At 40.1% G+C, this 72,089-nt stretch overlaps 1 long non-coding RNA gene across 1 annotated transcript; it reads right to left on the minus strand.

The window, feature by feature from the left end:
* Nucleotides 1–44,989: 44,989 nt before the first annotated feature.
* Nucleotides 44,990–47,593, minus strand: LOC128471300 (uncharacterized). The gene is made up of 3 exons (XR_008346101.1): nt 47,540–47,593; nt 45,403–45,465; nt 44,990–45,020 (listed from the first exon to the last, which is right to left on the minus strand). It is a non-coding gene; the product is annotated as an uncharacterized LOC128471300 (long non-coding RNA).
* Between the last annotated feature and the right edge of the window lie 24,496 nt (nt 47,594–72,089).

A 72,089-nucleotide genomic window follows, 5' to 3' on the forward strand; every position in this document is an offset into this window, starting at 1 on the left:
TGTGTAATTTGGGTGCTGGTCAGGTTCTATGTGGGCAATGTGGACGCCGTTTTTTTTGGAGGGTTATTAAAGAAAGCACTATTATATGTTCAGTAAATGTTATTTAAATGTATTTATTTTACTTATAAGTTATTAATTTATTTTTTCAGATTTCTTGTTGTTTACAGTTGACATACAGTTTACAAATTGGTGCAATAAATATTCTTGCCAACATAATTTTGTAGATGTCTTTACATTTTGGGGGGGGGGTGCCACTTACAGGATCCGCCCCGGGTGCCAAATACTCTAGGTACGCCCCTGACTTAAAGGGAAAGTTCCACCTTAACATAAGTTCCTGTTGTACATTTAGAGAATAAACCAAGTGCAACTATTTAATTTAAGATTCCGATGTAAAACGGTGACTAAATCTTACAGTTGCATACAAAACTGGTCCGCATTGGACGCACATTGGATACAATGGCCTGAAAGGCGTCTTGTGGCAACAACCCCTACCACTGAGGTTTTTTGTATATTGCTCAACCCAACATTTTAAGGTAAGAAACCACGCAAAGTGGTAGAGGTCAGAAAGGTGATGAAACATGGCTCCTCCATGTTCCACCTGGTATAGCAAGTGGTGGCAGATCAGGGATCCAGACGATATTAGGAGGTTTATCTGAAATAATTTCATGACATCTTGATCTATTTGAATAGTTATTTCGATGCAGGACAGAGAAATCGTGGTGTTTTAACAAAGACTTTTCCCCCCTCCAGACTTCTTTTTATATTTTCCACGCTTACTGCTCTTCTCATTTATTTATTGACGGTGAAGAACTTTGCAAATTGATATGTAGCCATTTAGATTAAAAAGAAATCACACTTAAGTGTTCCTACCTATTTTGTAATTCGCACAATTGAAAAATAAGATTTACTTTTATTCTAGACACATTTAGCTCGGGCAGTGCCTGTCTATATCTTTCGGGTGATTGCATGGTCTACTGTGCACTTATCCAAGCACTATACTTTGATAGAAAAAGATTGCCTATATTTCAGCTGGTAAGAACAATCATACACCATTACAGTTCCGTAGTATGAAATGGACATCTGTGATTATTTTGGTCCAGGTTTGTTTTTTTAATAATATACTAATGCATCACGCCAGGTATGCAATAAAACCGACCCCACTTGGTATTTAAATACATAATGGGAAAAAAAATCTCCCTACTATTAATTTGGAAATCAAAATTCCATATTTTTATTCTCAAAAAGACAGTCCCTTCTGCTATTTTCAAAGTCTAAACACGTATTTTTCCCTCCTGCAGGTGATGCTTAACACTGTTTGTAACCTCATACTATGCCAGCCTACAGATTTAACATTTGTCAGGAAATCATTTTCCACGTCGAAAAAAAAAAGTCATCTATTAAATTTTAAAGACTTTTTCCACTAGCGGTTGTTGTAAATTCCCAGCTTTGCTTTTTGCTGCGAAAACTTAACGGTATTAATTTATTATCCTCTGTCTTTAACAAACATCATTATCATATCGCTTGCTTGGATTATGCAGATCTAAAGTGGTGGAAAATATTTTTCTTTGAGAAAGTCACCTTGATATATTTATATTTTTACAATAAACAAAACTGCCCCAGGAGGTAGAAGTATATAGGGATACCTACGAAAGCAGTGTTCAAATTTCTGAAAAACAAGTTTCTAATACATAAAAACACATTTTGGTAGTAATCTAGTCTATGGAGATTATTTTATACCCTGAGAAACCCCGGGTTTGATCTGGAGTCTCTGGGTGAACCCTACCCACTCCTACTTCCCTCTCGCTAAAGGCTGTCTGGGGCATTTAAGGCTTGCTCCACCTTTCCACAAAAGCCAACCAGAAGATGAAGAGCTCCAGGAAGCGTACCATGGGAAGTTTTCAGATCTGTCCTCTGTATTTTACAGCAGTCACCAGGAAGCATATACTTTAGGTGTACATTTCCATTGAATGGACCGTCTAAGCAGTACAACTGCTTTAATGTTATCAAAGGCTAGCCCTGCCCTATTATGGGCTAGGTTCACATATTATGGGCTAGGTTCACATACCAGATGGCTAGCTCTGCCCCTCCCGGCCATTCCCGGGTATGGACATCAGGTGTCATTTATGTGGTATAAACAATATTTTCCATAGTACATTTGTATTAAAGATCTTTCAAATGTACAGAAAAAAGAACAACAAAAACAACAACTATAAAAGGCCCCCATAGTTGTTAGAGTGCAAAGATCCCCGTCTTTCCCTACAGCAGAGTCATTTAACTGCCCTCAAATACACCCTGGGCCTTATGTCACAGCTTCTCCTCCCGTCTATTGTTGTAGCAAAGCTGTACCGTCATAAGCACCAGGTGGGCACTTTGGCCAATAGATTCTCAGCTGGACTGTTTCCGGCTCCCTTCCCTTTTACATAACGGGAAAACCCAGGAGAGAGCTGTGAGGGCAAAAGGACAATAAGCTTTCTCCTAAAGGTCACCCCTTCAAACACTCCAACTCCATCATAGCAAGAGTCTGGTGCACCTCACAGAAAAAGGTCTATACATCTTGAAAATGTATTGGCTGACTTTTTTATAACCATGGCAACAGCAGTCACTGCTCTGCAAATACCTATTCATTTAGTAAATACATATCTACTGTAAAATCTCATATTACGCACCTGTTTAGATACTTAAAGAGGGAATCTGTATTATATACAAGTGCCAAAAAAGATGACCTCTACGTAATGTTTTCCTAAACAATTAGCTCTAAATGAAGTATGAAAGCCAAGTGCGTATTATATGGAAGATTTTACAGCATATGAATGGTCCGGTTCTTGTTAGTCCAGTTCTTTTGTTTGCAAAATATCTGATCATGATTTGTTGTAAATATTAGTTTGTTGATTGTCTGGTGTAGCGTTGTCCAACAACTTGGTTGACTTTGTAGTTTGGTGCTGGTGTGTAACTCTAGTCTTATTTGGTACATAATACATTGCTCAGTCGTTTGATTATATGTTCATTAGAGAAATGATAAAATGTTGGCAGCTTTATAACCCTCAAAAACCTAGACAACCGAAAAATTGTTTATTTTAAGCAGTGAATGAATGAACAGTTATCATCCAGGATTTTCTCTTCCTAGCAGCTGAGAAAAACTACACAAACCAACCTTATTAGTCAGGTGTGAATCATGTTTAGTCTGCAAATAAACATTAATGCAAACACTACATAGGCGGCACTTTTACTCCTATTTATAGCAAAGCCAAACTGAACTTGTGGGTGACATGCCAATGTGTCAAGCCTCTGCATATCGGTTTATTTCCAGACATTAGAAATTATGCAATAAAATAAATTCACAAGCAAAATGACAATGTTGTGAGAATAAGATCAATTCTGGGATTTTTACTATTTGTTTGTTTAAACATAATTTTCTTTTTTTTATTGCGTATAGGAAAACAACATCCGTATTTTCTTTTATAGATAGATTTCTTTTAAGCCCATTTTTATACGCATGTAAGCAGGAGTGAGCCTAGTCTTAGTGTTTCTTGGGTGCAGTATTTATTTTCCCCTTCCCCATAAGTAACAAACACCCACGCATACATTTATGCATATGAACAAACACACTCTCTCTCAGGGGCCACTTACTCTAGGCTCACCCCTGAGACATAAGCACGCACACACTCAAAATTAACCCCTTAACGTCCATTGCCGGGTCAGGCACGTCATGCAAAACGGTCACTTAACGACCTATGACGTGCCTGACACGTCATGAGACTTAAACAAGCTTAGAAAGTGATCACGCTCCATAACGTGCAGAAAAAAGCAAAAAAACATAAAAACATTGGGTATTTCTAAACTCAGGACAAATAGTAGAATATATTTAGTAGGTTTTTTCATTAGCTTTTTTGGATGAGTAAAAGATTTTTGGGGTAAAAGTCAGAAAATGTGTTTTTTTTTACATTTTTCATCATATTTTATTATTTTTTTAATGGGAAATTAGATAATATGATTAAAACAATGGTATCTGAAGAAAGCCCTTCTTGTCCTGAAAAAAACATATAATTTGTGTGGGTTCACTAAATGAGTGAAGAGAAAATTACATCTAAACACGAACACCGCAAAAGTGTTAAAACAGCCTCGGTCCCAATGGTACAAAAGGTAAAACACAGCCTGGTCCTTAAGGGGTTAACAATATACATTAGCACACACAATAACACCATACCTTCACACACATTCCAACACCATACGCATACACATTCACTCATACTATTCACTAACAGATACATAAAAAAAAAGTCAATAGTGATTTGTGCACTTGCTGATACATACATAGACATTATTATGTACACACATAGACATTAATATGTAGCCCCCCCTTGCAGCTATCACATCTTCTACTCTTCTGGGAAGGCTTTCTACAAGATTTTGGAGTGTTTTTATGGGAAATTTTACCCATTCATCTAGTAGAGCATTTGTGAGGTCAGGCACTGATGTTGGATCAGAAGGCCTGGCTCACAATCTCTGTTCCAGTTCAGCCCAAAGGTGTTCGATGGGGTTGAGGTCAGGACTCTGTGTGAGACAGTCAAATTCATCCACACCAAACTCCAACCATGCTTTGTGCACTGGGGCACAGTCATGCTGGAATAGAAAAAGGTCTTCCTCAAACTGTTCCCACAAAGTTGGATAGCATTGTCCAAAATATCTTGGTATGCTGAAGTATTAAGATTTCTCTTCAGTCTAAGTGGCTCAACCCCTGAAAAACAGCCTCAGACCATTTTCCCTCCCCCACCAAACTTTACAGTTGGCACAATGCGGTCAGGCAGATAAGAGTGATTTGTCACTCCACAGAACATGTTTCCACTGCTCCAGAGTCTAGCGGCGGGTGTACTTTACAGCACTCAATCTAACGCTTGACATTGTACTTGGTGATGTGAGGCTTGCATGCAGCTGCTTGGCCATGGAAATCCATTCCATGAAACTCATGCCGCACAAATTTAATGCCAGTTAAAGTTTGGAATCAGCAGACCAATGGTGATCTGGGATGTCTGGTTTTTCCAAGCACCTCTGTTAAGATTTTTAGAGAGGCCCTTGCATCACAAGAAGCATTCTCCCCACATGTACAGCAGAAATACCTGGATATCTAGCAGTAGAGACAGAAGGAGATCAGATACATCTGAGACACATCCAGGTTGCCTTATACAATATCCAGGACACTCTGTCCCCATGTGATTTGGTCTTCTAATTTGTCCTAATTCATCATTCAACATCACAAGCACATCTCACCAAGCATTTATTTGCAGACACAATTTGCTTAATTGACTTAGCCTGGCCACATTCATTCAGCGTCCACCGTGGGGTCACACAGGATCCAGACAGCCCCCAAAACTCATTAAGGAGGTTTGGGCCGGAAAACAAAAATGATCAGAACTATTATGGTGAAATATTTCTTAATCAAGTGGACAGAGCCTATGTTTTCCAGAACAGAAACTACTACATAAGACTTTTTGGACTAAACTTCCACCTGGAAATCGTAAGCACTACCGGAGGCATCATAAACATCAGCAATTTTTAAGTAAAAATCCAATGCCTTGCATTACTACATCCCAGTAGTTGTGCTTTTTGCTTAACAAAGGAGCGCCTCAAGCAATTTCAATTCACAGGCAGAAAAACACAACGGATGATTCTTCCATACACACAAAGACTATATTAACATTCTTAGAACACTGATGAAAAATATCTTTTTTATATTCACCATGGTAAATGGTAAAATTATTCAGTCCAAAGGCATTCCTCCGGCCCCATTCACACCTGAAACTCACATATGTCATCATTACGTTTGCCTTCAATGGCTCCCACCTATAATCCACATTAATCTTCTAACATGACTACTGCTATCTGATTTATGACCCTGGGGTTACTTTCATTTATTTTCATCTTTATCTTTGAATTTCTGCTTACTATTTTGCTCATGTTAAACCACGCTTACCAAAGGACAATAAAAGACGGCATCCCAACCAAATGTACAAATATGCACTCTGTATCAAAGAAGAAAAAAAAAAGATAAAGTGAATTAGCAGAGAGCTTCCACGCATAATTAATCCCACTGACAAAGGAGACGTCACAGCTGTAATGGATTTATTGATTACAGAGAAGAGTCATTATACAAGTTGTCTGACAATACATGTTATAGACAATTGAATCCAGATCCCACTTTTCATTTCCAATAGGAGATCATGAGATTATCAAGCACATGGTTAACCAACTCTGAATCAGAAAAGAACGTGAACTGACCACGATGTAAACAAACTATGAATTATTATTTCTGCTGCTGATGCGTGTTTTCGGCCTTTATATATATATATATATATATATATATATATATATAGATAGATATATATATATATATATATATATATATATATATATATATATATATATATATATATATATATATATATGTCTTCATTTAAAAAGTTATAATTAACAATGAATCCCCCAGATTTTTTACAATCAGCTCCAGGGTTCAAGTTTGCTTTATTGAAAGTTGTGTAGGAGAATGAATATAGATATACATCATTTTCATTATCATGTTTTTGTTATAGCAAAAGTTTGTAACATTGTTAATGTTTATTAGTCAGAGTTCGAGAGCATATTGGAAAAAGCCTGTGGATAATTGAAATATCGTAGAAAACATAGAGGAAATTGCACTCAAAACATAAAATACCAACGTTAAACACATTGAGAAAACTATAATAAAGGGCAAAAAAATGTTCAAGCCCATTCATTTAACATTTTTATAGAGTTTTAATCCAACAGCTTTGGTAATAGTGCTGTATTAGGGTAGAACCATACACATGTATATAGAATGTTCATCAATACATCAAATAAATGAGCAACTGTTCACTAGGCAGCCTCCATGGCACCCTCATGTACGACGTAAAATGTAGATTAAAAATAATAATAAAAAAAACTGTTGGTCGTGTGTCTTATAACAAAAGGAAATATTATTAACTTTAACCCATTAAGTACCATTTTATACTACAGACCCAGAGGAATTTTTTTGTGCTTTTTGCTTTTTTTCAACTATTATTGTCTGTCTTCAACTTTTATTTCCCTCTTTGTCATTTAGCGCACCCAACTAAGTTTAAAAAACAAAACAAAACATATTTGTAAATGTAAGACGTTATTGTTTATGAAACAATGGAATAAAAAAAAAACATGTATTCACAAATTTACAGGTATAGAAATTATACACACATAATATAAATTAAAATATATTGGATAACTTTCCTTGATGTAAAAACCACCCTAAATTCTTATATAATCTTCAATTATTTTAAGTTATCTAATTTTTTAATGTTTTCACCTTAGCTTAGCAAATTAAACCCTTAGGGCCAGGTAAAAATATACATAAAACATTTTCAAACCTGGATCTTTCTCACTATGTTCTGTGTCTCTCCCACTAATGATCGCAGTGAGAAGGAGAGAGGCAGAAGAAGAAGCTTAGAAGCACTGCCTTTGTCATTTAACTAATTCTGTGCATGTGAACGGCTGTAGCAGTGATTACAGTTTCCAACAAAAAAAATGTTTTGTGACCATTCTGAAACATTTTAATTGAACATGTGGCCTATCCTTCAATGGCTGTGTTATTTTATACCCGTTCATCATTTTTGATAACTCTTGCTTCTTTAGAAAACATAAAACTATTATCTGCTTTATCGACCATTCCAACAAATTTTTTTTTTTCTTTTTTAAGGGTCTATAGGCATAGCTAGAGTAGTGGGGGGGGCTTTACATATGATGTGATTTCGTGATTTGTAAAGTAAGGAATTTAGACACAATTTATTTTATTTATACTATTGTATTAATAAATCACTTTTGTTATTGTTCACATTAAGCAACTAGAAAAGAGGGACAACATGGCAGAAAAAAGGGACCGAGGCAGTTGGGTCACATTGGAGAACTGTCCCTCTGGAAGATGGACATTTGTGTAGATGCTTGGGGGGGGGGCACTGCGACCTCTTGATACCTTTGTGAGTAGTGGTCAAGTAATGGATCAACTCACTGATGTTCCCTCTAAATATTGAATGTTCGTGAGACAACATATTAAAGTTACGCGTCCCCAATGATTGCCCTCCTTGTCGGGCTGCCCAGCAGTTATTTATAAATAGAATCCACAATTTCAAATGACAAAATCTGTAATTACTGACTGATGTAGCTGTACTTGAACATTGTGTTCTATTGTGTCAAAGTGCTTTTAATACCTTGAATTAGGCACAGCTGCAGCTTAAACTATTAAAGCCAGCAGCTCTGTGGTTTGATCTTGAGCACAGAGTCTACAAGGTAGAATGGTGGCATGTCTTATTCAATTGTATGTTACTTCTAAAACAGTCACATTGTTAACTCAAACTGAAACATTTCACTTGAAACGAGAAAGCATTTTAAACTTGTGCATCAGCTGGTGTTCTTTCGGGCCAGGCTGCAAGTCAAAAAGGATATGGACAATATCTGCGTTCCATTAAACACTGTAAATGCGGTACCATTAAAAGTTGAAAAAAATCTAGCAAGTATATAGCAGAAGAATGCTACCTTTCTAATATGGTATGTAAACGCCATAAATTGTGGCTATAAAATAAATTGTGTCTGGGGATAGAAACCTTTGTGAAAAAAATCAAAATTAATTATGGACTGCAAAGGACTTGTTTGTCAGCTGCCTACAGAAACATAGGTAAATGTTGTAGATAAATCCCATGCTAAGGTTACTGTGTTGGCTGTAGGCCTTGGGCACAAAGCCAGATTTCCTAATTGTCTTCTGGCCACCATAGTTAGGCATCTGGCCTCTGGTGTTTGAGTAAGTTTTAAACCAGTCATTTCATATACAACATGTCTACAGACGTCTGGCTAAACCACTGAGATGTTGGTATTGTCATTGCTCATTGCCCTGACCTCTTATGCAATGAAAATTGTGAAAAGACTGATTGTGATGACTGTAAGATTTGATTTGCATTTGTGCCCAAATGGGTCAGGGGAGGTACGATCTTGACTTGAGTAACAACTCAACTGACAGATTCGGATTTAGTCTACAAAAGATGGTGGTTACCATACTTAAAAAATAAGGTGGGCAGCCTTGGCACTTACTCAAGCAGCTGCCTGATAAATTAGGTGCGGCCGATGTGCGGATATGCATGGCCACGTGTTACATCAGCTTGTGGCTGAGCATATCCAGCCGCGTATTGGACTCTAACGCACCAGATCTTGCACTGGAGTGGCATATTGGGTGAATGTGTGGCACTGTTGGTCACCAGCCCTCAGGGCATGTGCCCAGTGTGCCAGATGGCCAGTCTAGGCCGCCTGAAACTATAAAATGAAGAGAGCAGGCAGGGAGAACCAGAATCTACTTGAGATTGCCAGGTCTCTGATTAATCATTTTAAAACACACTGGCCTTTCTTGCAGGCAGCCAGTGTATGGAGCTATTGTATTAGATGAGTAAAAAAAAAGCTACTACTATACTTAATTGAAACTATGTGCCATCATAGATTTAAGAAGTGCAAGTAAAAAGGAGTTTTAAAAAGTGCCTTATTCCAGCTACCAATACTAGGCAACACATAAATTCCCTGAAAAGGAAAACTTATTTGCACAGCTTTTGGCATGATTAAATGTCTTTGTTTATTAAAACTGCCCATGGCTTGTGCTGTTTTGTTTTTTCAATCAATGTAATTGTTTTAGGGAAATTCCATTTAATTGTTAGGTTATATTTCACTTCATCAAAACTGTGGAATGGACAAAGAAAAAAAAGTAAAATAGAAGAATATAAGATGGAAATATAAATGATGCCAAAGTTTGGGTAGAAATGCATTACATTGTCTGTTTGTAGAATGCGGCTAATGAAGGTCCACCAAGTATAATGCCATATGATGCCAATTTAAAGACTTTCCCTTAATGTATAAACTACCCAAAGTAGAAGTGTCTGGCTCCAGAAATGTTCTGGTGGCTACCATCCTGTTGACTTCACATGCAGACATGTTTATACAGAAACAAACACATGCATGCTCATTCACATACTAACACACACACTATCACACAATGCCTCGTGTCACACAGAATATGCACAAATTACATATCTGGAACAGGGTATCTCCATTAGTATGTGCCATATTTTCTTTGCAAGCTCTTGGGAAGACTACCAATTACCAGCATTCATGCACACATTCATGCACAGGACTGTGGCCTCATGGTGGCGAAATAGCTGATATATACTATATAACACTTTAATTCTAAATGATAAAAGACCAAAGGGGATTAAAATATTAATGAATATTTGATCTGTAGAAACAATTGAGTATACTAAATGTACAAAAAAGGATCTGAGAAAGTTAGAGGTCCACTTTGCTCTTTAGAAGTAACAGGATTTAGGGCTTTACAGAAGTAATAACACTTACTGGATTGCCTAATGGTGAATATTAAGGTAGTCAAACATTCTATACAGGGCAATTGCCCCAGGCGGCACTTTAGAAGGGGCGGCACTTTGCCGCCCCAAGCGTTTTTTTGTTGTTGTTCGTTTTGAAGCGGAGGAGAGAGAGAGGGGCACCGAGTGGTTTTCGCTTACCCGCTCGGCGCCCCTCTCTCTCTCCTCTGCGGCGAGTCTCCCTGTTCGTTCTCGGGGCCGGCTTGTAATGCTGGGCGCCGGAAGTGGCGTCAATTTCCGGCGCTCAGCATTACAAGCCGGCACCGTGGCAGAGCAGGGAGACTCGCCGCAGGACTCTTTAAAGGTAAGTACCGGGGGGGGGGTGTAAATAATGGCGTCGTCGAAGTTTAAAATGCCGACGCCCCCCCCTCGGCGTCGGCGGGGGGGGGGCGGCATTTTAAACTTCCCCCCAGGCGGCGTTAAGTCTTCGGCCGGCCCTGATTCTATAGACTATTTAATATACGAAACATTTTATATGATAAACTTCAAAATAAAGGAAACCACGCTGGCAATCTTCCAATAGTATTTATTTTGTTCACTTAAACTTAATCTTGTCAATGTTGAGCCAGACTACAAATTTATTCACTTTAAAGTACTGTATGAGGCAAAATGTGTGATATACGCCAAAAACCAATAAAAATGTCTAATGTTAAAAGTAAAGACAACAAAAAAAAAAAAGAATGATCCCAGACCTCATTGTTTTCCATTCTTTTCCTAGGGATTTGTATGTATTTAAAACATTTAAAAAAAGCCAAATAGTTGTCATATTAAATTTGCAATCAAACTAAACATATTTGACTATTAAAATTCTAGCAAATACTTGTTTAGCTGAATTGTTGAATAAAGATTTTTGTTGAATTTTAATAAGCCAAGTGTAGCACTGGGTCTGGTTGTGTTGATACAGCTGGTAGGATATTGTGTATTTGGTTGTATTGATACAGATGGCCACAGCTGCCGCACCACATTGCACCAAACGTGAAAAAGTGTGTTTATTTCCAATTACCAAACATGAACACTTCTTATAGAAATGACAATTCTATACTAGTCTGTGATTGCGTAACTGTAGCAATTGCATCAATTTCCAATCAAAACGTTTGACACCATTTGTAATCTGCTTCGGTGATGTCGGCTATAAGGTACATGAATGAACATTTTTGTCGCTGTATCTATTTTGCCAACTGCATTAGAACGTGATCACCTGGATTAAAAAAAAATGTTGAGCTACATAATAACAGAGTAATGGAGGAAAAAAGACACAAGTCAATAAAATTCAACAGCCGTTAATCAAGAAGGAGAAATCTCCACATTGAAGTGATATCTAATTGTCTCAAAATGGACAGGGAGGTTCCTTCTTGACTGAAAAAGTGGCAAGTCTGATTTCTGAAATCTTAAACCGATGACATCCAATGCAAAGCCGGAATTATATTTGGATCTGAGTGGCTAAAAACTGGCAAAAACTCACAATCAATAACACTTGGCACTGGGTAAGACTATAGTATCTTGGCAGGTGACGATAATAATCTGGGACAATAAGAAGAAATGTATTGATTGACGATCTAATAATAAAATCAAAGGAGTATAAAGTATTAAAAGGATAGTCAAACTTGTCCTAGGGAACTTCCTGTGGCTACAAACCTTTGTCGTTATTAAAATTATTCTAACATGGGTATACTTGTTTGACAAGATTACAGTGTTCATCAACTTTGATAGGATTGCAAGATTTATAGTGGTTGAAGATACAACATGGACAAAGAGACCTACTAAAGCTACTCTACCTCGAGAACCCTACAGAGATGTCTCATTGGGGGTTCAGTCCAGAACAACATAAACAATTGCACAGGTGTCTCCTGTACAGCTCCAAGACTGATAACGCTTCTCTGGCACGTTCCACTAGTTACGCAGGCCGTAAGAGTGATGAAAAATCTCTGGATGCTGTTCCAAAGTGTTCCCTGCCAAGTGCTAAAAACAAAGGGCAAGCGGCATGAGACACATATGGGGAATGTGCTGCGCGTATGGGCCACTAATATTTATTTAGCACTTATTTGTTTATTTTGGGTTTCATTTCATTTCTATGACATTTCACTTTCATCTCAATAAAGCTTGAGTATACTTCCTGAAGGACAACGGCCAGGAATATATCATGCAACCCAGATTTTATATATATATCATTATTAATATGGATGGATCGATATAGGTGCTAATAGCATTGCCAAGCAGTTGATTCCCTGTGACAGTGTAAGGTGGGAGTTTGTTTTTTATTTTCTAGCATCCACCACAACCTGAGTACATCGAATAAGTGAGTTTAAGGCTTCTATTGACTGCTTAACTACACTGACACGTTTTCATTTTTTATCATATGAATGGTGTTCCCGTCGTTCTTTGTTGGGTCTACTAGGACACAAAGTAAGCCCATCCAGTGGGATTGGAACATTTGAGCTATAATAATAGACATGTTCTTCCTCATTCTTGATAATTCAGTCATGATGTATTGGTGACCCTGAACCTATAGATAACTTATGTTTCATCAAAAGAATAATCAAGATTACAGAAATGTAATGCAAACTGGAACGCTGTCCATGAAGAATACAATAACTTGTTCTCATAATTAGTCCCAGGCAGCAAATGTAGACTCTAGAGCAGTGATGGCGAACATTTTTGGGTCCAAGGGCCCAATTTTTTGCATGGAACCAAGGTGCCAACACTGCATATTAAACATGGAAAGGACGTTTTTTCCCAGTACAAAATGACTATACAGAACAGCGTGCATCAATTTGCCCATATCAATTATGTTTGTTTTTTAAGCATAGAAACATAGAATGTGTCAGCAGATAATACCTATTTGGCCCATCTATCTACCCAAGCAGAAAAACACATGGAAAGAGGGTCTGTTCGTGAAAAGGATTTTATTAAATAACATTAGCATTTGCACTGAAATGATATCCGTTTATAACAAAAATAAATGGAGCCTAACAATTCACAGTACTTGTCCTGCATAGTCTGCCAACTCTTCTACACGAGGATCAAGAACTTTTTAGCAACATTACTAAAAGTAAAGAGAGACATATGAGGAAAGCAGAAAGTAACAAACTGACTCATCTGAAATCTAAACATTCCTCTTACTGGCTTCAATGAGTTTTCAACAGAAAACAGCTATGATTTAAGTCACAGCCAGTGATCAGAAGCATAGATGATGATAATCCCTCTGTCCACTATAAAATGACTTCATGGGATAATACAAGTGAAAAGGCATTTTCCATAACTCTGCTCTTATATACTTGCATATTCAAACACCTTGCACCCATCCTGCTTTATTGAAGATTGTGAGCGCCCCTGCATGACATTGGCGCCCCACCCACTTATGACAGATTGCTCCGCCCACCCAAGACGTCGGCGTGCTGTTCGCAGCAATGTCAGCCTTCCTCCCACCATTGACATCTGCGTGCCGAATGCAATCTGCAAAAATAGCTGGTCGGCCGGCAACCTAGCAGCAACTGAAGGCTTTGCATGCCATAGGTTAGTTTTAAAACACTGACTCCTTCTTGAAGGTATCTGAATAGGAGTTTGTCTTTTATATAACTCCACTCTTAAAAATAAAATACATAATTTTTGTGAGTAAACAAAATGAGAGAGCAGAATTTTAAGTAAACAACATAACAAGTGTAAACATATAATATAGGCTTCCTCCTTAAGAGACCTACAGGAAAGTTAATTGTAGGACCATCTGTTGAGATTAAATCAATTAGTAGCATTCACATTCTACTGTGTAAAAAGCAATACCGAACAGTGTATTATTTTATGCAAATTTAAGTGGCACAGACCCACTTCTTCGATTGTTTATTTCTGAATCTTTTACGTGAGTGCACTAGGGAAGACGTGGCTGTTGCAGTATTATTATTTTTAATGTCGGGTTTACTTATTATTTAAGAACCACTGCATCACCTATCAATGTCAGATTTCGGGCAGCACAGACCACATCCTTTGGTTGAACTGCAATAATTATGATGTGTCAAAGGACAGCAACAATACTGTATAGTGGTATAAGGTGAACCATGTAAAGGACCATCCTAGACAGTAAGAAGGGTGGTAGATAGTAGAGGAGCCTCACAGTGGTGGTAGAAGATGCTAATACAGTAAGGGGATTTAACGTGCATGGGATAAGCATAAAGCTTTCATGAACCTAAGACAAGATTAAGGACTGATTATGGTATGATGTAAAAAGAAAGAAACCGGAAAAGAGCATAGTCAGGGAACAAGCCTGAGGTCAAATTCCAGAGAGATCACATAATGCTAACAACAGGACCACCGAGTAGACCGGATTAATCCAAATAAATAAGCATTGAATCCACGGCTTAGTTGGTTTAAATAACCAATTACTGGCCGTAATGAGCTGTAGAATGTCCTCCATTTTTTGTGGTTAATAAGATTCATGGAGATCATCCTAATAAGATATTGGTTGACACGGTCAATGCCTTTCTGGTTCAGGAATGTAAGTATAAATGCAGAGGTAGGATCAAATCCAACGACTGACACTGATTGTGCTTAATCATGTAGTCCTTCTTAATTTTTATGTAGTAGATTAATCAGAGCCATGTTCCACCTGCTTCAGGAAAGTGCTTATCTGGAATGAGTGATGGGTTTCTTGGAAATCCAGAAACAGGAGATAGTAGTGAAATGCATATACAGCCCTCTGCAGATTTATGCCAAATTACTGATGACCGCTATGCAAGCAAAGAGGGTTATGATCCCTTTAAGTCTAATAGTTCCATCTGCTTTTCACTTGCCAGCCAAGGCCTGCTTGTACAAATTAGCATTGCACCTCAACCCATTGACCCGATCAGAGAGCTTTTCCGCAATGCATTTTCCTGAGCCCTAAATCCTAGTATTTCCATCTCCCTGGAGCTATATCGGTTAAAGTCATTTACTTAGGCGTTGTGTGGATCCTTTATATTCTGTTCTGTATTTATATTTTAGTGTTTATTAAAATAGCAAATAATATTGTGCGTGTGGTGTTATAAAAACATATGCATATGCAATGTTGGCATATAGAATCAATGCAGAGGGATCCGGTCTGTACACTACAATGGCAGCTGACAGTATATGAATAAGAATACTGTGAAGGCAAAGTCGGAAAAGTATAACAATAGATAGTTTCTCTTGCAAACCTCAATATTGAACAGGCACAAGAAGAATCAATGGAGCTCAGCATTCAGACAGGAAAGATCTCCCTAGAGACACGCTGATAACACAAGTGCTCACATTCACTGCTGATTCATTAATGCAGGATTTATGTTCTCTGTGACTTACAGAGGATACATAGAGCCTGGCAAACCAGCTCGTTGGGAGGTTTTGCCTATGCTTTTCCTGGAAAGAGGCTTTTACTTACAGAAAACAGGGCAGTTTTACAAAATTCTTCCATTTCCAAAATTTCTGAGATTCCCGTGCATGCAATTTTTGTGAGCACATGGGTCAGGGATGTCAGAGTATTCAGCTATTGTAAAAAAAAAAAAAATCCTCTACCCACTTATAAGACCATTTCACAAAATGCAATCTCCAGCAGATATTAAAATCAATGTCATCGAGCCCCTACACTAAATTACAGGTCAGTACAATCATATGCAGTGGCGCAGTATGTCATTATCATTGTGACAGTGCTCACCCTGGGACATGAGAACATCAATTTATTTTTGTTATATTTCTCAGTTTTTTGCAATTATTTTCATATTACAGTCAGAGCACACAATAAAAAAACAAGATTCTGTGAATCACAGAGGAATTTGGTATACAATTACTTCTAATACCAAGTGGACATTGTTAAACATTTTCATCTTATGTTTTTAACCCATCAAAAGTTTACACATACAGATATTTATACGATATACCAAAAAAAGTCTTCCTTTCCATGGCCCTGACGGTTTTCTAGGTCTGCTTAAGCTAATTTAAAACTTGGCTAGATCTGTCATACCTATTAATTCACATTTAAAATGAGGAAGAAAATACAGACAATGTTAACACAAAAGCAGAAATATGATCTGCTTATGACCTCCATTGACCTGTCAGGCCCTCATCAAAGAAAGGAGATTTGTAACCTCTGGAGCTCTGACACAGGATTATCATAATGTTAGATCAATATACCTGGGAACTTACCATAAAGGGTACATGGAGCTCTCCCTCCTGGGGAGTGACTCTGTGTGGAGGTGAGGTTAGCTTACTGATGGGGAAGCCTAGCCCCATATAGCTTTAACTTGTCCCAAGGAAGCAGCGCTTCATCTGTAGACTAGACCAGAAGGGTTCTCCAGCAAGCAGGGTAGCCATCAGAAACAGGGGCATAACTAAAAAACCACGGGGCCCTGGTGCACAAATTGCCCCAGGGCCCCAACTTCAACAGCTGGTCTGTGCCATCATTGCCCCCAAACAACTTGTCTGTGTCTTCTTTGTCCCTTGCCCCCCTTTTCCATGGATTACTGGAACCATGTCCTGTGGTCTGATGAGACCAAGATAAATTTATGTGGTTCAGATGGTGTCAAGCGTGTGTCGCGGCAACCAGGTGAGGAGTACAAACACAAGTATCTCTTGCCTATAGTCAAGCGTGGTGGTGGGAGTGTCATGGTCTGAGCCTGCATGAATGCTGCCGGCACTGGGGAGCTACAGTTCATTGAGGGAACCATGAATGCCAACATGTACTGTGACATACTGAAGCAGAGCATGATCCCCTCCCTTGACACACTATGTCTGAGCGCTGGGAAATATTGTCATATCAGCATGTTGGGTGGCGGAATGTCATCGAAGGTCTTTTTAAACTGGTGCTAGGGGCCCGCAGAGGCCTCCTTTGCACTAGAATATCTACTTCCTTGCATGACCTCCCTGATCTTTTAGTTGAGGGAGTAGGGTGGCCGGGCCCAGTACACCAGTACCCCGCATACCCTGTGGATGGTGGTATGCGTATCAGTGTTTTAACACATTCTTAACACTTGAACATATTATATGTTCCCTAAGGGTGTACTTATGCGGGCACTGCCCTGAGTGAAAAAACTGTTTTTGATCACTTAGTGGATGAAGAGGTTATTTGTCCTATTCAAGCTTAGTAATGAGGAAAACATCATGGTGAATAAAATGATTAAGTAAGCACGTTAGCAACATCAGAGTCAGAAAGCATTCAGACCCTTAGCAGTAAGGAGCCGTACGATATCCACCTTACTAGCGAGCATGATGCACATCTTGCAGTATCAATATGCATGAGACAGATCTCTGTCTAAGACGCACACTCAGCCAATCATAGAGAAGATCGGTGCCATATCTCCACCCCCTAGCTATACATCAGCTTATTATGCTGCACCGTCAGGGAAACCCATCAACACTCCAAAAGGTTAGGCGTGATAAAGACCATATACTGTACATATGCCATGTTTTTTTTATTTTTTTAAATATATCTCCCATGTTGTTTTTGTTTTGTTTTTAATATATTTCTGGTACAAAGAAAATGCTACCTGCTGCTGCTATGGTCTATAACCGGTGGACCACACTTCTCATGATTATGGAATCTGAAATGCACAGCTAAGATCATTTTCCCATTATTTATTTTAACATATTCACTGCATTTCCTATTGTCTACATAAAAACATCTGCTTCTTGCTTTTTCTAATTCATTTGATGGCTTCTATGTTTTAGGTGCTATGTATTAGTATTATTATTAAATATTTTTCCCATATTTGCCTGTTTCGCTTTTGTTAGCAGTGCTTGCTCCTTATTTTCCGTCACAGCAATTATATGCAATTATATGAATGTGAAGACGAATCTTCCACTTAAGCACCCGAAGAGTCTTTCAAAATACATATAAAAATTTGTTTTCAACATTACAGTTCAACTTAAACTGAAGATACAAAGCCCTGAATTAAATTTCTCAAAATGCATTCATTGAGTCTTCAGAAAGCAGCAGTAGATTTGACTCTAAAAACACAACCATGATTTCAATACAACTGAAAAACGCATCTGAGATCCATAGTTTGGAGCTTCTTCGGTTCATTCATGGGTATCATTACCCAAATTTAGAAATGTTCTCAGTTTGCCAGTAACTGTGGCGTCCTGTGAAAGATTTTGTCATTATGGTTACATCTCTGAAGGATGAATTAACATGAAAAATACTTTAAATCTTCAATTTGAATTTTGTATTCAATCTAAATAAATCCAGAAGAATACTTTATTATATGTGTAAATTTGTATTTTTGTGGTATTTTCGGATACTTTATTAAGTATAAGTTTATTTTGTATGCAAGTTGCGATGATTGTGAAGTTTGTTTGTCACAGATAAGTTGCTCATGCTAAGTTACAAATCTTTATGAATCTGATGTAATGAAAATAAATAGTTATAATTAATTTCCTGTTTATTTACAATTTTCTGGTTTTGCAGAACACATCTGTACCAACATATCTCTCAAACAAAATCTTCTTAAGAGTTTAGGTTTTTATACATATTCCTTCCATCTATGGTACACATCTTCAGATGGTTCTTCGGAGCAACCAATCCTATAGTAACGTAGTTATATAGCTAATTATGTTGAAAAAGGCATATAGTGCATCGAGTTCAACAAATCCACAAAGTGAAAAAATATTTGTCGACTCCAAGGCAGTCGGATTCACCCTGGATCAACATTGACTTATCTACTTTTACTCGTGATGACCCTGTATGCATTTCATCTCCACTTGACTTTGTTTTTACGATTATTATTTTCATGCCCGGTATTGCCCTGTACGGAAAATAAATCAATGTCATGAAGGACGGATCCGCATTTGCAAGGGGAATTATGTGAATCCAATAATACTGCACATTATAATAAACTAAAGAGCAGCATAATGTGTTGTATCAATAAGAAATAAAAAATCTAAATAGGTGTAGGGCTGCAACAACTAATCGACTAAGTTCATAATCGATAATGAAACGATTTTTTATTCAATTAGTTGATCTGGGTATAGCACACACTATTGTTTTAAAGCTAAAGTTACTTCAGACAGATGCTACTTCGGAGCTGAGTGGAGAAGACATGCCAGACTGCATCCCATTATTAACTACCTCTGTCCCCTCCGGTCTGCAAATTAAATAAACTCCCTCCCACCCTTGGTTCTGATCTGGTCCCCAGTTTCCATGATTAACTTCCACATTAAATCATTTTAAATAAATGAAAGATAGCATTTTTTTAACCAATTAATTGAAAAAATAATCGGTCAATTAATCGATAATGAAAATAATCATTAGTTACAGCCCTAAATAGGTGCACATCTTCTGAAAAGTAATTTTAATCACAAAAGCATGCTTTTGTTGACAATATTCATTATTTGCATTTTTAGAGTGAAACTTTTGTTTGTTCCATGTGTTTTAATATATCGTGTTCCTGACACACTGGGTCCTTGTATGATTAGGCAAAAGCACTTATTTTTTGTTAAACATAATATGTGACAACAGGTACATGTCCCTCATTAAATTAAAACGTATAAATCCTCTCCTTTGATTTCTTGCTCTCATGGAAACTCTTTGATTTCTCAAGGGCTGCCCCTATCCTCTGGAATGCTCTCCTCCGGTCTATCCGCCTTTCTCCGTGCCTTTACTCCTTCAAAAAACGCCTACAACATTGCACATTAACGCCCTCCCATATTCCTTGGGGCACTTTTACCTATTGTGTAATACACCCTAACTCTTTCTAGATTGTAAACTCGTCTGAGCAGGGCCCTCCTCACCTGTTGTCTCTGTAAGTCAAATTATGTTACATACTACTTGTTATGTCCTGTCCACCCACTGTACAGCACTATGGAATTTGATGGCCTTCATCCCCTGGGCTAGATAACGTGTGATAAAGCCGGTCAGAAGATGCTCCAACTGGGATATTATTGGATGGAGGAGGGCCTGTTACTTCTCTTTGGGTATCTGTGCTCCTCATTAGATGTAAGCAGTCGACAGAAGAAGGTGTGCCATGTAGCATTTAATTTCCAAACCAGCAGCTCTACCATCCTAAATAGAACTGATCCTAGAGCTGTATTTTTTCCAAAAGATAATTTAAGATTCAATGCTAATGTCTGTCTGTAATTTTTTTTTTAAACAATTACAGGGACGGACACCCATTCACAGCTGCCACACATGGTGACACCCATGAGCAGGGCCGGCCCAAGACATATTGCCGCCTGGACCGAAGTTTGAAATGCTGCCCTCCCCTGCCGATGCCACTGCTCATTATCTACCCTTCCACACCTTCATTTACCTTCCAGCAGTCCTGTGGCGAGAGTCTCCCTGCTCTGCCGCAGTGGGCGCTGCTTCACTGCTGAGCGCCGGAAAGGAGGTCATATTCGGGCGCTCAGGATTACAAGCCGGCACCGACCTAGAGGGCTCGCAGAGGAGAGAGAGGGGCGCCGAGCGGGTACTGAAAACTTGATAAGCGAAAATCACTCTGCGCCCCTCTCTCTCCTCCGCTTCAAAAAAAAAGGAGCTTGGGGCAATTGCCCCACTCTGCTCCATGGCAGGGCCGGTCCTGCCCATGAGGCTTCGGCCTCAGTATCATCTCACATCTCAATATATACAGTATTGCTCTATTTCAACTCCAACTGGGTCAACCACCACTCTTACCCCCAAGGCCTATTCTCTGAGGTTCCATCATTTCAGAGGAATGAGACTACTACCACTTTAAGCTTTGCTGGCAGTTGGATCCGCAGAACACTCAACATCGAGTCCAGCTGCAGCTCCCTGCTACATCTGGACATAGTGGGTCAGGTAAACAAGAGCTGGATGAGGAGGGAGTAGGGATGCAGGACCTGTATCTCAGTCAGCATTCAAAATACTATGCATTATATATGATATATATCTGTGACATCTGCACATCAGGCATCACTGCCTGAAAGGGAAACCTCATGTGTCAAAATAATAAAAGGTTAACACACACACATTTTTTCCAATAAAAATATATATATATATTTTAAATATAATTTGGTCTCCTTGTGCTTTCATTTTTCTCTTTGCTTAGGTGCCTGACATCCACTGTTTTAAGTCTGACTACCAACAAACTGATCTTTAGTTCTATGAAAATGTACTTGTCCAGGCATTATGGGGATCAGAGTGTTTTCTTCCATTTGTGGGGGCATTCTGTGTGTCTTGTAAAATGTGATTTGGGTGACAGATTCCAGACAATATGTATGGCATCAATTGAATTTATCTGCGAACTTATTTCCAGTGCTTTAATATGGGCATTAACAGGTGTCGTCTGGAGGCCACAAAATGCATCTGAATATCAATGCTTATAATTTTCAGGTGCACATTTTTTTAATGGAGCTAGTTGAATTAAACCATTTGTATAGCATTATCAGTACAATTAATATTTAACATTTGTATAGGTTCTGAATGGGGCTTAGAATTCTGTTCTGCGAGCAAAGCCCCCATTTCATTCTTCAGCATCGTAAGCCTTAGATTCTAAGCTCAAAGATCCTTACGTTCAATAAATTCAGACAAACCCTTTCTGCAGTCATTTGGTATTATTCAATAGTGTGACATTATAAAGCACCATGGGACTTGACTAATTAAATCACAACTGCTCACAGCTTGTCATGTTTGAGTACTAGTGTTTGTGTCTGGGCACCTTACAATCAGCAAACCTGGATAGTGAAGACAAAATGAATGTCAAATTTAGAGTTGATTGAGATAAGTGTGGTTAAATTCAAAGGCCGGGAATAGTATTAGCTCAGAACATAAATTTGATGAACATATTCTCTTTGCAACCACACATTAACTCCATTTGTCTTCTAAATATAATCTGCCTGTTTTATATTGGAAAGATCACAGCAGAGTCCCATCTTTTCCCATTAGCCTGTAGTTAAAACTTGTAGTCTCCAAAAAATATATATATCTAAATATACACTCACTGGCCACTTTATTAGGTACATCTTGCTAGTACCGGGCAGATTGGATTGAGATGACAGAAAGGCAACAGTAACTCAAACAACCACTCCTTACAACCAAGGTATGCAGAATACCATCTCTGAACGTACAACACATCGAACCTTTAAGCAGATGGGCTGCAGCAACAGAAGATCTCTAAGAACAGGAAACTGAGGCTACAATTCGCTGGAAGAACGTTGTCTGGTTCTATTTCAGGAGTCTCGATTTCAGCTGTGACATTCAGATGGCAGGGTCATATTTTGGTGTAAACAACATGAAAGCAATGATCCATCCTGACTTGTATCAATGGTTTAGGCTGGTGATAGTGGTGTAATGGTGTGGGGGACATTTTCTTGGCACACTTTGGGCCCCTTAGTACCAATTAAGCATAATTAAAACGAGACAGCCCGAGTATTGATGCTGACCATGTCCATCCCTTTATGACCACACCACAGTGTACAATGAGTCGTGACAATGAGTGAGAAAATGAAATAATGTGTGGATGAATTGTCTGAATGGGCTAGAGGACAAATTAATGTGTGGATAAATCGGTGAATGAGTGAGGGAATTAATTTATTTGTGAGGATGCATTAATGAATATGTGTAAATGATTTGTGTGAATGAGTGAGAGAATAAATTATTGTGTGAATGGAAAATTTGAATTAAAGTGTGAGTTGGTGAGTGACTGTAAAAGTGTTTGTGTGTATTATAGATGTATAATTGATTTGTGGAAAGAGATATATGACACAGGCCGGGCTGTTTGGGGACAAAGTTGACTCATGCTGGACTGTTTGGGGACAAAGATGGCAAGTCCTATGTGTGTTCTCTGTGTGCTGGTCAGGTTCTGTGTGGCAGTGTGGACGCCAGGGCTGGCTTTTCGTTGTGCAACTTGTGATCTATGCCTGTAATTTAGGGGGTTTTATCTATACCTTTAATGCTGAGTTTTTATGCGATTTGAATTGAAAGCTGGGTTTGTGTGTTATTCTGTTGGTCCATATCTGCTATGGTTTGTTTCTGTAAATTATTTATGTATACCTGCAAATACAGGGTTTGTATGTCTTATTCAGTTGATCAATACCTGCAGTGCTGTTTCCATGCGTTGTTTATTTAATCTATACCCTCAGTGCTAAGTTTACATGTGATTTCCAGATGATCTATACCTGCAATGCTATGTTTCCATGCATTATTATTGTATACCTGCAAATACAGGATTTATACGGTATTTGCTTGATTTCATCAAAATCTGAATATTAATTTAGGAAAGAAAGAAAAAGCTTGAATATAAGATGACCCTAAAGGAAAAAAGTTTTACTAGTAAATGTTAATTCATTTACTATGTAAACTGTTTTTTTTTTAATAAAAGATTAAAAAACTATGATTGAGAAAAATATTTTTTTTTGTTTTTATTTTATTTTCCAACCTGCCCCCCAGTTATGCACATCTGCCCCCAGGCTTGCCACTCTGCCCCAGAAATGCCTTATACCCCCTATATGCCACTGTGCCCCAAGATATGCCGTTTAACCCTCTAAATGCCACTGTGCCCCATGATATGCCTTTTGATCCCCTTTGTGCCACTCTGCCTCCAGAAATGCCTTATACCCCTATATGTCACTCTGGCATTTAGGGGGTTAAAAGGCATATGGGGCAGAGTGGCGTATAGGGAGGTATAAGGGATTTCAGGAGGCAGAGTAGCGTATAGAGGGTTAAAAGGCATTTCTGGAGGCAGAGTAGCATCAAGGGGGTTAAAACGTATATCTGGAGGCAGAGTGGCATTACGGGAGTTAAAAGGCATATCATAGAGCACTCTGCCTACAGAAATGCCTTATGCCTCCCATTTAACACCCCCCCAAACTTATCGGCACTTCTGACTCCCCGGTGTGTTGTCCGGGCAGCGGGTAGACGTCTACGCGATTCGCGTAGGCAACTTCCGCTGCAGCCGGAAAGACGTGCTGTTAGCAGCGGGGGTTGTCTGAGTCCATCGCACATACACCTCCAGCCTCCAGCTGTCAGAGAGAATTCTCCGTAGCGGTACAGGGAACTCTTCTCTCTGACAGTCGGGGAAGGTTTGCAAGACAACCCCTGCTGCTAACGGCACCTCCTTACGGCTGCAGCGGAAGTTACCTACGTGAATCGCGTAGACGTCTACCTGCTGCCCTGACTACACACCAGGGAGTCAGAAGCACCGGTAAGTTTGGGGGGGAGTGTTAAATGGGGTGCATAAGACAGGAGGATCCAGGTCCCCTGCAGTGCTGCAGGGATCTGGATCTTAGTCTCATAGTCAGACCTCATTTGAGGTCTGATTATAAGATGACCCCGATTATAAGAGGAGGGATATTTTTCAGAGCATTTGTTCTGAAAAAATCTTGTCTTATAATCGAGCAAATACAGTATATCTGATTCTGAATTAGTGTGGCAAATGTTTTTTTTGGTGTGGTAGCGGAGGGAGTGATTGCATGCTAGGGAGTGTGGAGCAGGGCCCAAGGAATTTATATATATATATATATATATATATATATATATATATATATATATATATATATATATATATATATATATATATATATATATATATATATATTGGCAGCATGGTCTAATATTTATATATATTGTCAGCAGGGGCTAATATTGATATATATTGGCAGCAGGGGCTAATATTAAAATATATCGGTAGCAGGGGCCAATATTAAAGAATGAAAACTAACTGCCAGTTCAGCTGTTATTTTGAAATCATCTTTCAATCACGGTCTTTACCTCAGAGATAAGAATATATTACGTAGTTATATATATACACACCGTATTTGCCCGAATATAGGCCGCACTTTCCCCCCACTGTAAGTGTTTAAAGTGGGGGTGCGGCCTATATTCGGGGTCTAGCGGAGGAATGCGCAATTCGTATCGCCCAACGCCCAGGACATGCAGTTCCGGGCGCCGGTCAGGCAGCAGGGTAAGGATACAGAAACCCCCGCAGCGCTGCAGGGGACCTGCATCCTACTCTCCGATACGCTGAGACAGCCTCCCCTGCTAGCACTTCCCACGGGGGGGTGCCGGCACCGGCTGCGGCGATGCGCGTAAACGACCTCCACTGCCGGCATGTCTGCTCGATGTGCTTTAACAATCTCCCTTGCCAGCACTTCCCACGGCAGAAGTGTTGGCACTGGAAGTTGTCTACGCGTATTGCACAGATGTCCCCCCGCTAAGAAAAGATTTTCTTTAAAAAAGCACCTAACTTTTAGGGTGCGGCCTATATATATATATATATGAAAATATATGTAGCTCTAAAACACAGTCCAATAGGGTACAGGAACACTGGTTTTCATCAAACTGTGTGTTATTATTTACAGGTGGACACCCCAAAACATAATCATAAAAATAAAGCTTAGGTACCTCTAGAGCCCTCTTTAGCTATACTTTGGTGATCCAGGCTGACCGGCCTAAGCACCCACTACCTACAACCACCCTGTCAGAACCTTGTAAGCCAGGCTCTGGCAAACCACACTGCTGTCTATAACACCAGACAATGTCTTTATATAATCAATATATATATATATAGGTTTCATGGGGGTTTAAATATACTTTGATATCCTTTATAAGAATCCTGGACAAGATCCTACAACCATCCCGTCTCTGGCATGGACTTTTCACTGTGAGGGGGAATGTTTGTTGTTTCTCTGTGGTATAGTAATTTTTTGACCCATCTTGGTCTTTATGAAGCTATTATTAAATGTGAGAGAAGATAAGGAATGGATATACGGCATGAGAAAAAATAAAGGTTGCGGTAATAGTTAAAACGCTTTGGAAAGCTGGAATGCACTGCCAGCGGTACTAGACTGGAATAGATTTGGTTCCATGCCATTTTCCCTACTCTCTCTGCTTCTATTCTGGTTTTACCGATATAACTTATATGAGATGCAGTGAACTACAGATTCTAAAGATCTTAATTATTAAGTCAAGGGCATGTCGACTGCCTTGTCCTGTTGGCTTTGGACACATGGGAAACATGCATAAGACTCATTTAAGCCACTGATCGTCTGTCTATAATTAGTTTTAGTTTGGAGCTGATTATGCATCTTCTTTGTCTGGTTCCTGGTAGCATCCTTGATTCCTGTTTGTCTCCTGGGTGTACTCTGCCCATATCAGTTTTCCCCAGTTTTAGGCATCCCTGTTGGGCTTTGTCCACTATTTGTCCCATGCTTCCCTAAGGGGGCCTTCTTTTTTAGACTCATGTTATCCTTCCATCCTGCCTTGTCTCTTGTAAAAGGCTTAATTGTGTACCACACCGAGCAGTCTGATCTACTGCTAGTAGCATAACTACAGGAGTCTCACCGGCTTAAGTCGGAAGGGCCTTTCTATACTATTGAGTGACGTAACGTGTTCGTGTGTGAAACCAAGGCTGCTCACACAGTGTGCGAGAGCTGGACAGAAATCTGCGGGTGTGATGAGAGGTAAGCTGGGCTGGGTGGTGGGATGAATGGATATGTTTGTATTTATATGAGCATGGATGTGTAAAATTGTGTGTGTGGCAGCATGGATGTGTAATTGTGTGTGTGAGAGCATGGATGTGTATTTCTGTGTGTGTAAGCACGGATTTGTAATTGTGTGTGTGAGCATGGATGAGTATGTGTTTGAGCATTTATGTGTAAGTGGGATGAGATGGATTGTGTGTTAGAATGAATGTGTATGTGTGTGTAATTAGTGTAAGTGTGTTTACATATGAGTGCCAGAGTGTTTGTTGGGGAGGAAGGGGCAATGATGGCACAGACCAGCTGTTGACGTTGGGGGACCCTGGGGCGCTTTTCACACCAGGTCCCTGTGGTTTCTAGTTATGTCCCTGTCTACTGGCTTACTAGCACCTTGCTTCAGTGTCTGCCCTAGACCTTTGGCCAGCATGCTCACTTTGTTGGGCATAACAGAGAAAAATAACAGTTTTTTTTCCTGCTAGACATCACATGGATGCTATTCTAGATTCAATGTCAGCACAAACCAGAGAGTATGTTATAGCTTGGGGACGGGGAGGATCTGCTGTCTTTCCCACCTTGTACATAGTTAACTCCCTTGAATGCAAAGTAGATGACCAGCTGCTATGGTATTACAATTCCCAAAAACCTATGCCAATGACAAACACGGTAAGCTGCTGGCAGAAGTCTGGAGGATTGTAGTAAAATAACAGCTGGGAGTCAGTATTTGGCTTCCCCTGCTATGTAGACAGCCCTCTGGGGTGATTCACTGGGTACTTATCATTACAGGGATTACAGACTATGCACTTCGCAAAACATGTGCAATACTGATTATCTATTATATGTATATGGCATATTGCTTTTATTATGGTCATTTTAACAATAGAAGAACAGCTCTATGTCTTTTCTGCACACATTTTTGTTGGCTGCTTCCTACACCGTTGTATGTCCTTGTAAATGTTTTTTTGCAAAAGTTGGCACATGTGATGTCTATGCAAAGCATATTTATGCAAGCAGTTGCTTAATACTCTGTGGATTTTACTGCCCTTGACTTTTTTTTCCTTCTTAAATTGTTCTGGGTAGTAATGAAAAATGTTATTCCATCAATATTAGGGAAGCAAAACCGGTTTTACATTTTTTCAAATGGGCCAATACTTTACACTAATTTAATTGTCTTCTGTTTAAATTCTCTTGGGCCATGCCCAACCACAGCTACCAAAAATTCCTATGTACCAGCAGGGCTTCTGGCATGCAGCAACAGGGGCTCTGGGTTGACTTTGGACAATCAATCTTGTTGGCTTTTCACAAAATGTGTCTATTTTGTGTGTTCGTTAAAATCTCCAATAATAAAACAAATGTAAAACGTACTGCAAAATCTCACAAATGTCATTCAGATTTGCTCATTTGCAATGTTTTGGTGCCATTACAACCCATTTTGGTGCTCTTTGGTTAGCTAAAGAGGGAAGGGACTGTGTGTAGGAGGGTACATATAAATGACTGATTGGTAGAAGTAGCCCAAAAATTGGGAGATGGTCTAATTGGTGGTTATGGCTGTGATTGATGGGTCCAACAGCTTGCAGTTTTTTTACTTACTATTTTTACTTTGGCCAATCAGCATTTAAAAGGGGAAGGGGCGAGCTTACACAAATAAGTGTGCTAACACCATTTTAACTCCTTAGAAGCAGTTACAGACTGATGAGAGTTGAAGTGTAAGACAGTCAGTGACAATAAGGCGCATCTATCATACCGTGTCAGCATTGTAGTGCAGAAAGTTTACTGGGGTGGGGTGGATTGGAGAATCTATAGTGTATAATAGCGAATCCTATTATTGATATACACTTATACAAGGACTTCAGCAGAAGTTGTTTTTTGCTTTTTAAGTAATGATCTATTTATTTTAGGGATGTTTTTTTCAATCTTAAAAAACAAATTCATGCAAAATCTTTAGTTTGTGGACAACAAAGAACAAGAAATCATTACGAAATATTGGTGACAAAGTGAGGGATTGGATTGTGCTTGCACACAGTGTGTTTCAGAATTACCGTTCCTGAGTATAGGTTAAGATGTTTACAGCAGGAAAACCTCCAGTTTGTGCACAACATAAAATAATAAATATTGGTGACAATATTAGGCATTTTAGGAATTGGCCAGTAGCACACAGCATGCTGTTCTCTCACTGATGACACACTGGTGGCTGCCCAAAGTATGGGGGACAGGCAGGGCCGGACTGGGAATGAAAAGCAGCCTTGGGAACATTTGGAGACCAGCCCCATATAGTTTATCTCGCGGTCGAGCTCTTGTACCCACACGCACCCCTAATACATACCCGAGTCACACTATTTGCCATCCAAATAACTATAAAACATTCTTTTTATCACATTACTTGTATTAAAATGCCAGAAAGCAAAAGTGTTAAAAGGCCCCAACAAATCAAATACATTAGACATAATGGAATCAAAACATTTGCTACTGCAAATCACATTATTCTTCACGATATTCTTGTGAGAAACTTTTGGCTATTAATACCACCACAACTGTTTTAGCACTGCCAGTAGCGTACCTAGCGGGGGGCGGTCCGCACCGGGTGCCGCTCATCAGGGGGGTGCCAACTTGCCGGCACCCGGCACCCCTCCAGAGACGGACAGTAATGTCCGCCGCTGGAGGAGCAGGCTCGCAAGAGAGCGGTATCGGAGGTCTTTAACAGACCTCCGGCTCCCTTGAGTGATTTTAAGCCGGTTCCCTTGAACCGGCTTAAAATCACTCAAGGGAGCCGGAGGTCTGTTAAAGACCTCCGATTCTGCTCCCGTGCGATCCGCGCGGCAACTGCTGCTGTGCAGAGGGCACTGTGGGCGCGGCTTCAGTGCCGCCGGGATCTGACAACAAACCCCGGCGGCACTGAAGCCGCGCCCACAGTGCCCTCTGACCCGGAAGAAGACAGAAGAAGAGGAGCGAAGAGGAAGACTGCTGTAAAAAGAAAAGACTGCTGTAAGAAGAAAAGAAGTAGAAAAGAAGGTAGGAAATCATTCATTAAGACTGAGTGACAGTGAGAGTGGATTGGTATGTGTGGAATCTGTGGATTGGTATATGTGTGGATTGGTATATGTGTGGATTAGTATGTGTGGAATCTGTGGATTGGTATGTGTGGAATCTGTGGATTGGTATGTGTGGAATCTGTGGATTGGTATGTGTGGAATCTGGATTGGTATGTGTGGTATGTGTGGAATCTGTGGATTGGTATGTGTGGTATGTGTGGAATCTGTGGATTGGTATGTGTGGAATCTGTGGATTGGTAAGTGTTGATTGGTAAATGTGTGAGAGTGATGGGTGTTATGCTGTACCATTTCCAATGTCTTTTTCATTATAATTATGCTCTAAAGTACATCATAACTCCCATCACTCTATACTGTTCCGTACAGTGGCAATGCTGGGAGACAGAGGCCTTGCACCCCCACCGCAGGGTGCTGGTCAGGTTCTATGTGGGCAATGTGGACGCTGGCTTTGGGGTGTGCAATCTGTGATCTATGCCTGTAATTTAGGGTGTTTTATCTATAACTTTAATGCTGAGTTTTTATGTGAATTCCAATTGATCAATACCTGAAAAGCTGGGTTTGTGTGTTAATGTGTTGGTCTATATCTGCTATGCTATGTTTCTATACATTATTTATGTTTACCAGCAAATACAGGATTTGTATGTCTTATTCAGTTGATCAATACCTGGGGTGCTGTTTCCATGTGTTGTTTATTTGATCTATACCTTCAGTGCTGAGTGATTTCCAGTTGATCTATACCTGCAATGCTGGGTTTGTGTGTTCTGTTGATTTGTACCTGCAATGCTATGTTTCCATACATTATTTATGTATACCTGTAAATACAGGATATTTATGTCTTATTCAGTTGCACGTGCTGTTTCCATGTGTTGTTTATTTGATCTATACCTGAACTACAGGGAGTAATTAAAAGAGAGCTGTGGTTTAGTGACGTAGGGGACAAATGGACTTTGGGGATGATTACGGGGAGAGGACCTCCCAATGTCACGGTGCAGTCAGAAGAAGGGAAGGCTGTACTGACTCTCACAGTCTTCCCCTGATCTGCAGTTGAGGGCAGTACAACATAATCCCTATCACTATACATCGATCTAGACATTTACAATAATGCAGCATAACCCCTACCGCTATATACTAAGCCAGACACTGAAGTGGTAGGCCTACACCACATCAATGGCTTTGTATATAGTGATATGGGTTATGCTGCATTATTGTAAATGTCAGGCTCAATGTATAGTGATATGGATTACGCTGCCCCACCGTCAATGTGTGCTCACTATAAAGTGATAGGTGTTATCCTGTATCACCGGCAATGTGGGCCTCAGTATATATTAACAGTTATGTTGTACCACCGTCAGCGCGTGCCTCAGTATATAATGGAAACAGTTATGTTGTACTACTGTCAGCGCGTGTCTCAGTATATAATGATAGCAGTTGTGCTGCACAACTGTCAATGTCTGCCTCAGTGTATAATGATAGTTATGTTGTACTACTATAAGTGTCTAGCTCAGTATATAAAGATAGCGGTTATGCTGTACCACCATCAATATCTGGCTCAGTTATAGTGATAGGTGTTATGCTGTTCCACTGTAGTATCTGGCTCAGTGTATAGTGATAGGAGTTATGCTGTTTCACTGTAATGTTTGCCTCAATATATAATGAAATTACTTAAGCTGCACCACCGTCAATGTCTGTCTCAGTATAGAGTGATAGGCATTATGCTGTACCACCGTCACTGCCTGGCTCAGTATATAGTGATAGGTGTCATGCTATACCACAGTCAGTGTCTGGTTCATATGGTATATATAATCATGAGTCGACATGGCACTACCACTATATATGCAAATGCTTAAATAAAAAGAGAACAATGTTATGGTGACTCCTGATTATAATATCAGAATTTTTTTTAGTTTATAGTGTCTTTAGCTGCTTAGCCAGTACTTAATTTGTAATGTTTGTCACTCATTTGTTAGGTCTTCTTAGAAACTTGTTGTGTTTGTTGTTTTTTTGGGGGGGTTATTAAAGAAAGCACTATTATATGTTCAGTAAATGTTATTTAAACATATTTATTTTACTTTACTTTACAAATTGGTGCAATAAATATTCTTGCCAACATAATTTTGTAGATGTCTTTACATTTGGGGGGGGGGGTGCCACTTACAGGATCCGCCCCGGGTGCCAAATACTCTAGGTACGCCCCTGAGCACTGCATAATCCAATGAATACCTCATCCCAGATACATTATTATTTTTTTTACAAAAATGCACACAGTTCATGGTGCAAAGGGGGAAGGGCTATGAAACCAACTTGAATAATTAAGTCAGTTCTTACAACTAAACTGGGTTTCACTCTGAAGATCCCAACCACCATTCCAGTTTCTGCGATTAATCATTTGTGATAAAATATGCAGATTGAAATAAGACAAAAAAACACAATACCTTTGTCCTCTGAAGTGACTACAAATTCAGGAGGGCATTTTATCTCTGGATAAGTAAACATTAAATAAATATTTTTACTTTATTACTACAGTAAGCACAGTGCACACACCGACACTCAGACACACACACCAGGACAGGCTCTGCCACACAGACACCCAAGTACACACTAGGACAAGCTCTGCCACACAGACGCCCAAATACACACCAGGAAAGGCTCTGCCACACGGACACACCCAAACACACACACCAGGACAGGCTCTACCACACCGACACAGCCAATGCACAGCAGGACAGGCTCTGCCACACCGACACATCCAAACACACACCCACCAGGACAGGCTCTACCACACCGACACACCCAATGCACAGCAGGACAGGTTCTACCACACCGACACACCCAAACACATACTAGGAAAGGCTCTGCCACACAGACACATCCAAACACACACCCACCTGGACAGGCTCTACCATACCGACACCAAAACACACACACTAGGACAGGCTCTGCCACACCAACACCAAGACACACACACACCAGGACAGGCTCTACCATACCGACACCCAAACACACACACACCAGGACAGGCTCTGCCATAAAGAAACACCCAAATACACACCAGTAAAGGCTCTGCCACACAGACACCCAAATACCGTATTTGATTATAAGACGACCCCCCAAAATCTGAATATTAATTTAGAAGAAAAAGCCTGAATATAAGATAACCCTATAGGGAAAAGTTTTACTAGTAAATATTAATTCATGTAAACTATTTTTTCATATTTAATAAAAGCTATGATTGAGAAAAATATTTTTTTTGTTTTTAATTTCCTTTTATTCGCCAATCTGCCCCCCCCAGTTATGCACATCTGCCCCCAGGCTTGCCACTTTGCCCCCAGAAATGCCTTATAACCCCCTATATGCCACTCTGCCTCCCTGATATGCCTTAAACCCTCCTATATGCCACTCTGCCTCCAGAAATGCCTTATAGGGGGTTAAAAGGCATATCATGGGAAAGAATGGCATATAGACGGGTATAAGGCATTTCTGGAGAAAGAGTGGCATATAGGGGGTTAAAAGGCATTTCCAGAGGCAGAGTGGCATATAGGGGATTGAAGGGCATTTCTGGAGACATAGTGGCATAAAGGGGGTTAAAAGGCATATAATGGGGCACTCCAGTAAAGCCTTATGCCCCCCACATATAACACTCCTTCCCAGACTTACCACTGCTTCTGACTCCCTGGTGTCTGGTGGGGGCAGTGGGTGGAGGCAGGCGTTCTTGAAATTAAAGCGGCTGGCGTGCACGCACCGCGTCGCCCAATGGCCGTGCCTCGGTTCTTCGTCCCACCCCTTTTAAGACGTGGGATGAAGTCCCACCCCTTTTAAGGCGTAGATTGTCAAAACCGATCGTAAAAAGTGCTGTAAGATTGCTGGGCACTTTAACCGCAAATGTGAAGGCAAGCCAGCAGCGGGGAGTGGAGCAGAAGGTGGGTCTACCCCAGAACTCTCTGGAACTCCACCCTGGAAATGATGGAGTGGATCCTAAAACAGCAGCAGGCTTCTCACTCCCTGTCCGGCTGCAGCGGAAGGAGGCAGAGTGGCGTTAAGGGGGCAGAGTGGCGTTAAGGGGGCATTTAATAGAGCACTCTGCCTCCTGAAATGCCTTATACCTCCCTGTATGCCACTCTGCCCCATAATATGCATTTTAACCCCCTAAATGTCAGAATGGGATATAGGGGTATAAGGCATTTCTGGAGGCAGAGTGGCACATAGGGGGCCAAAAGGCATACCATGGGGCACAGTGCCATATTGGTGTGGCAAGCCTGGGGGCAGATGTGCGTAACTGGGGGACAGGTTGGAAAATACAAGGAAATAAAAGCAAAAAAATATTTTTCTCAATCATAGCTTTCATTTAAAAAAATAGTTTACATGAATTAACATTTACTGGTAAAACTTTTTTCCTTTAGGGTCGTCTTATATTCAGGCTTTTTCTTTTTTTCCTAAGTTTATATTTAGATTTTGGGGGGTCGTCTTATAATCAGGGTCGTCTTATAATCGAGCAAATACGGTATTTACAATTTTGGAGGAAACTTATATTGCCTGCCCTGCCGCTGCTGCTGCTGTGGCAGAGGGATCAATTAATTAAATATTTTTTTCTAATTTTTGGGGGAAGTCAGTATCCTGTACCGAGGGGCATGCATCCATCTGCCAGTGTCTACCTAGTGTGTTACTATGACTGCCTTATTACCTTCCTTTGTCAATCAATTCATCAATATGGTCCAATTTTTGAAAATTCAGTCCTATAGCAGGCTGCTGGATGTGCGAATCCATTGGTGTAGTGCTATTGTTGCTGGTGGTCCTGGAATGTAAAATCAAGTCTCTTCCTAAATCTTGAGATGCTGCTGCTGTAAGTGAAAGGCGAGTCAGGGACCTCCCCCAGTTGTTTCCTAATCAAAAAATCATCAGAAGTTTGTTCAAATCGAATGGTCAGAAAAATTAATTATTTGTCTGGGGGGGGAGCGCAAAATCACCAGATATATGTTCACAGTGAGTTTTCTAGATCCTATATGTGATCACCTTTATGCTTATTTGATTATCCTTATGACAGCTTCTATCTACCATTGGGCAGAGTCACGTCTTAAAGTGAGTCTGAGAGGTCTTTAACTTCTGCACTTATTTGTTAGGTCATAGTTTAGGAATATTGATACATCCAACATCCTTATTAGTAGGGCCTCTCAATCCAACAGACCATGTTTAATGAGGTCATCTGCTGATTTATAATCCTAAAACCATCTCCAAAGAGCCTGCTGAGCCAGCAAAAATCCAAGAAAAACCCATATGCCTCGGGTAACCTGGAGGAGAAGCTGATCTAGTGTGCGTCCGCAAGCCAGCCTTCAAAAGACAGGGCAAAGCATTTTTTCATGGAAGAACGCAATAATATTATTTTATCCCAATGTAACCAGCTTGCCGTCTGGGCACCAGGACATGATTGCGCACTTAAAAACATGCATCAGAATAAGCCACGAAAAAAGTTGAACATTCAGTCTATTAAAAGATAACACAACCTCCGAATAATTCACTCTGTCTACAATTTAAGACGTTTTAATTGTATCCCAGGGGATAAAACCCCTGCCGAATTAGGTTTTGTCCCCACCATCTTTATTTAGCCGTTCACAAGTCTCTTAGCTGCTCTTATTCTGGAGCCTGCAGGGATTAGCTCTGTATCGTTTCTGGGATCTGTGACAGTAACAGCTGGAGAGTGAGGCAGGAAATGTATATTCTAATTGCAAATTCAAGGTTTGATTTAAAAACCTGACGGGGAGAAAGTTTCATTAAAACAGATTTATTCCTGCATAAACATTTTATTGCTTTAATTGCAAAGCACTCAGACTTAAGTAAACTGTAGTAAAGACACAATTTATGTTGGAATAATCCCATGAGTGGGAAGTGAATGGATTGTGTGGCTATGTCTATGTACACATGAATAAACATATGTGTGTGCAAAATTTTGGTGTAAATGAAGCATGCAATTATGGGTGTCCTAGTTTAAAAGTACTGTAAAACAGTGGCGTTGGCATAATAAACAATTGATGAGGTTGGATTTAAGATAAGTGTTAATGTCGTTTGTATCTAATGTACATAGATTACCTTTAAATTTGTTTTGGTTCAAGGACAGAGCTTTTGGCATGCCCCTTAATAAGTCTATTCCAACCAATATTTTAACATGTCGGTCAGTAAAATGTAAAATACTGGAATGTTGCCTTTAAATGGATGGAATCCATAAAATTCTATCAAAGGAAACTATGAACAGGTGAACACTCAAATTATACGGCGTGGATTTTGCCCAGACGTTTTGGTATCAGGATGAATGGGTGTATCTTAAGGTCATATAGCCCATAGCTGACTGCTTTGTATGCTGTGTTAATTTGAATTTATTTAAGCATATCAGTTGCTGTTTCCTTACAAGAATGGTATAATTGAATATTGTGTTTAATTAAAATTAGTAAATTAAGGAAATTTTTCTTTCTTGGCATGTTAGGGGACCCATGATCACCACTAATATAACAACTTAGCATATAAACGGTAAATTGATATAAAGAATCTTTATCATGGTATTAAAGGGCTGATTTCTTTAGGGGGATCATTCAAAAAGAAAAAGCAGTTTATTCTTTCTCCAGAAACCATACCACTCCATCCTCACTAACAGCTATCCGGGGCTAGTCAATCACCTACGTGGGGCTATTCCCAGCGCTTCACAATGGCTCTCCTTCTGAGCGATGGGAAGATCTCATGTATGTGTATGGGGCAGTCAGCAAAACTAACATGGTTTTTCATCTTATATCCTCACAAAATTGCTGTCAATTTTCGGGTTTTCACTTAATTACTTTTCTGGCCAGCCAGCGATGTTCGAATGATAGATCAAAAAGGGAAAATCAGTAAATGATCCTGAAACTTCTAACATTTTTCTCTTTAATTGAAAATTGATGTATTGTGAGTATCAGTTACCATCCTATGGTTTTCTATAAGAGCATAAAGGTATATCAATATGGCATGTCCATAGTGGTCATAGTGGCCATGCTCAGAGGCCCACAGCTGATGGTTTTCATGACACTGGAAAGTCATATCCCAGCATCATTAATCATGAAATGTAAGCGCCGCATGCAGAAGTGTTCCAGCTGAGATGAACTCTCCTCATCTGCTTACCTCCTCTGTTAACATTAAGAAAACACAAACATACAAAATTATACATCAAGAACAAGGCTTATCTTCAACTGTCTATGTACATTGCAAAATGGCAGCCTCCAGCAGCACCTTCTGAGTCTTCGCCATTGGTAGAGAGGTAAATTTACGGGAAACAAAGGGGTGCAAGCGCTAGAAAACACATCACATGTCTGTAGGAGAAGGGTTTGGTATTTTGAAATACCCTTGGGGACTGTATTTCTAATGTAACAGTTTGGTCCCATGAGTGGGTGGTGGGGATGGTGATGGGGAAACAACCACCCACCCATGGGTTAAGATACCTGTCAAAAGAAAGGTATCTTAACGGTCTGGAGTTTGCTTACTATTAAGTTAGGTATTGCAAAAGACATCATCTTGACCCAATAGATGTCAGAACTCTCAACAAAGCCACCATTGAACAACCAATGAGGACCATCATATGGTTTTCTATAAGAACATAAAGGTATATCAATATGGCATGTCCATAGTGTTCATAGTGGCCATGCTCAGAGGCCCACAGCTGTACCTTTGCCTTGACAAAACTGACGGGTGAAAAAAAAGGTGTAGTGCCACACAAACCAGAGCATGCAATCTATTTTCACTTTAACCCCTTAAGGACAATGGGCGGTCCCGAAACTCATTGAAAACAATGCATTTTGAGCCCATAATAATGAGCTTTGTCATTAAGGGGTTAAAAGAGTCTTTTAAGCATATCAGGCTGTTATATGTGAGACCCCTTGGATTCACCAAATTAGACACATACATAGCTACCTCTCCTTTTATACATATTTTTTCTTGAGTCACTGGATATTTTAAAAAGTAGTATTTCCAACTTATTTTAAATTGCTAGACTCCTACAACATTGTACTTATTACATTATTGGTACTGCTTAAAAATAAATACTATTCAGACTTTTTTGTTGACCTTGAGTCATATTTTTTATAAGAAAACATTTCCATTCATCAAACACATTCAGACGTCCCATGCTGTCATGAAGCACAAGTAAGGCTATTGGGCTCATGCTTAGCATTATAAAGAGCGTCTTTATCACACCAATACCCAAGAGAAATAAATATAGGTTTCTTTCATTATTTCAATAACCCTGACATGATATGAAACTCTCAAGGTCTGACTTTCCCACTGGCTATTAGAGCATACATGATGGGCTATCGACTGACCTGTGTTCCCGGACATCATCGGGAAAATTAGAAAAAATTGTTCTCCGATACACCTGTTCTCGAGATCGCATGTCTAACCTACCATAAAATTCTACAGTCTGTTACCTCTCAGTACTATATACAGCTTAATAATACATGCATGGCGCAGGCATTGTGCAATTGATCCCTTAACTCACTATTACCAATAAATAATAGTAAATAGAATAGACATGTTCTCTGGTTAGAAAAGCCCATGTTATTTTCTTACAATACAAACATAAAATCTGTAACACATGGTAACCTCCAAAAATTAGCACTTCGGCCTGACCTTGAACCCGCCGAGCACCTACTTTTAACTGTTCAGCTCCTAAAATAAATAAACGTGTGTCAAGAGCCCAAGTTTGCCTATCATCCTAATAATTGCTGGCTCTTCACCTGGCTTTTACCGCTAGTTACATCTGATGGTTTTCATGACACTGGAAAGTCATATCCCAGCATCATTAATCATGAAATGTAAGCGCCGCATGCAGAAGTGTTCCAGCTGAGGTGAACTCTCCTCATCTGTTTACCTCCTCTGTTAACATTAAGAAAACACAAACATACAAAAGCATACATCAAGAACAAGGCTTATTTTCAACTGTCTATGTACATTGCAAAATGGCAGCCTCCAGCAGCACCTTCTGAGTCTTCACCATCGGTAGAGAGGTAAATGTAGGGGAAACAAAGGGGTGCAAGCACTGGAAAACACGTCACATGTCTGTGGGAGAAGGGTTTGGTATTATTTGGAAAAAATACCCTTGGGGACTGTATTTCTAATGTAACGGTTTGGTCCCATGAGTGGGTGGTGGGGATGGTGATGGGGAAACAACCCTACAGTAATTGTCAAAAGAACGGTATCTTAACGTTCTACAGTTTGCTTACTATCAAGTTAGGTATTGCAAAAGACATCATCTTGACCCAATAGATGTCAGAACTCTCAACAAAGCCACCACTGAACAATCCATGAGAATGAATTACAAAACCCTAAGATGAAAGAATTCCACAGTAAAGCTTGAAGGAACGAGGTCTTTTGGAAAAATGTGTATTCTGTATTGTTGAGGACTAGACTGGGGAATCAACAATTACTCTTTCACTGTGTGCGGCTTCATGGAGCCAGTAAAGGATGTGTGGCAGTGAAGGTAAGTGACCCGCCAAAAGTGATGGCCATTTTAGGTCATCAGATGGCCATTCTTAGCAAAATATTTTTTTATGTGCAAATGCACATTCTACTGTGCTATGGATGCTGGGAAGCTAGCCGGATTGTGACAATATATGCACAATGTTGTATATACATCTAGAACTAGACCTGTATAGTACTTCCCAGACAAAGCACTTGTATGTTTAAATGAAAGGTGCATGAACTGCAATGCATTTATGTGTAAACTCTGCCCTCGGCAATGACACAGGTCCTTGTTGTGTACAAATGCAGTAAACGTCGGAATATAAAAGTATATATTTATACATGTATCTGGCCCACTTTCTAGTTGTGATAGATGATCTCACAGGTCAATAGATATATTGTAGAAGAATAACTCCATTGTGGCGAGAAGCAATAAATCTCAATAAGAAAGAGTTCACTGTATATATATAATTTGACAAGGCTGTTCCTCAATCTTTACTAAATATATATGACTCGTTTAGAAAACAACAAGAGATGGGGGTGTCACATTAAAACCCGTATAAAGTATAGGTACATTTCCTACTTTGCTTTAACCTTGTGAATTTATGTGATGTGACAGCAGGAATTTTGTGAGTTGTAGGCGCAAGGCATTGCAGATCATACAGAAAGATTCTGAAAGATTTATTTACCTACCATTCCTCACTCGACATAGGTCAATTCATATATTATTCCATCTGATAGAACAAAAAATCTCTGATCTTACAAAATCTTGGAAACATTTTTTTTTTGCTCTATTCCCAGAACCTATTACTCAATGTTATTTTCAGGATTAAATAAATTCTGCCACTTTCTGCTCGGCGAGTGTGTGGAAATGTCATCCTGCAGATCTCTGCATTACATCTGGCAAGTGGCCACATACCTCATATCCGCACTGTGTCATGTCCAAGCCATTCATAATGCGTGTGACCCCACGATCACTTCTCTGCAGCATCAGACTAATACTGTCCCTGGCCACATAGCAGGCAAGGGACTTTTACTGTCAGTGTCTTGATCTCGAACAAGTAGCTGCGTTACTAGTATAGGCACTGACCTAACAACAAGGATTGAAAAATAATCCCACCTACCCACAAAACGTATGAATATATTAATGTATCCATTGACTAAATGGGGTTATGAAAAGAACAGCTAGGGGAGAATGTACTGTGAATGCGCATGAATGAAAGTCCCCCTAGACCTGATGAAAAGGTAGTATGACTGTTGACCCTTGCCTGTTCAGGACATGGTAGTGCCAGAGACAGGCATTGTTCAATGGGTGATTCAATGGGTGGCAGCAAAATGAAAGTTGTTTTATTATCCAACCTCACCCTCAATAAAGTGTTTTGTTATCGTTTAGATAATCCCAGAGATTACTTGGCTAGCATTTGCTAACTGGAAGTAGTTAGGTAACCTTTTATAATTGGGAGAGGCAGTTCAGGTGTAGCTCAAGGTCCACCTGACCTTGGCATCCTGGGACATGAGGCACTGAATTGCCTGGGCCAGACTGGGGATGTCCAGGTAGCCTTGGCATTTTAAGGTTGATGTCAATGCAGCCGACAGCTGTCCATGCTGCTTTTTTCCTGCTCGTGTAGCGCGCGGCCTGCATTATCCAGCCGCTGACTGCATTCTCCAGCACCCAGTCTGCCGCGGGAGTAGCAGATCAGGTGAGTATGTGGTCACACAGGTGGGTGCTAGATGGCCAGTCCGGGCCTGAGTGGTGCCCAGTGTGGAAAGGAATACAGGGTTTATTGAGTCCACCTGACAATGGTTGACAATGTTGAAAATTCTAATATGACGATTTCATAATGCACGTTTACTATTGCCACTGAGTATATAATATATATTTATTATAATATATGTTATATTATAATTAAGACTTAACAACTGGCACGTGCCTAGGATAACTGGCACACTCCTAGGAATATACAAGATAATGTTACTGGTTTCGGAATAAAGAGAACATTTCTGATGATCGTTATAATGGGAGACTGTGAAGACTGCTGAGTTCTTCTACTGCCTTTGGCTTCTAATAAAAAGAAGCAAACTAAGGGCTCATTCCTTTTAATCCTGGTAAATACTGTGATCCGATACAAATATACACGTGCGGTATTCAATTACCTGACAGCTAGACTGCTCTCCTTGCAAAGCCAGTATTAATGTATGATGAAGTCTATTGAGCAGTGCAGCTTATATCAAAGCGAGCAAAAGGATAATGTTAAAAACATAAGGTTACTTCAAGGAAGATCAAAAGAAAACACAAGGCAGACAAGGATTAAACAACATAGTAGACATTTAAACCACATAATTACATAAAAACAAACATAACAACATAATTAAAAAAATATGATGTGCCAAAGCAGCGGAAAACGAAGGGAAGCAAACATCAGATTAGAGTGTTAAAAAAGACTAATAAACTGCGAATAATTAACAAAGTTTAGTCAAATATATAAATCACGTGGCCATGTTTTGTAAGCCTTCTGTTAACGGAAATAAATAAATGAATGATTTAAGTAATTAAATGAATTAGAGGCAAGAAACTCTAATCCGTTGGTCACATATCCATTACTACGGATAGGCACAAGTAGTCCTGCTGCCCTATTAACTCAGTTCCTCAATCAAATCGTAACGGGAATAAAGAGTTGCCAATAAACCCGTACCTAAAAATTCAGGGCATTGTAGTCGAAGATACCCCCAAAAAAATGGTGGTCGCTCCAAGTCGCGTTTTGGTGAACTATGTTGAATTATAGTGACATACAATATTCAGGAAAAAAATATATTGAGAGGTGATTCTGTATATTTTCTAATTGTATGCTTGTTTTTCCAGTTTCTTGCCATATTATGGAATTTTGAGTATACTAAATAAAGTCTGAATCTTACCATTTACCTGCGGGTCCTCACCCTCAATGACCTCAAGTAGAAGTAATAATAACACAGTTTAAACTTAAACTACCCTCAAGAATAACAAGGATGCAAGCATGTTGCCTATAGAATATTTGTAGCTCTGGATTTTGAATTTTATAATATAACAACGCGTGAGTTTTAATTGGACAACATTAAATCTAAATTATATGTTTATTATTCACAGGCATATATTATACTCTAGATTTTACAATATTTACAATAAAATCAAAAAATAATTTGTTTGTTGCAAAGATTGATTCAGTTGTTGGACAAAATAGCACAAACATATCAAGTCATAAATATACATTGATTTAATCTCAGAGAACTAGACTCCACAGGATGATATACTAGGCAATGGGACACTAGAATTAATGATATATTCACCAGTGTTGTTATTTTAAATCACTGTTACAGTTTTTTTTTTAACCTTGCATAATGTATATTAAAAAGTATGAGTTGAACCGCAGATATGGGAGTTTGATTTGGCTCACAATATTTTTCCGTCACCCTTGCCTACCTGAGAACTCATTATATGGCACGATTGTTTATACCAGGGACCAGACACACCAGGTAACTGATCATGTTGGACAGCGATTGCTGCTGTCTGACCCTAGGGATTGCAGGGAAGCATGTCTGCATTAGGGTAATCAATATCATGTATCAAGAACGGTCCGAAATAGGATTGGCATCTCATGAGCTGCCCCATATCCCAAAAAACATATACTGTCTTGGAATGAAATAAATTACACAGGTTGCTGAGTTTATGTGTTGATTTCAATGCAGCTTTAGGAGTCATTTGCTTAAAATGTGCTGATTTAGAAGTGCTCTGAATCACCTTCAGTGATGACTTCAAAGTGTGTTACTTAGTGACATGTGCTTGCGTGGAAATGCATTTGTGTAATGGAGAATATATTTGTTGTATGTAAGTATGGTATGTGAGGGACTAAAATCAGTTAGACTGTCCTAATTTAATACCCATGTCCCACTTTCTTGGTATAGTCCTTGGGTGCCCTGGAGAATGTTGTAAATACATGAGCATCCGGTGAAGCATGAATGCTCAGACATAAACGCTGCAAATAATTAGACAAATTGTCACTGAATTGAAGCCAACCAAGTGAACGCATGTACCTAAATTCCTAAAGTGAACTGTGATCACCCAACTAGGTGCCCTAGCAAGCGACCCAAATATCTGGTCAGCTGGTACCTTTTTCCAACTTTTTCATGCACTGACCAGAAAACATATTTTCAAATCATAGTGTGGGCTTCATCATTGTAAAACAACATTATGGACATGCCCCAGACATGAAGATTAATGAAGGAGGTCCCATTTTTTTGAGAACACGAGCCCTAAGCTCTCTAGTTATAGATGCTAATGCAACAATAGGTACTGTACCTATGGGCAGACTATATGAGCCGAATGGTTCCTAGCTGCCTGATCCACAAGCTAATAGAGATTATGGGTGGCTGCTCATGATACTGCTGCCGTCGAAAACCCCGAAGAGGTATCAGTTTTGAAACTATACTTTGATTTTGCATCTACAATCTACCATTCACTGGTGCTTGCAGAATTCTGCATACTTTCTTAATAAATAGGCTCGAGTTTGAACAGCATAAGAACAAGATAAATAAAAGGCAGCAGAAGTATAGGTTTGCAAGTAAATTCTGTATTATCATGTCTATTTATTTAAACTCACTATATACTTAACTAGTCAACAGGATCGTTGATTTTTACTGCATTTCTGTAATTGACAATTTGTTTGTACGACACATGGTTATCAATAACTACGGCATGATAGATAGACGAGTCCTTGCAATGCAGAGCTGTATTATACAGGTAGAATAGGGTGAGTGTGATCAATATAACTTAGTATATTATGCGTAAGAGGCAAGAACAATCACATGCAGACAATACACTCACTTTGAATTCATTAACGGCCCCTCTGAGATATATATGTCGTTGGTTATTATACTGAACGTATCCATCCATGTATATAACAAATCATTTTGACTAATTGTTTCTACTTAGAATAACTGTAAGACTTGATGATTAAATGTAAACTAAACAGACTTCCGCAGGTCTGGTGCTCTTTACTCCTTGTATATCATTTCACTTGTACCTTTATATCAAGGCAAAAAGTACCCTGTTAACAACAACTTCACCAACATTTACATCACCCTTTATGCTACATAAAATGCTGTAAAATGATTGAACATAGCTGTAAAAAAAGAGAACTGTATAACATATAACATTACAAGCTAAGTGTGGCCATGTTGCCTTCACTTAATATATAACATATCTCTAGATTGTAAGCTCGTCTGAGCAGGGCCCTCCTCACCTGTTGTCTCTGTAAGTCAAATTATGTTACACACTACTTGATATATCCTGCCTACTCATTGTACAGCGCTACAGAATTTGATGGCGCTATATAAAACAATAAATAATAATAATCTGTTAATAATAAAAATAATAAACATCTGTTAATGTCCTCTCCGTCAAGGTGCCCCAGGCACAGGAAGCAGGTCGGATTGATTACTGACCTGGCCCAAGCCTTAAATATATTATGGGGCAGCCATCTTGGCATGCGACACCTTCGTCCCACGCAGGCGGATAGTAAACATCCCTCCTTCCCTCTCTAGTAGGTTGCTTGTGTGAGGTGGCAATTTTGGATTATTCTGAGGGAAAGAATAGTGGGTCTGGTGCTGTTGGTTTTCTCTTTCTTTCATTGCTGTCACAGCAGCGGATGTTTGAGTCGCAAACCTTTTTGAAAAACAGCTGTAACTAGGCCTGACCGGTTTTCGGAGAATTTGGTAATATTAAAGGTTATTACGTGGTCACAGGATAGGCTGTGGCTGGCATGTTATTCTTCCATGTGTTGGACTATGTTATGGATGCTGAAGACTAATTTAAATAAAGCTGTGGCCACTTCACCTCCACATGGTTGTCAGGCCATTATTTCTGGGGAGGTGAGTGCTTGGGTTAGGGGTAGTTTGGTTAGTGGTTAGTTTCAGCACTTAGGCTTGTGTCAGCCACGTCTACTAGCTGATTAATTCACACTGATTAATCATTTAACACTGTCCAACATCTAATCAATGTGAGAATCGCTGCTCATTAGCTACCGAAAGGTTTCTTGCTTAATTACAGGCTTTCTTGACATCATTGTTTAAGTGAATGGACACAGTTGCATGGTCTCGGGGCATAGACTCTACAAACAACGTGTTAAGCATACATGTGGTAAAATGGATGCATGTTCTTATTTCTCCATATCCTAGTCTTAAAATCACTATGAAAGTACAGGTTGTAGGTCTCTCCAGACCAGGTAATGTTTTTCCAGTACGCCAATGTCCAGAGCCAACACACAATGGACCATTCATTGTTTCCTATGTCTTTTGGCATTGTAGCCAATCTCCTGATCTGCACAATTTGTGTCTGTCTGATTTGGTCTGTTAAATCACAGTCCCATTTTGACCACAGCTGAGCCACCTGATGTTCTTTGGGTGTTAGCCCATCTTTTATACACACAACAAAGCGTCGAGAAAACCCTTCAGCTCTGCAGTTCTTGACACACCCAGTATAGTGCAGATGGGACCTACTACCATATCCATTAAAATGCATATAATTTTCCTTCGGATACAGTAATGTATTATAGCTTTCACCTTGATTCACCTTGTTAGCCTGTATCATAGAGGGATCAGTATTTTAAGTATGTTTGTATTATCCATAGAACCGAGAAATCTTGATGCCCTGGTATTTGTGGTTCTTACTAGAATTAGTCAAATTGTTTTTAATGGCCGTTTTTATCTATCCCATACAAATAGCAAATTGGCTTCTGGTGGAAAGCTGGAAATTAGTTTAGTTATTACCATTGTATATCAACAATCAATCTTCAAAGCAATGCAGCCGATTCCCCCCCCCCTAGTATTTGCCTCACATACTGGAAACCAGAAAGTTATTTAATATCCAGACACACAGTATGATAAGGGATACAGGAAACATGCAGAGCATGAAGGTAGGGGTTGCATAGACAATGTGAGGAGACTAGTATGAGGAGAATATGCCTCATAAATGGGGTGCACAGCAAGCTGGCTGCTTGTGGTGAGAGAAATGAGGTTGTCCCTGTGATGTGTGCCAAGGTTCAGGCAGGTTAACGGGAAGAAGCAAACCAAGAAAGAAGACAGAAGGACAGGAAGAGGTAAGACAGGAAGTAGAGCTGCGGAAAAGGAAATGCAAGCAGTTGGTAGAGAAGGTAGGGAGATATTAAGAAAGAGAGAGAGTGGGAAAAAAACCCAAAAAATTGCCAAAAAAAAAAAATCTGAGCTCTCTGTCTTTCTTTTTGTTGGGGTCCCTCCACGTCCTCCTTAATTCGGACATTTGTAAATTGCCAAATTTTGTTAACTAAAAGAAGTTTGTATGAATCCGAATGCCCACCTTATAGTAGGGTTTGCCAACAGGTGGTTGTAAAGCCATTGTAGAACATCAACATTCCTACTCTTCGGTCAGCCTGTGCCAAACCAGGTATATCAGATGGTAGATCAACAGCTAGATTGCCACTATCCTACAGGGAATGTTGGAATGCGGTAAAATTATCTACGGGTAACATATTACGTTATTATATCCCCAGATTATACATTATAGCCTGTGGGAGAATTTGAAGATGAAACTGCTAATGCTTTTATTGCAGGCAATATAATTCAGCTATGAGATTTTTTTTTCAATTTCCATTTTTCATTGAAATGTGTTCTAAATAATTAAATAACATGTGCAATCACTATATCTGCAATTAAATAAAACGTGCGATAGCTGTAGGTTCAGTCTGATAAATACTACTGGATCAGTTCCCAATGCTGCTGTTGATTAATCATAAATCAGGATTACACTTTAGAACCTATTGAGTGTGTACAATTATTTCTCATCTTTGTTTTTCGCTTTGTTTTCTATTGAAAAATGAAGTTTAGTTAGCATTTCGCTTCCTATATCTGCATACGTTTCCACTTCTTTCAATAGACAAAATTGCCTGATTTTATCACTCTATTTTTGGAATAATAAGACCTATTCTTCGTGATTATGTGCAGGAAGCTTCATGCGGTGCTGTCAGTTGCTGCACAGAATTAATGGAAACAGCAGATACCAAGCTGCAGCCAAGACCCAGAATATGCCCTCCACCCAACCCCCTCCGAGAAGACAGCCTTTCTCCTTGTACCATACAACATTCAAACCGTGCCCAACCCTCACTTGCTTAGATTAGTTAAATTATCAATTAGCAGAACCCGCTGGGATACCTTGGCACCTCTGAACTATGCTTGTAATGTCAATTCAGATTTCCAGGAGGTTGCACAACACACAAAGAAATGCTCAGTTTATTCACAGCCATGTGCACCTGTCTTTGCATGTCGTACACGCACAACTCTGGTGCCTTATTCTCCACCACAACACACACATATATATGCCGTGCGAATGTGAACGATTCAAAGATCAGAAAATATTTTGGTACCCTCGTGTTGATACATGCAGAATGTATAACATATAAACCCACTCATATTTCCCCTTGTGCCTTTCAGTGCCAAATAAATTAGTTGTTTTATCCAAAGACCCATTCTACAGTGAACAGCAACAATTCTTGACCTTTTATTCTTATGTGAAATTATAAACACAGTTGCCACAGCACAATTTTAATGAGCAAAGGTTGGATAATATATATACTGTGGGTCTGTATTTTAATCCAATATAATGTTGCAACATGTTTGTTTTTTTTGTTTTTTTGTTGTTTTTTTTTGCATGTCCATCGCTTAAACAGCAATATAGTATTCCTGGCATAGAACGCTAAATTGCTTCAATAAATGTTCATTTGAGAATCATCAAGTTTACAAGTTTGTCGATATGCAGCTACTTTAAAAGATTTAGACGCCTATTGCATTAACAATAAAGCAGGTTTGGAGACAAAACTCCCTGAATGCAGCACTTGGGGAGCCGTTTTTGATCCACGCTGTAATATTATGGTTGTTTACATCTCTGGAGTGAAAGGTGGGCAAACCACGAATTCCAAAAGCAATGCCAAGCCAAAGTTTAAAGAAGGATTTGACTTTGGTTACCATGTGTAATCTTTGCATTTCCTCACACCAACATCATTTGATGTCAGCAACGGACAGACGAGTAATTACCTCCAGGGAGTCCAAAGTTGTGTAAACTGAGCTGGCCAAACTTGGACCGGCTCACTAATGTTGACAGGAATGCAGTAGGGTCACCTACTGCAATATTACCCACGATGTGTGTTAGCATCAGTGAGTAAGTGTGTATCTGTACATGTGTATTAGTATGAGAGTTTAAATGCGTGTACTAGTTTACATGTTGTGTATGTTACCGCTAGGGGTTTCAAGGTGCCAGGGGCCACTCAGCTTTCCTGCCCCCCTCCTGGCCAGAAAGTTCCAGCCCTTCCCTGCGTGGGCCTTTTATCATGTGTTGCAATGTGCTTATTTCTTCATTCATACACACAAACAGAGAACCCAACCTACAGACAAAATGAAGAATGACTAGGCTTTCAGCTAAACGGAAAAAGATTCTTATTCTATGCAGACCAGTGATATGTATTTTCATATGGACTCAGCTATGAAGACAAGGTCTTGCATGTGCGCCCCATGTACACTAATGTGCAGGTCACAGACCATAAGTACAAGCTTAGCTATGCAGTAGCTGTATGAAGCCGGCCAAAAATAAAGTATGGCATTTTAACATAATACGCACAGCCGTTAATATAGCATATTCCTGGTACATAATTTAAAAAATGCTGACAAGGACATCATAGAAGTTGACAATGCTCTGCATACATTATGAATAAGCAACATAATAACCTGCACAGCATTCAAATCTGTCCAACATTAGAAATGTGCAGTGCTCTTCACAGATATTCTTCTTATAATCGCAGCAAGCATTAAAGGGACAGTCTAGTGTCCCAGACAGCCTCGCCAACAACAAATTCATATTGAAGTACTTTCATATGCATCGTTAACATTCTATGGTCTTAACTGGCGCTGATTGGCTACTGTAATAAACCAGTCAGTGAGGCAAAGATAAGTTCCTCCCACTTGGACACTCGGCAAGTCAGTGCTGCAGCTGATTGGTCGTAATTTAACGCTGGGTGCAGACTGATATAAATTGGGACCGTGGAAGGTAGTACTGTGGCTACCATGCAGGGGAGGTTATGGCAACAGCCACCCACCAAGATCATTCTTACGCCAATCTCAGCACTCTCAATCGCCACATTGCCAGTTCAGGCTACTAATTTGGTGATAAGTTAATATTTGTTAAATATACAATAACATTGTTGCAGCGTTTTCATAAGCACTGCGACCATTATAATCCAGCATGTCTCTGTGTCTTTATTATAGGTAGATTAATGACATTTTGACTTTGCACAGTCGTGACGCTTTCCTGGGTTCTAGGCATCCCGCTGGACCATTTATAGGTGACTCCATGATACTTCAATGACAATTCTTAACTACTCAACATAAACAGTTTCCATACAATAGTACGTTTGCTACCTCGAGGTATACAAAACAGGTTTTCTTTTAAAAATCGTTAATATTCATGATAGATGATGAATGCATGGAGCATACAGGGAAGAAGACATAATACAGATAAAAATACTCTGTGTGCAGTTGGGTTTTCTTTTATTACAAAGAACAAACAGCATCAAATATTCCTGTTTTTTGAAATGGAGATTGTTTAAAAGAAGGATTCGATGAAGCAATGTGTACTTTGCCTTAATTATACATATGCTAATTAGCACGCGCAATTACATCTCACTTTGGACTTCACTGTAGGAACTGGCCCAGATTTCAGAGATATATGCCCTAGCCTCGGCAGGCTGTGTTCATTGATAAACTTCCCCCGGGGTGCCTGCAGTACCGTGTCTGTAGACTCTGCCGTGGCTGGGACTTGTTATGGTGGCGAGGGAAATATTAAGGCCAGTGTTGCCCTGAGGGAACAGAAAGCAAGAAAACAGCAACAGCCGCATAAACAAAGATCGCTAACCTGTGGAACAGCTTGGGTTTACCTGTCAACTGAGACATCTACATCAGCCCCCCTTGAGGAGGAAAAATAATAATAAACTATAAAATCGACTCGCTTTTTATTCAGAACCAGGTGTAGGAACCCCCCTGATGTGCAATCAGTTTGGTTGAACACCCACTTCTCGCTTTTTCTGTTCTATTAATAGAATGAAAAGCATCTCTCTGAACATTAAACAAAGTGTTCACCGCCATGCTCTATCTGCTGCTAACACAGGGCAGCGTCTCTCTCACAGCTAGACGGAGCGGCACACAATTACGAGACTGCGAAGACTGTATGTACCCAAAAATCTTTAAAACTCCCTTTCATTTTCTGGTTAGATGTATAGGAGTGTGTCGTTTTAACATGAATGTTACACCCTAGAAACACTAATTAGTATTAGTATAGGTATAAGGTGGAAACCAAAGTAGGATACTTGGGTCAGGGGCATTAAGCCAAGGAGAGGAGCAATTCTAGCCAAATGTCCCAATAACAGAAAGCTACACAGGCAACACAATTAATGTGCACTATCCAGTCTTGTCCAAAACACAAATAGAAGACAAGACTAAACAGAAAATCCATATCTAGTCAGGATGTAATTGCTCCCTAAAGTCTGTGTTGCAAGCAGAACACACCCATAGGTGTAGGTAGTGGATATAAGACCCATTACCTCTATGGCCGCCACCTTGGACACATCCAGGCATCCTTTGAGAGGTCAACAATGGCAACCTGCATTTGTCTCCTGGCCTCCCAGATTGGCTGGTCCTTCTGTTGGAGCTCCGTAATGCAGCCTGCTCTGTCAGAGCAGGTGCACGATTCCAATGACTAGTACTTTGGTGTACAAAAAGCGTTGTACTTCCAGTTTCTGTACAGCCCTTCTTAAAGGGGCATATTTCGCTTTTGTCTTACAAGCCTTGTTTTCAATCCAGAGGCAGGGACTGCAATGGGGGAGCTATTTAAGACTTTAGTACATACATATATATACACAAATACATATACACGTTAGTCCGCCTTTTTCCGATACCAACCTCGGCTTGTCTTGTGATCTTTCCTGTCCACTGATTCTGGCTTGTCTCTGATGACAATCATTCTTTTGTCTGCCTACCTACTTATTGCCCTGGCTCGCCTATAAACCAACCCTACTACCCACAGCCCTCTGATTATGGTTATCCTGTGACTACAGCTATCCTTTTGCCTACTCACTTGGATACTTACCTTGGCTGTCAGTTACTAGACTCCTTCATTTGTATCCATATATTCGTATGGTCCCTTATACTTTAGGGATTCGTGGGACTTACCTGATCCCCACTCTTAAGAACTCCACTTTGCTGTCTAAGAGAGATTTGGATCCATCTTCTCCTAGGTTGTGCAGACAGGGAACATCAATCAAAAGTCTGATTGGCTTCTACCGCCGCTTCTCTACCCACCTGGTTATTTTAAATTGTACTTGAAAATTGCTTGCATAATATCTGCCTTTTCCTTTCAAGTCTCCTCTCAGTAAGGTAGTCCTGGGAGCCACACAAGTCTTTGGCCAATTGGGTGTATAGTAACAAGAATGAATACCATGTAGGCTACCTATATAGACCCCAACCTCCTATTGCACATCTTTTTGCATCATTCATCCTCCTAGTGCTACAGTGGCTGAAAATCCTTAAGTTAGAGTAGACAGAGAATTGCCCTCCTTTGACCAGGACCATTTATCTGGAAGCATGAAATGAGGCATTACATTTAATCATACCCATGAGCAATATGCTTACTAATATACCAATATGCTTACTATGAGAAACACTTAAAAGGCCTGCCATTTTGGCTTCAAATCACAATCTGGTGTTCTGGAAGTAAACGTGCCAGAGTTTTCGATTTCTCAAATTAACATGAAATAAAATAACATTTGCATCACTTAGCATTGTGTTATGTATTATCTTGAATACGTGTCGTGTTTCTGGCTTATCAAGATTGCAGGATTAAACAAACTGTCTGTAGAAGTCCACACTTACATCCATGCAGGAAAATGCTGATCTGACATCCTACCTTCAAAACTACAATTATTATTGTATTGTACCACAAGACATGAGAGACAATCTATCTGGAGAAAGACGACAAAATTCTTGACAAATAAGCACTAGCTACCCCAGCGCAAATTAGATCAGGATTGTTCTTCACAATTGTCAAGCGTATCAGAGATCTTCACTTTACAGATACTGCTCCAAAGGGGGGAAACACTGTGGATTCACGACATAAAAACATAAAACTCTTCGACCAATCTAGTCAGCCAATTATTCAACATTGTTCAGTATAGCTTATACTTATTCCTTGCATAGAAACATAAAGTTGAATGTCTGTCAGGATTCCACCCTGTTAGCCAGGACTCTGTATTTGTGTCATATCTGTGGCAGCCTCTAGAAGCCCCCTGTCTGGTTACAGCACTATGTGGGCAAACAAACTGACCAGCTGCATCTGCTCACCTGGTTGCAACCCTCCTCCCTAAATACCTGCTTGCGCCTCCATTTGGGGCCTTTGTGTTGCAGTTTATCTGGCCCTGTTCGTCTGCTAGCAGCATTCTGTTTTTGATTAACCCATTGTGACCTGGCTTGCTTCTGACTTCATCCCTTGGTTCCTGATTTTGCTCTTCTGCTGCTCACGTTGATCCGGCTTGTTCTGACTCTCCTCCTGGATTCCCATTTGGCTTTTATACTTTCCTTCTGGTTCTGACCCGGCCTGCCTGACTATTTCTGCTCTGCCTGAGCATGTGCCCTGCCTGAGGGCTCCATGTCGTGTGCCCTGCCTGAGGGTGACCAGCCGTGTGTCCGGCACCCAGCTGTGTGCCCAGTCTGAGGACCTTCCAGCCGTGTGTCCGGTTCCCTGTCTGAGGACTTTCCAGCCGTGTGTCAGAGTTGCCTGTCCCGTATCCGTGTTAACATTCCAGCCACAGCACCCTGTCAAGAGACTTACAGCCTGTACTTGCCAACTTCTCCAATACAGACCACATCTTATTACTATTCATCCTGCGGTGTGTTTTATTTTGCCTGTCTGTACCTTCCTTCTGGTAATGATGCATCGTGGGGTACAAACCGAGCCTCTGGTATCTCCTGCAGGTGGGCTCCTACCCGACCTGCTCACCCGAGCCCTGACAATGTCCGGTAAGAAAGATTCAGCTCATCTAGTCTGCCCGTTTTTCCTGATGTTGAGACTCAGACTTTAATCGTCTCGTCTTAGATTCGGTAAAGCTTCGTGCTGTCCCACTGTTTGAATTCCCTCGCTGTATTAGCCTCTGCTACTTCAGCTGGGAAGCTGAAGTTAAGAAAAACTTGCTTACATTACATCTGCGACTCTAGTTTTAGATTTTGACCTCATTTAAAATGCTTGCATAAATTGCTCCACTATGTTGAACGTCTGCTACTGCTGGAAAACTATACCATTTATCCACCACCCTATGCCTGACAGAAGCCTAAGTTGAATTCTCTACAGGGGAATATCCATTAAAGGCTGCTTCGTCATGTAATACAGCTGGTTTGTATTTTGTTATAGTTGACAGCCCTGATTTAAGTACATCTCTGAACATAATAACTCATGCTTAAAATAATACCTAAAAAGAGGCTGCCATATATACACGGACACTCTTTTACCTTTCAAAAAACACTGCAGCACAAAAACAATGAAATAGCAATTATATTAATAAACTACAACATTTATGAAAAAAAATTACTTGTTTAGGATAATCAGAGTTAAGAGACCGACTCTGCTTCAATGATAGTTTTTTATACACCATAAAAACCCCTTTTACACAACATCTCTTGATGTAATCTGCATTCACTGGTAACAGTATCGAACTCTTAGAGAAGAAGCCTGAGGTATGTTTTGTGGCCGTAATACTGATGTATAATGGATAGGTATCCAATGACGTTTAAATAAAGTGTCCACAAAAGCAGGCCATCTACATCAAACTGCCGGCTCCAGACCTGATGGGTATGTACTGCAAGTTATTTAGAGCATCATTTTCCAACTGGCGGCTTTCCAAGGATTTTATATCATTCCCCCCCCCAAGCCAGTATGAAAAACCTGTGAATTTAATGACATCCAACCCCCAAAGAATTCTGACAGATTTTTCTGTTGCCAAAAAACTACCTAAAATAGAAGTTGGTGTCCATGTGCTGCATGTCTTGGGGTAAGAATATGGTAGATATGCATGGATCATTTAATTTAAATGGAAATGGATCAATAGTTTGACTTTTCATAACAGCTCATATGTAGCTTTACACACTTAATAATAATCTAGACACAACTAGACACATTGTTTTTGGATGCAGAAAACTTCAAGCAATCGTTGGTGGACATAAAAAAGAACCTGGTGGCCCCCAAACCCCAAATCAATAGTTACAGCTCATATCACATTGTTGCCCAAGATGTAAATGAACTGTAGCAGTGACACGACTTTGTAGACTACAGGTTATTTAACTACAACAGAAAAGAAGATCAATCCACCAATATTATGAAGGTCAACTGGGCCTTTAGAACCATAAGAAGCTGGGCTGCCTCTGTCGATACTCACTCCATGAATTAGAAGCCATGTCTCAGCTTTTCTCTTTATACTGCTACTCACATCCTTCTTACAGATATCTGTTCAAATGCCCATATCCCTAGATTATCATTAGAGAAACACGTCAACTAACACAAGGTCAATGCCTACAAAGATTTTTCCCATATGCTTGCCCGTCTTTAGGAATTTGTCTTACAGTTCTATGTCTTCTATACCCAGTATACCCAGTATCAATTATGTATGTGATATACATACATTATATATATATATATATATATATATATATTATATATATATAATGATCCTTCTATTTCCAATTAATTTAAAGAATGGCAAATAGAATACATCTATTTCCACATATGAACTTTACACTAAAAGAAGTGGGTAATCGCACCATCATTAGCATGCTGGTCACATACTCTCCAATTCTAATTCTCCTCACATTCACTATGTGCCCCTCCATCTTCTCTCCCGCTAGCCTGTCTCCCTGTGTATCATCTTCATTCTCTCATTCACTCCTCTGGTTTCTGGCGACTTTATTAGAAACTCTTTGGGGACCTTCCAATCACCTGAAAAATCAGCCACAGCTGTTTAAATGCAGCTCTCTTCCCAAAGGAGCAGCACGGAGCTGCTGGACTCATATTTTTAGAAGAAAGCAAACGTCTTGTTTGAATGCTTGACTTCTTTCCACCTGAACAAAAGACACTAAACTTTCATTCCCTGCTGGAAAAGCAAACAATGTATCTTTAGTATCTAAGTCTCGATATAGCACGAAAATAAGAGGAGCAAAGTGCAAGAGCGGGGCGAATGCAAAACAGACCAACGCCTGAAACAGGCAGCTATTTTAACTTCTATGTTGAAACACAGGTTAACCTATACATCAAAACACATGGAATAGAGAAGGATATATATAGGCAGACACAATGGATGATCATAACAATGATAAGAATGTGTTCAATGGGAGCTCAGTACAGGAATAGCAATGTGAGCAGCAGGGATATCTGACTAATGGACTAGTAGCACTTCACCCATACATACAAGAGGAAGAAGTAGATAAAGAATTCAGAAATGTCCCTCTATAGCATGGGGGCTAAGCTGGGCAAACAGGAGAAGGAATATGTCGTTCTGTGCCCACAAAGCAATAGACCCCCACCAAGAGAAGTCCACTCTCTCGTCCATCCCATTTTGGAGGACATTCCTCCACATCCTTCAAAGTGAAGCACCCAGGGGCCAGTAATGCTAGGCTCACTTCTGACCAGTGCTAAAGGCTTTGTGCTGGTGGTTTATTTCTGTTATGGGGAACACGAGTCATTTAAGCGAAATAGTATTAGGGTGGTGCTACCATAAGAGCAGATTAAGCAGCTGTTTAAGCCGCCATTGGTCTAAGGATCCCCAAAGAGCATGGTGGAGGATTGAGGTACAGATTCCTCTTAAATTTATATCACTGTAATGTATCTTGTTCATTACAAAACTTGATATCATAAGTAGCATGTTCCTTAATTTGTGTATAATTATCCATTGTCATAATTTGTACATAAAATGCACCCCCCCAAATGAGTTTGCTTAGTGTCCCCAAAAACCTACAGTCCCCCAGATAGCTAAAGTGCAATGACTTAGCTGTATACGGGGGTGTCTCAGTGCTGGCATAGCAGCTGCTGTTGTGGGTGTGCAGTGAATTTGATGTTGCAAAAGCTGAGATGGCGAGCCTGAGATGTGTATTTAGCCAGTACTGAAGTAGTGGTGAATAATTGACAGATGTTTTAATTGGCAGGGGAGCTGGCAGCGTAAGAATGGAATGCTTGTGATGAAAGGGAGGCAGTTGAGAAGGGCTGGTAAAGCAAGCAGAATTGTGAGAAATGGGTTGTTTGTAAAGAAAATGAGTACAAATGAAAAGGGATCAGCCAATGCTGAAGGGGTGTTGATAAAGGATAAGAGATATTACATCTTTCTTGCCCAGAAAACAATTTAACCACTTGTTAGCCAGTAACTCAAGTTATCACTATGATTACCTACAATCCAGACAGCACTGCCGGAGCATACTGCCAGTAACAAACATCTCATTGAGGCATCTGACTTAACCTTATAAAAGGTCGACCACAGTGAGGTTCTGCTGTGAGGGGCCATTATTTAATTACATATTGAATCATATCTGTCAACCCACTAAGGCATATCATGGGACAGAGTGGCATACAGGGGGGTATAAGGAATTTCTGGAGGCAGAGTGGCATATAGGGGGTTAAAAGGCATTTCTATAGGCAGAGTGGCATATAGGGGGTTAAAAGGAATATCATGAAGCACTCTGCCTCCAGAAAAGCCTTATGCCCCCCTATAACACTCCCCCCAGACTTACCACTGCATCTGACTCCCTGGTGTCTGATGTGGCCAGCGAGTGGAGGCCGGTGCTCATGAAATTAAAGGGGCCAGCGTGCATGCACCGCGCCGCCCAATGGCCATGCCTCAGCTCTTCGCCCCACGTCTTAAAAGGGGTGGGACGAAGTGCTGAGGCACGGCCATTGGGCGGCGTGGTGCCCCTTTCATTTCATTAGGTGCAGGAGGAGGCGGGCTACAATTAGATTAGGTATCCTGGTGGGCCAGTCCAACCCCTGTCCTAGGTGATGGAATACAGCAGCTTGTGCCGGCTGCTGCATTCAGTGTGCTTGGGCCCCCACTGACTGGCAGAACTCCAGGGCCCGGTCGCAGTCACGACCCCTGCGACCATGGATGTTCCACCACTGGGTAGGACAATGGTTTTAACTCACTTCATTAGGAATGCATGATGAAGGGCTATCCTAGAAGGGTAGTGTTAGGGTGAAATGAACTTAAAGAAATCTCACTGGTTTAACTGCGCATTATATGGGGCCAGCCAAGCTCTTCTTGTTCCAGCTCAATGGACCACCATAATCTATAGTGATACTGGGGACCTGAACATACATACTCTCCAACAGACTCTCTTGACAACTCCAGGTGAATAGGTGCATAAATCTATTTGTATTACTATACCACTTCACTAGAGTAACCCAACATTCAGGCTCTGAAGGGCAAAAGGTGATGGGGTGCTGCTCATAGTTTGTCCTGCCAATGGCATGTTGTCCTTTACCAATCATTGTAACAGACCGAAAGCTTTATTGTGATTAATTTCCAACTCCTCGCTCAGTTTGAGCCACTAGTCCAACCTTTTTAAGAACAAATCCGTTTTCTGAATCTGTGTTGTTCCCACTTCTTTCAGAAAGTCCACATGGAGGCACCGGCATCTTTAAGGTTACCCAATGGACAAGTTTCTATGTGTGAGACATTTTCCACAAACACACCTGTCTTTCCTCTTGCACATCTAAGTAGCCCTTTCCATTTCTCCATCACTTTATCCTTTCCCTCCATTCACCTTAGTTAGGCATGAGGACCAGTTGATGCAGGCCATAGAGTTCCCTAAGCAGCTGCCACTTTTTGTTGCAACAGATACCAGATATTAATGTCACAAAAAGAAAGACTGCCCAGCATGGTCCACAAAATGTTCAGCTGGTCCTTTACTTTAATTCCTCCTTCTTACATCTGCCTTTAAATCTCTGCATGACTCCACTTCTCAGACAGCTACTACTAATTATATTTAGAATCTGTAGCCTGATCTCCTCAGTCTGTAGTCCAGGATAGGTTATCATACTTCTTATTTTGCACGCCAAGAATAGCAACTACAATTTTTTTTCATTAAAGAAAAAATATCAAAGTTGGTTGGAAAGTGCATTATTTACACTGATACTAAATTATTTTTAAATAGGTAGCCTTATTTACCCTGACTGAAGAGCAAGAATATTCTAACTTCCAGGTCACTACCCACCATATTAGCATAAAAAAAACTATGGCGCAGAGAGGCCGAGCCGGCTGGTAACATGACACGAGCCTAGCCGGGGCAAAGTCAGACTCTAGGTTTGAGCCAATGTCAAGTCATGTTCAATAAAAATGTTGCAAGCATCTGTATGGATGTCTGCGAGTGCTAAAATATTAAACAATTAGAATTTTTGTCAACTTGCCTCTGGTTTATACTATTCCATAGTTTGTGAACCAGGCCAAGGCAGGTGCTAGGGTCAAGCTAAACTTAAGTCAACAGCAGCTTTCCCTCCAATAATATACAGTATCTCAAAAAAGTGAGCAGATCCCTCACATTTTTGTAAATATTTTATTATATCTTTTCATGTGACATTGAAGAAATGACCCTCTGCTACAATGTAAAGTAGTGAGTGTACAGCCTGTATAACAGTGTAAATTTTCTGTCCCCTCAAAATAATTCAACACACAGCCATTAATGTCTAAACCTCGGCAGCAAAAGTGAGTAAAATTGTCGATCAGTTGTTGCACAAACTTCATGATTCTGTTCGATTCTTGCTTCATTCACAAAATTGTGAGTCATGACCACAGCTAGCATACAGATCCTTTATCGCCATGGAGGTAGAACTGCATTTACAAATTCTGGGACTCATCCCAGGCCACTTACTGCTCTGTATTAACCCTGTTTACTGCTAAATTCATATTCTTGTTCAAAAGAGTAGCTGAGTGCTTTTCTGGATGTGGTTTCCAACCACAGTAATTACTTCCATTCTCCTCTTGTTTACTTGCAGTCATGGGTCAAACTAGATATCTATTTAGTCTCTCTGTGCCAGCTGCATAAATAGACTAGGAAAGGATACAAGGGTTACAGCCCTTGACAGTGAAAATAAGTACACTGGATGGTATTTACATACAAGCTATGGGATACCTCTTAAGGCAGCATATAGTCTAAAAGAAGAGTACAGTAGCTGGGTTGTTGGCATGGCAGTAAAGAAAAACCTGTCTGCTGCTCACTTGTAGAACGGCTGGCAATTAACCCTTTAGTCTTGGTCTTGACTTTTTCTTCTTAATCTAAACAAGCCAAACATTGATTTATTCTGATTATATTCAGAGATGTGTTTATGTGCAAACATTTTAGACAGGTGTCAAAAAATGATGTAAAGAAAGAATGCTCTCACAATGTAAGTAGCTTATTTTTATAATTTAACAAAAAGTGAGTGAACAGAAGAAAAATGTAAATCAAGTCATATTTGGTGTGACCACCCTCTGCCTTCAAAACTGCATCTATATTTCTAGTTACAGTTGTACACAGTTTTTTTAAAGGAAGTGTTTGTGTGTTCACATGGATGTGTCTTGGGGGCAAAGATGGTACAGGCAGGCTGGGGCAAAGATGGCACAGGCAGGCTGTTTGGAGCAACTGACAAATTGTTTGGCAAAGATGAAACAGGCAGGCTGTTTGCGAGCAGGAGAAAGCTGTTTGATGGCACTGACAAGATGTTTGGGACAAAGATGACACAGACAAGCTGTTTGGGGGCAAATGTGGCATTCACAACTGTTTGGAGACAAAGGCGGCACTGTGGGACATGTTGCATGTGAAGTCAGGAGGGAGGGGTTTGGGCAATTTTCACACTAGGGCCCTGTGGTTTCTAGTTACGTCCCTGTGGTTAATTGTACAAATCAATGAAAATGTGTGTTCAATGTTGTTTGAATATGAAGGGGGCATATTAAGAGAAACGGTATTAAGATGATGGGAAATAAAGGACAGGTTAATGAGAATTTATTTTAGGGGGTTTGAATATGGTGATTGGTAGATAATGATTGTGGTTCAGTATTGGAATGAATTAGGATGTTGGGGGTATGATTACGGGCAGGGGTAGCTCTACACTAACACATATATACAGCTACACTAACACCATAAACAAACATATACACATCAAAAAAGAAACAACAACAATGCAGGATGGTAGAAGCGCAGAGATAAACAAGTGAAACACTCCACAAAAATACAACCTGAACCTGAGATAAATCTCCACAATTATCTTGACCAGTGAATCCAGGAAACTAATAGTGATGATGCACCTCAGATACAGATATATCAAATGTAGAAATAGAAATACAATAATGTTGTCCTTACATATGTCTTGTTTGAAGACAAAACCACACATGCAGCCTCAATTCTTATTAAACAATGAAAGGAAAAAAGGGCACTGCTGGTGTAGTATGTTAGATTAGCGTTAATCTAATATTAAAATAAGAGAGCTGCTTGCTCTATAGAGAGCAATCAATGCTCTGGTAATCAGGCTTGAAATAATGTGCATCCCCTTTTTGGTCAGCGTCCAGTTCTAGAGAGTTGCAGACTCAATTTCCTAGGTTGCTCAGTAAATGGAAGGTAAACGTCGGGAGGTTTAATAAATACAAAAAAAATGGTAACTTTACATTAAATCTGGGGAGAGAGTCCAATAAATAATCGCCTGGGTCGCCGTAGCTGCTGTGTATGTAGCTCCCACACTGTGCTCCTGTATGTGGCTCTTCCCGCTGACGTGAATACTCAGAATTCTTCTGCGTCATATAGATCTCTGTGGTAACAGGGAATTGCCCCATTGAACAGCGCTACAGAATATGATGGCACTATAGAAAACAATAAACAATTGTTGGCTAACCATTATCCTCTTGCGCTACATCTTTCCTGCTTGTCTGTGATCTAAAATGGTTAACACTAAAGACCAAATGTTATGGGGACACCTGGCTAACGCTCGAGCAAGGCTAACAGGAGGAGGATACCTGGATAGCCGGTTGTGTAAGCACAATGTATTTACTGGTTTTGGGGGAGGTTGTTGTTTTGAGCAAAATAGTACTTGATATTTATGAAAATCCAAATTGTGTGACTTTGGAGTGAGTTATCTTTGATGCCCACTTGCCCAGAAGCACTTTGCTTTCTGAGCTTCTTCTGCTCAGGCCCTTGGTATCTATGATTTTTAAAATGTTTTCTAGAGATAAAAGGCATTGGAAAACTCTCAGGATCAAGCAGAACAGCTTTTAACTTTCAACTCCTGAGGAAACACAAGGAGAACTGTATGGGGTCAGAGACAAAAAGGGCGAACAAAGAGTAAGAAGTGTTAAAAGTAAAGGGACGGGGGCGACGGAGATTGAAATATAAACGGAATAGACAAATGCAGAAATCAGGAGGGAGAGATGAAAGACAGAATAAGCAACTTGTGGAGGAGTCAAAATAGAAACCACAATGGCTTAAAAGTGTAAGGAAAAAAAATGATGAGTCCAAACAATAAAGTAAGAATGGGGAAAAGAGAATGGTACACTAAGAGCGACAAGATTTAAGAATAAAAAAGGAATAAAAGATGCTTAGAACAGATAAGACCACAAACACAGTATATATATATATATATATATATATATATATATATATATATATATATATATATATATATATATAAATGTTGGTGTGCTTGTAGCTCTTTATAAATATGGCCCGTAGTGCTTTAAAATTGTCCTTTCCCTTTTGTTGATAGCCACAAAAAAACTGTGACTTGTTAGTAGATAAAAGCCGGCTGTAAAAGCTTTACTGCAATAAAAATAAAATAGGCTGCTATTCCCTAATTGCACCTCTGTGCATGAGCTGTGTACAGCTTGCTGCAAATGCCGCCTGCCCCAGACCTTTTGTGTAGGGGGTTAGGGCTGCCTTCATGTCAACAGGGCTCCCAGAAAAGCAATGAAGTTTAAATCTATTATATCATTGACCTAATATTTTCCTAACCTCAATCCTGGACAAATCTGCAGAATGATGGATGTCTGACACCCAATCGCATTGCCTTAGCTGATGACACAAGACACAGGGGCTAATAAGATGGGTGGGGAGTGGCCCTGATTTAAAGCTTTTTTGTACCGTTTACTAAAATATTCTCATATAAAGTATTTACACCGTTACTGGATCCCTTCTATGCAGTAAATGTGTTTTCAACTGGACTGGATAACGCAGTCTTCCAAATTTGTGTGGGCTGCTTTATTACTATTACTGGAATTGCCCCGTAGGCTAAATGTTGCCACCCCTCCCCTGACGAATCAGTTATTGTCGTACCTGAGAAATACCCAGAGCTCTCTCACTTGTGAAGGAATGGCTTAGCGTGGAGGATGGGCTAGGCATACACAATCATGGGGCTATAGCCACACAAGAAGTGTGCAAGGGGCAGGGCTAGTTGCCAATAAGGATGGGGCTAGCCTCAGACTCAGTATTGAATTGTTTGGGAGTGGGAGGGCAATTGGGCATGAAGTAGCCAGAGGAAAAAACAGAGTCCCCAGTTCTTCACCCAGAGAAGTATGGCTATTGCTAGCCATTGATCTACCATCATACACTGCACTCCAACCCTCTTCTAACCCCCTAAACATATGACAGCGTGTTAGAAGCATAAAGGATAAAAAATATATTATGAGTAGATTAATGAAACTGGTAGAAGTAGAAAAGTGAGAGATAAAGGTTAATATTTTCAATGCTCGCTGCACCAGCTCATTTAGAACATTCCAAAGCACCACAGGGATACATAACGAGCGAATGTACAGAGATTAAAGAATATGGCGGCGCAGGACAAAACACGGCCTCCTCTGTATAAATTAAGGACAAAAAAAGGTGAAGATAATAATACAACTGAACTTGTAGTGAATACATCATAGACAATCGGAGAAGACGAGGAATTACAGAGCATTTTCAATCTATAGTTTTACTAATACACAAAGCCCAACATATGGATAGCCAATTCTCTCCACTAGGCCTTATTTCATTTTTTTTTAATATAATGTGTCAACATCCACCGCCGAACTGAATAATGGATATCGGGAAACACTGCACTGGACGCTTAAAACGTGAGCGCTACCACTGGGTTACATTGCAATGTGGAGATTAAACATCTGCAACCGCTGGATGCTCTGGTACTCGGTGTTGATCCCTCGAGGTACGGCATCTTGCTTTAGAATTACATGAAAGAAGATGAGAAAATGACATCGGACTGAGAATTTAAAAAAATAAATAAAAAAAAAAAAAAAGCGTTAACATGAAAACTGGGGGAAAAAAAGAATCAAAAGTGAAAGGATAGACTAGATGTGAAATATAACAATTCTGGAAGGTCAGACAGAACGAGGTGAATAGGGAGGCCTGCGAGAAAATAAATAATGACAGGTATAGAAAATGTTGATGATATATAGGAGACAAAGAAGTGAGAAATGAGCAGGGAAAAGACATTGGGGGAATCTAGACAATCTAGTGTATAGTAAAGTGCCGCTGGAACATGTATGGGAAAATATAACTAGAAAGAATATGCATAAGAAGTGTTTATGGAGGGGCTGACGTTCGATATTGAATAGAATCCCCAGGAATAAATGGATGAACGCGTCTGATGAGAGAGAGGACATGGAAACAGGACTCATGGATCAGAGAAAGGCACATAACCGAGACAGAAGGAAAAATAAAACAGAGAGGGTTAGAGGAGAAGCCGTTGTGTAAGATCATCACCTTTTGCTACTATTCTCACCCAGATTTATGTTTTTACTTAACAGGGACGGTAGTAAATAAATGGGACAGCCTCCCATCAGAAGAGGTAGAGGCTAATGCTGTCAGGGACTTTAAACACGCATGGGATAAGCATATAGCTATGCTGAATCTAAGATGAGACCAAAGGCTGATTAAGGTCAGAGTCTCTACATCAGGAAAGATGGGCAGACATGGTCCACATGAGGGTGGTAGTTCAGCAATGGCTTTGGATCTACATTATGGTTTATTTAGGAGGGCTGTTAGAACAAGGAGTCATATTCTAAAAGTAGAGAGCCAGAGACATAGGTGTAATGTAAGGGAGTTTTACTTTACTGGGGGAGGTGGTAGATACATTGAATGGCCTCCTCTCAGAGGATAATACAGTGAGGGTATTGAAACATGGATGGGATAGGCATAAAGCTGTCTTGACCCTAAGGACTGATTAAGGTTTGAGCCTTTACATCAGCAAAAAGAGGCAGACTGCTACTAATCCGTCGTTAGATTGAATGTTTCTGGCCGCTATAGGAATACTAGCATTATAGCAGAATAACAATACATAAGGATTTTAACCCCTTAATGACAAAGCCTGTACATGTACGGGCTCAAAATGCATTGTTTTCAATGGGTTTAGGGACCGCCCATTGTCCTTAAGGGGTTAACATGGAATGTTAAGCAGCGTAAATATAACATATGTATAACTTACTTTGCATTGATGTGTTATACAAAAGGTTATGTGGTGTTGATTCCCTATGGAAGCGTTCATCACTGGATGGGAGTATATCTTGATGATGTTGATGAAGATGGAGATGATGCTGCTAATGAATGAGACAATACTTGATTACTTAAGAACAGCTGAGATGATGGGAATGGGGTTTGGAGATCTGCGATCCAAAGGAAATTATCCAGATCTTGCCATTTTTACAGTCAGGTAATTTTGCAGAATGTACATTAATTCATCCATGACAAATGCAAATTATTTAAATTGCGCAGCAAATGTCAGCATTATGTTTAACAGGAAGTAGGATCTCATTGAAAGCAGATATGCCTGGATAATATTTAACCCCTTCATAGAGCACTGCCCTTGCTGGGGTTATTAATGAACTGCTCGTACATAGGAGACAGCCTAGAAGCAACCGCACTTAACAAATTAATAGCAACAAAAATATATATCGGACGCGGGGAGAAACCAGATCATGACTTCTTCACCTGCATCACAAAACAAATACATAAAATGAAAGGAACATTTGTTACCAAACAAAATACAAAATGTATATGCATTCTCTGAAATTAAATTATAGCCAAACACAGGTTGCGATTGATTTTGCTATAAATCTATGTCTGTTTCGTAGTGTTCTTGTTTCATGTTGTGGCTCGATAACCTTGTTTCTCAGCTGATTTCTTTATTTGATACATTCAGGACAGAACCATTAGTAAATAATTCCAAAAACCTGACTTCTACAATATCAACCAAACACGGCGCTCTGATCCGCCGTTCACCCATTCACTTTAATGACCTACTATATATTTTTCAGTATAAAACTATGTGCTCGGTTCAATTAATCATGAAATGTCCACTAGAAAGAGGATTAGTCACAGCATGCAGATGTCCCTTGATCAGGGGAGGGCTGATGCTTTTTGGCCCTGGAGCAAACAAAGCCACATGGCCCCAAGCCTCTTACCCCATTCCATGTACTTGTACACGCTCTCACTCAAACTCTTTCTAACACTTACCTAGAGCTTGTTATGCACCCTGCTCTCACATGATGCGAGTTACCAAGCCACTCTCGTGGGGTCATATAACGCTCCATTACGGGACCCCCTCTAAGCTCTCGTCTTCTATAGAGGGCTGGCAGTGTTTGAAGAAACTGGACCGGCAGACCCCCTGCCTCTACATGTAACTGACATAATGCATAGGAATCTGTCCTGAAAAGGACCGGTCATCCTTAAGCTCGCCTCTAGTTTGTGAAGGCATCTAGCTCAATTCTGCATTTGACTAAGCAGACCTACATATCTCCAGAAACTGAAATTAGACCTATTTGTGCATTCTTTAGCCGTTTTGTAACAATAATTGCTGGCAGAGGAAGCTCCATATTACCCTTTTGGTAAATAATTTACAAATCACCTTGGTACTCAAGTTATTGGTGGCCATTCCTCTCTTGGCAAGGGCTGGATTCTAGATGTGACAAATGACCTTCAATAAGGAATTCCTTTTGAGAAAATAGAAGCATGTGTTAAAGTAACATACATGACACCCAGAAGAAGAGCACGGAAGTGAGGCATGCAGTTATTGGTTTCCTTGTTATATGTAATTAAGGGACGAGATCAGTGCAGGTAGAGAACAACCATGTGGCTAAAGGCAACCTTTGAGCAAAATAAATCTGCACTGCATAAAATGCCCATTTATACAAGTGAATAATATTAAAGATCTTGATCCATGTTGAAATCTCCTTCTGTTTGGCGCCAAGGAAGCATTTTACAGCTGGTCGGAGAGGAGATTTGTAAAAACCGTTCTTCTGCATCAGCATAGAGGTGAACCAGGAAAGATTTAATGGGAGAGGCTTTTTCCCAACCTTACCAACGGTGCAGTTAGGAAAATCTAGTATATATTAAAAGCTATGTGTGCTGAAGTGTTTTACAATGAGATTATCGCACACAAATGATAGGATTACCTTAATTTACTACCACATGTTCACCGTGAATAATGCCCCCCCCCCACACCTCTTACGTTTCTGGAAGAATATTGCAAGTCAAGAAAAATCTAATCAAGTCGTTCCAGAGGTTTATGGTCTGTCTTCACGGTGAAAGCTACAAGTGAGAGAGTCTATAATACGATAATATAATCCGTACAGTAAAACGAGCAGGTACAAACATTACTATCGGATCCATGGATGGGATATGGATATAACATACATAACAATTAGAGATAGCATACCACTTATATCCACTGTAATTGCTACACATTTAGAACCTTTTTTCCAAGAGCTGTTCTAGATAAATAGGATCCCATTATCTAATAGTTTACCTACCTTCCTTATAAATGAGAAATGCTAACAAAAAAAGGCACTGCACTCTATTTCTCTGTTTCGCTCTAATCTGTTACAAATTTCAATGTTGTCCCCATGGGAGAATCTATGGAATCCTTCTGAGAGATATACAGGTATATATATATATATAAAAAGACACAATAATAACATGTAAATCACCAAACAATTTTACTACTACTTTCCGTTAAGATCTAGATTATATACAGTAACGTTCCAAGATAAGACTGCGTTAAAAGCTCTAAATGTTCAGCTTTACCGCCCGTGTTTTTGTAGCGTTTTCTTGCTGCATTAGAGGATAAGGATAAAGCAACTTGTCACACCAGAAGTCCGCCCAGTTTTAAGTAAGCCCCACTCCTACTCACTGTATTTTTTTTTGTGGACCCTGGTGCAAATATTGCCTTGGGGCCCCCAACTTTACCAAGCAACATGTCCCACAGTGCAACATTCTTCCCAAACAGCTTGTGAGCGCCACCTTTGCCCCAAGCAGCTTATCTGTGCTGTCCTAACCCCCAAACAGCCTGTCTGTGCCATCATTGCCCCCAAACAGCTTGCGCCAGATGCCCAGTCTGGGCATGGCTCCCATTTTGAAGAAAGACTCTGTTCTACCATACTTCTTAATATTTGAAATGGCCTAAGAAGGACACTTTTTAGGTGTGACTAGAGGTGTGGACAGGACCTTACCAAGACGTTTTTGTGACCTATTCACAGCTTTCAAGGTGATTAAGATATTTAGATGAATAATCGTGTATTTTATATACAACATTTTATGTATTTGTTTGTATGCTGCTTGTAAGCACATTATTGTGGCTTTTAGGACACACTTATACCCAGCAAACATCCTGAGCTCTAGAAAAGAGGGACATAAGGGGAGCAAAGTGGAGCAGAAGGATATAGGCCCCAAAGAGGGACTGTCCCTACAAAACAGGGACACTTTTGATGTATGGACCAGGAATCGTTGCCAAGGAACAGAAGCAATTCTGCAAGAAGCCTTAACCCTTAAAACTGAGTGTGGCATATGCACGCGTGTTTACCAGCGCACTACATGTTTGTGCTCATGTCTGATATTTGTAGTGTTATTTATTGATTTATATAGCACCATCATGTTCTGCAGCGCAGTACAATGGGCAAATAGGACATAACAAGCAGTGCATGAGATAAACTTGCATTTACTCAAACAGAAGGTGAGGGGGGCCCCTGCTCAAAAGAAACTTACAATCTACAAGCGCTGCATTGTACTTTCTCTTCATGCAGTCAGGTGAGACTTCATTCCACCTCTAGTTTTCTACAAACAGGCAAGCTGGGGTCAGGGAAGTCACAAAGCTCTCTCCGTCACCAGTGATTAATGTCACAAAAATCACCCAGCACCTTACAACCCTGCTGCCGGCTGCCACCGACATCCTAGTGGGAGAGCAAACAGCGGGGAATGACTCACAGGAGGGACTGGGCACCACCTGATGAAAAATAAGGGGTTTGCGCATATAAATACATAAAAATAGCAATCGCCTCTGCCCGGGACCTAAAGCAACGGTTAACCATTTAGCTTCTGGAATGGCCACTGACATGCCGCTTTGCAAAATCTCAGTGGCCCTTTGAGTTAGCCAGGGGTTGATTAGCTGCTGTAGATGAAAGTGTCTTCTTATGAGGCTGGGGAGGGGTGGATTGGCCCCCCTCAGCTTGTTGCAGCTGATGGATTTCCAGGGAATCAGATCCCCCCCTACAGGATTCAGTGGCCTCCTCCAGCCCAGCTCAGTAAGCAGTAAGCAAGTCTCACATCTCGCTCCTTCCCTGTGCATTCCCCGAGTCTCCAGCAGGGGAGAGCAGGAGAGGGGATTGTGCAGCCTGGCTCCGTCTATCTCACACATCCCTGGTCCCCTTTCCCAGACAGAGCTGGATCATCACTCTGACTCTGCCCAACATTACAGCCTGGAATAGGAACTAGAGATGGTTACCTTGGTGTGAGAGACATACTGAGCCCCCCCCCCCCCGGCTGTCTCATACTACAAGACTCCTGGACAGAAGCTCAGAGGCTGAGAAGGTAAGACTGTGTGTGCTACAGGGAGGGAGATCTCTACATGTGTGTGTGTGTGTGTGTGTGTGTATGTGTGTGTGTGCTCAAACCTGTGTCTGTGTGTGGTATACATGTTTATACATAGAAGCACATGTGCATGTATTCTAGAATGGGGCTATTCTTTTTGTCTGTACCATGAATGAAGTGTATGTAGCAGGTGGACATTGGGGAAGCAGACCTTCCCATTATCATGTATCCTGAATATGGAGACACAAAATAACTTTGTGATGCCCAGCAAACACTTCATAATATGGATCACAGCAAATCAGCCCATAGTGTACTGCATCTGTGCCTTTATCATGACTTACAACACACTGCCTGCCATGTGTCACAGTAACACAATCCTTAAGGCACCATATAACACAAGGTAGTCTTTGTCACAACCTACACCTCAGCACATAAACCACACCATTTGCAGTTGGATTACACCACACAATGACTACTTGTGCTGCACAACACAACAACTGAACCACACATCCCACCCCACACCATGCCACAGCTACACTTCTATCATCAACAGCCACATATCCCAACTACACAATTTTTAAGAGTAACACAATATACAGCGGGTACCACACACTACATTACACGCCATGTGTTGCTGCAACATTGCCTCCATCCCTCCCCTTAAAACACATTCCACAACATGTCATTGCCTTCTACATACACCACACACCAGATCATTCCAGCATGTCAGTCATCTCCAACAAATTGCAACAATAAATGACAACCTATAAGTCACAACACAATATTCCTTATGCATCACAAAGGAATATTGCCTGCACAGAGCAGCTTAATGCAAATTTTGTCCACAGACTACAAAAAAAAGAATTCACCTGGTGTCATATAAATGTCGTGGAAAGTCTGGTTCTCTATAACTTGATCCGCTAATTGTATCACAAGGAAACAGACTAGATCATTGTAACAAAAGCAAAGCATACCAATAACATGTGTTACAATAACAGAGGTCTCGCCATGTGTCTAAGGAACGCAGCCACACACGAGGTGCACTGATGTGCCACAGAATAACATTTTCAGACCTTCTGCACTAATCATATTCATTTCCTTGGTGCAGAAACACTGTGTTTAATGCTTTTTTCTCACTAGTATCCCTTTATCAAAGTAGATGCCAATTAGTGCTAAACAGTTTTGTGTCTACATATAGTCCATCAGAGAACATCTGGACACTTCCATAGTAGGCAACATTCTTCACCCTAATGCACCTTAAGAGGTCTTCTTCACTGGGGTAAAAAGTGAGTTTGAAGTACCGAATTACCTTAAGGATTTTTTTTGTTATTATTTTATCTGTTTTATGGGCTTACAGGAGACGATTTTTAGGATTTTTGTAGCCAAACGTAGTGTCCTCAAGCCAACGTAAACCTCTGTATGCAAGTATAACATTGTCCAAGCAACTTGTCACAACAATTCTGTCAGTATGATGGATGAGTTTCAGTGCTGACTACCAAAGGTGATATATATGGTGTTAGCTTGGTTAGTATGTATCCATCGGGTGGGGTTATATATCCTGAGATTGCTCAGCTTATGCAAAACTCAAACCTAGTAACTTGTATAAATCCATACATAGAGCACCCAGTACATCAGCTACAATTGCTTGTTAACAGAGCCTCCTTCTCCAGCTAGTTGGTTAATTAGAGAAGAATCTGACAACTCTAACTTAGCTATTTTTGAAGCCCATCTCAAATCCACTGCGGACAGATAGTGGCAGAAGGTGATGTGAGGTGTGCTTTAACAACACCTTTAGGGCCACTAAGTCTCCATCTGTGGTTTACTGCCTGGGAAAGATATGAATATAGGAATTTACAATGCTTTCAGTACCTGGACTGATACCTGATGCAGTGCACATGATGGCGACATATTTATTTGACACCTTACTAGCCAAAACCCAGGATCTGCTGATTACCCACATGTACCAAATAGATTTCCATCCCAGATGCACAATCTATTTCTGAACACACCATTTATATGTATATGTTAGTAACGAGTCCGTGATTTTGTTTCAAGACTCAGCAGTGAAAATAATTTTTGCATTTAGCAGTAGTTAGCATTATATATTGGCTTCATTGTTGGCACAGCCTCCTCTCTTTGACACAATCTCGTTGTAGGAAAAAAAATTGAGGGACACATAGTGGTTCTTGTTGACTCTACAACAAGATACATCTACCATCCTTTACAGTTCTAAAGATACATCCTGCCTTACAGTTCCATGTTTCCTAAATGTTTCATATATTTTATATATAATTATGTGTATGTGTTGTGGCAAACATACAAAGTGGAAAGGATAGATGTAGCAAACAGCAGAAAGGATATTTGGAGAAGCCAGATGAACTATGTGATAGTGTTGTATGGAGCCATGAAAATTGCTGTAGGCAAAAAGAGGGTATCATGATGTAATTATGAATGTTGTAGGCTTGGGTCACGTGTAGCAATGTAATTCATACCCTTGGGGTAAACTATACCACAAGAATATTTTCTGTTACTTTACATAATATGTGTTATTACCACAGGCCGCAGTCAAAAATCTAAACTTCAACTGAAGCTGAAGACATTTCAATGGTAACAGATCATGGTAGAAACTTAGTTGAATCCATTTCTAGGCTAGACAATCCATAGTGAGATTAATGATAAGGAACCCTGTAGGCTTCTGTTTCGGACCAGAGTCCTGCCTTAGGCTACAGCCAGGACAGTAAAGCTCAGTAAATCCACTGTACTGCCAGCGACACCAGAGGCCATGTGACTTCGGTGCCTTGTCTGGGACATAGCGTTA

Source organism: Spea bombifrons, chromosome 13 (assembly GCF_027358695.1).
Source record: "Spea bombifrons isolate aSpeBom1 chromosome 13, aSpeBom1.2.pri, whole genome shotgun sequence".
NCBI classification, from domain to species: Eukaryota; Metazoa; Chordata; class Amphibia; order Anura; family Pelobatidae; genus Spea; species Spea bombifrons.